We start from the raw sequence: 72,089 nt of genomic DNA, 5'->3' as shown, positions 1-72,089 counted from the left end.
TTATATATTTTTTTTTTTATTTTTTTTTTACACAGCATCCAGCAGGTGGCGCCAGAGCAGAGCCGCTCATTACATATTCATATATTCACTGCACGATCATTATGATCCTGTGTAGTGAATATACGCTCGCCTGCTGGCACCCCCGGGGGGGCAGCCTGTGCTGCCTGGCACCCGGGGAGCACACCTAACCCCCCACAAAGGTCTGGGCTAGGCAGAGAGACTACCATCTCTCTGCCTGGCACCGTCCTGAGGCTCCCTGCGGCAATCGCCGCAGGAGCTCATATTCGCCAGTCAGGGGCTCGCTGCCCCTGACTCGTTGAATACCGGAGCCCGCCGGATCCGGAACGTGGCGAATGTGCAGCGAATCCAAAAAAGGATTCGCTGCACCTCGCAGGTATTCACATTGAATACCGCCCATAGATAAACTAGCACCATAAATGTATAATAAAGTGATATACTGGTTTCCACAAAGGACCTCTGCCATGGAGATTGTGCAAATAATGATATCATGCTTAGTATTAATTTACCTATATTGCTCTGCAGAACACAACATATGCATGGGAATCACAACATATACACGGGAATACTCCCGGTAGACTTTTTAAGCATGGAACAAGTCACAGCGGAGTTCTGTGACCATATTGAATAATGTGATCAAGTAAATGAATACCTACCTAACAAGATACTATCCTGTATAAAGAGTGGCATGGAAGCTGGGGACACCAATATAAGTATGCCACTGTACAGGGCACTGGTTAGACCTCACCTAGAATTTGGAGTACAATTCTGGCCTCCTGTTTACACTGGAAAATAGACTTTTTAAGGGGAGTCATGCTTAACATGTACAAATATAACAGGTTCAATATGATTCGCCGACTGTCGGGATCCCAACATTGGAAACCCATCCACCGGTATGCTGCCACGATGTGGGCACGGTGGACCTCTTTGCTCGCCACAGGTCCTATTCTCCCTTTATGGGGGTCATGGAGCCCCACGAGGGAGAATATCCTCCGTTGGTCGGGATCGGGACTGTCAGGCAGTTGAACAGTCGGGATTTCGGTTTCAGCATTGTGACTGCCGAGATCCCGACTGTCTGTGAGTCATCTGGCACCCCAATATAACAAACCGTCAAACACCCTATAATTTTTTATGTCGGAGACTAGGACACGTGGGCATGCACTCAGGCTGGAGGAAAGAATAGTTTTTACCCTTAGAAGGAAAGGATATTTTAACGGTCAGGGCAGTAAAATTTGGAACTCTCTTCTCGATAAAGTTGAGTCAGCAGACACAATAAATGCATTTAAATTAATGTAGGACAAGCGTCTAATGGAAAAAATCCAGGGGTACAACTGATAATCATAATTTAGCACAAAGCGGAATTTAAATAGACAATTTCAAACAGGAATTTGACATCTAGACAACGCCCTCTAACGGGTCACCCGCAAAAAAGGTTGAAATTGATTTCTTTCAGACTAAAATACTGTTACTATGTTAGATTAAAAAAAGAAAAATAATTTGTAATTAGAGGTCACAGATTTCCAAGGCATGTACTGTAGCTCCAATACCCACATTTCCTAATTCCGCGGAGGATATGACTTAAGAACACACTGATTACTACAGATGTTATCCACAAGCATTTATATAATTCAGTACATATACAGTATTACTATCTCATGTATATTATTAGCAAATTTAGTCATAACTAAAATACTTTTATAACTTAACTACAGTATCAAGGTCAAAGGTATTTAGTGTTGCACAAATAGTCTCATTGGCCCTTATTCTGATCTGTGCGGCCGGAGCCGCATACGTTGCTCCGGCCGCACAAACCAATCCCCGCCTACAATACGGATCGCCACGGCCGTCCGTACGCGGACGGCTGGCGATCCGCATGAAAATGGTGGGGCGTACGCCTCCACCATGGTGGGAGCTGCCCCCTGCATTCGATGGTCGGCGACCATCGAAGGCAGGGCCGCACGCTCCACCAGCTCCCGCAAGCTTAGACCACACGGACAATCGTCCGTGTGAAAGCTTGTATGGGGGCGGAGAGCTGACATCCGGCGATGTCAGCTTTCCGCCCCCATCACTGGCGTCATAGCCTCATTACCATGCATACGCCCCGCGTTTGCATGGGAACGCCCATGAAACGCTGGGCGTATGCATAGGGTAATGAGGCTATTAAGCCCCTCACGCCCCTATACGCCCCCTTTGCGGCGTATACATTTTTTGTGCGGCGATTTCGCCTGCACATGCGCAGAGTGACCTCTGCGCATGTGCAGAGTGAAAACATCGGCGGTACGGCCGCACGCGGGCCGTACCGCCGAGATCAGAATAAGGGCCATTATCATATCATTGTAACGTAAAAAGGTAGGAACACTGTATTGCTATTATTATTATTATTATTATCATTTATTTAAGGGTTCCGCAGCGCCTAAAAGAAAATATAAATGAGCAAAAACAAGAAAACCATAACTTAAAGTACAAGGCAATTTAAAACAAGTACACAATAAATAACGATTGTTGCATCATGGGACAGGACACTGAAGTAATTGTGGTGGCAGAGACCTGGGTTTAGGTGCCGTAGAAAGAGGAAAAAATAGTCTAAGCGAGGAAAGCAAAAAGCACAGCAGGAGAGAGGGCCCTGCTCGTGAGAGCTTACATTCTAAAGGGGAGGGGCACAGATAGGGTAGAAGTAAGCATAATTAGAAGGGAAGGATGAAAGACGGCTGGATTTAATGAATGGTTTAAGAAGTGGGTCTTGAGAATATCACATGAATACAAATACAACGAGTACATGCGAGGGGAACAGTAATAGGGTTCGAGGAAACTTGGAAGCTTGTGCGAGAAGATGAAGGTAGATGAGATTGTATGACAATGCCTATATATTTAAAGTGCAAATCATTTACAAGGCAAAACCAACCTGGTTGATTGCCGCTTTAAAAAGACAGGCATTTTCAGAGGTTCTCCCACACCTACGGCTTCTTACACCCTATTACATTTACCCCACTGGTTTATCATGTTTCCCATCTATAGATTATCATCTTGCTCATTATATTTAACATGCCTTATGCTGCACAGTGTAATATGCAACAATATTAATATACTGCTATTATTTTTTTGCCACATAATCAGCAAACCTTTGCGGACATACACACACACACATACACACTTGCAATTATATAATATCTGTTATATAATATAATAAAGCTGCTCTATATAAGAAACTGTAAAGAAATAAAGATTTTCTAGATGTGTTGCCTGACTTTGCAGTTCCATAACTCTTTACCGAATGCAATGTCCCGGCTATGCCAGTATAGAACTCGATTGATACTTCTGATGATACGAACAACACTCACTGACCCGCAACAGGAAACGGCATCATTAAAAAAATATATGACTTATCCCTTTGAGTGCCAAGTGAATTTGTCAAAAATAGGTATGAAATTTGCAAAGCAAACATTTTTATTCATCAAATTGACCTGCAATGATTACCTTATATAGGAAATATAATATTTTTTTTATCACAATTTTGTATTTGAATTTATATAACACATGCGAGAGACGCTGGCATTTTTATTTAACAGATATTTTGCACACCTCTCACGGAAATGTTGGCACTTTAAGGGTTAAATGAACTGTAGCCAAGTCTTGGCTGCACTCTCAAGCGTAAAAGTCGTTTATCTAGATAACGCAGACCGCAAGCTTGCTTGGTCATGCCAATGCATACCCCATACACAGTATGTAATATTTGGTATTTGCATTTGATGTATAAACTAGGGGCCAAAGTAATACCTGTCATATGCAGGAGCAGCAGTGGCACCGGCGAGATTGGCGCTAGATTTAAATCGATAATGAAAGGCAAAACCAACGTAGGTTCGCCTTTCAATTGGCGCTGATAATCGAATGACTGTATCGCTGGGCTCGTGGCGGCCAGCGTAACTCAAAATGATTACATTTGGTGCTATATTGGCATTAGACAAGATAAATGAAAACTTTTGGTACTGTACCTTACACGAAGGGTTCAATAACCAACGGCAACGACGGCAGATAGTGGAAAATTCCAAGAATGAGGGAAGAGAAGAAGGAAGAAGCAGCTGTAGGAGAGACCGAGAGCCTAGAAAATGATTATGATAGGGGGGGAACACATCTGTCCGAGGCCCTGATGCTCCTGCATCTCTGTCTTCAGTGGATTGAAGGGCAGATAACTGAAAGATAAATCTTTCTGAAAGGAATCCCGTTAGGGGATTAAAATGCTTCAAGTTGTAATACTGTACTATAGGACAGTAACCAATTCTCTGACCCAGTATTACTTCTCCTTTATTTATCTCATATAGGGGGACGAGAGTTCCATTGAGATATGTTACAAAGGAAGATAAAACGGTGAAAGAGTCAGATGTCGTTATAATATAGTATCAATCGTAAAGTTACTTTCCAATTGTATTAAACCTGTAATGCCTGATACATCATATAGCATAAATTGCAGATATGATATCATTGACATTATAGGGTTCATTTGCGCTACAAAAAAAAGGGGAGAGGTTATAAAAAAAACGCTTCAATCCCAATTTTTTCTGCAAATAGCAAGTTAAGTGTCTTTTAAAATGCTTATGGTTATTCATCGCGGTATATGATTTTTCTTTGATGAGTTTTGATTGTTATCTCCGTTTCACAATCTCTCTGCAGGGTAAATAAACATGGCTGCTATTTATACTCATAGACTGTCAGAAAATCATGTGATGGCAGATGGGAAGGAGGGGGAGGATGGTACAGTGTAAACAGAGCTCAGATTGGTGTTCCAGAGCCTCTCTGAACTGTATCAGTCATGGAAGTTACATAACGGTGTACCAACTGTGCAGAGCAGTCATTAAAAGCAGCCTGAAGAAACAAAACAAGGAAACATGGTATTTACAAAGCTTCATATACTGTAGCTTGAAGACGTTTTTTATGTTGTAGCCACCTTATTGCAAAGAAAAACACATGGGGTGAAATGTAATAGGATGAGAGATTCAGAAAGTGAGAGATTTGGTAAGAAATCTCCAGTTTTTTTAAAGTGGCAATCATTGACACAGCAAAATCACACTGGTTTTGCTGTGTCAATGATTGCCACTTTAAAAAAACTGGAGATTTCTTACCAAATCTCTCACTTTCTGAATCTCTCATCCTATTACATTTCACCCCAGGTGCAGATGCACACTCCATATTATTAATCAATCAACAATAGAGGTTCTTGGTATATTCATTGGCCAAGAAATATTTGCCCACCAACCAGCTTCACGGTGACCTAATTTCTGGTGGGTTTCTAATACTAAGTTTGAATCTGGGGCGCGGAACCCCAAAAAGGCCAGCATAGGCCAGTCACCCCAGGGCAGCACACAAGTGAAAAATTAAGCTATACGTGTGTTAATAAGAAAGAAGCAGAAGCTAGATGTTAAAAAGTGTAGTGCTAGAAAGTATAATATTAGTGAAAAATAAATAGTGCTAAATAAATTTTAGGGTTGGCCACCCCGAAAGCAACTCGGTTACACCAACCCAAGGGGAGCCGCGCCCCAAATCCATCCCCAAGACTAGAAATTAGTCGATTTTTAGGTCTAACCTTCATTGTGCCTTCAGCTTGCAGTCTGTGGCTACCAGGAACCAAACTGGTAAGAACGGACCCACCTGATCTGAACATTAGTTTACCAGTTTGGTTCCTGGTAGCCACAGACTGCAAGCTGAAGGCACAATGAAGGTAAGACCTAAAAATTTACACTAATTGCTAGTCTGGTTGGTTGCTAGGAGCATTATCCCATCTTCAATAGAACTCCTATCTTAGTCACTTCACCCCACAGTGTATAGAGAGACCTGTTAGCAAGGCTACAATTTTGCACATGGACAAAACCATGCTGCACTGCAGGTGGGGAAGATGTAACATGTGCAGAGAGAGTTGGATTAGGGTGAGGTATGTTCTAAATTGCAGTGTAAGAATAAAGCATCCAGTATTTACTGATCAGAAGCAACATAACTCCTCCAATCCTAACTCTCTCTGCACCTGTTACATTTGCCCCACCTCAGGGCCGAAACCAGGGTTTCCGGCGCCCGGGCCAAAGCAGTCATTTGGTGCCCCCCCCCCCCCCCTCTCCCCGCTGACAACATACATACCTCCTGTGTGCAGCCAGCGGGGGTCCGGTGACAGGCAGTGGGGTTCCGGGTAGCAGCTGTAGCGGCAGCTTGACTCCGTCCGTCTCTACCCATCCCTCTCCTAGTACTACCGCGGCGGCGGGAAACGCTGGTGATTACTTTAAAAAGACTTGCCGGATGCTGATTGGCTGAATTCAGCCAATCAGTGTCCGGCTAGTCTTTTCAAAGTCATCACCAGCGCTTCCCGCCGCCGTGCTAGTAGGAGAGGGTAGAGACGGACGGAGTCAAGCTGGACCAGACCTCCGCTGGCTGTCCCCGGACCTGACAGCGCCCCCCCCCCCCCCCCCTCCAGCGCCCGGTGCGCATGACCCCCCACCAGCGCCCCCCCTAGTTACAGCCATGCCCACCTCGGCAGCATGGTTTTGTACATCTTAAAATTTTGCAGCCTGTAACTTTCCTGGTCATTTTGTCACCACATTGGGTATAGCAGTTTAAAACATGGGTGTATCAGTTCCTCGCCTGTGCTTGCCTTGGCACTCCAGCTGTTGTTGAACTACACATCCCAGCATGCCCTGTTTCAGATTTGCTATTTGGCCATGCTAAATCTGATGTAGAGCATGCTGGGATGCTAGGAGAAGGTTGACACAGAAAAAGTATTTTTTAGAGTCAATATTGACATCTGATTATGTGGACCCCCATATAATGTACCATGCTTCGGGCCACATTAACACTTCTAGTTGGATGGTTAAGCATAAAAATTAAAAAAAATTGTGAAAAACTCATGTTAACATTTTCATTTTGACCGTATGTATGTTGACCATATGGTGTAGCTGGACATTGTCTGTCTGCCATCCTGATGTCAGGTGTAATGTCCCCCATGCACTACTCCAATTTGGGACTATTGACCCCATTCCAATGAATCGGGCAGAGAAATCGGCTCAAATCAGATTTGTTTGATATCAGAACCGAAGCCCGTTCCCGAGCAAGCAGGTCCAACCTCCATTTATGACCCCCTCCCAGCGGCAGGAAATGGGGTCACATGTGATACATCGCATGTGAAAGGACTGCATGTGATGTATTGCATGTGATCTTGCCCCCCCCCCCCCCCCCCCCCCGCCAGATACCAGCGGCTGGCGCACTGGCAATAGCAATGAGGCCGGCTCCATCTGTATACTTTTATTCTAAACCACATCGCTGTGTTGCAGAGCTTATCAGGATTGCCATCAGGCGAGAATGCCAGGACTCCAGTGCCGGGCCTGGACAGATATGGGGCCCAGGACTGGAGTCTAAAGGCACCCATACACTAGGGCAACTTGTCAGCCCCGATTTCCCCTGAGCTTCCCCGGCAGCTCCCTGGGGGAGCTTGATAAGATTTGGCACTTAATGTGCCATTTATCACATGTGAACCCGGGGAGCAGCAGGAGAGCAGGGTCCGGCGGGGGGGCTGCTGGAGAGGGTCCGTGGCAGCTGGCGCCGTGGGGACCGGAGAGTCAGCAGTGGCGAGCGGCGGGAGCATAGTAAAAAAAAAGCCCATACAATGAATGGGCAGCCTGTGATTGGCTGAGCGCTCTCTCAGCCAATCACAGGCTGCCCATTCATTGTATGGGCCTTTTTTTTCCAGCACTGACAGCTCCAACCTCCCGGCTCCCTCTGCCCGGCTCTCTGTTACTGCCGCCTCTGTCCCCCACAGCGTCCGCTGCCTCTGCCCTACTAGCAGCGTCCCCCGCCATCCGCCCCGCAGCGTCCCAGCCACCCTGCTCTCTCCATCTTCCCGGAGCACAGCTCCCTGCTCCGGCGTCCCCTGCCCGGCTGCACATAAGATTTAGCAAATCTTATGTGCAGCCGGTCCGACCTCCCTGGTGTCTGGACATGCGATTTGACCCGATTTCACTGCCCGATCCATCTGAATCGGGTGAAATCGGGACCAAATCGCATAGTGTATGGGGGCCTTAACAAGTATACGGTCATTTGTCATAATCAAAGTTCACACTGAGAAAGTCCCTTACATTCCCTACACTTGAGGTCCATGCCATATGCCTGTTCCAACCTGCTCACCATTGTGTATCTTTCATTTACTATCCCCCAGGCATTCCCAACCAAATTCCTCGATCACTTTGCTTCCTGGCCCACTCACTTCCTCCCTTCAGCCATTCCCTCCATTATCTAAGGTGATTTCAACATCCCAACTGCTATCCCCACAGAATCCTCTGCCACTAAACTCCTTAACCTCACACCATCACTTGGGGCGGGATGTATTCAAATACATTGCGACCCTCACACGGATGTTGATCACATATGTACTAACTTATGCGATCAACATCGCAGTGCGGTGATGGAGGCCCCGCGATACCTGTAATGTGGTGTGCGGGGGTCTCCGTGACATCCCCGGGCTCTCTCTGGCCAGGAAGTAGAATCCCTTTGCCCCTCTTCCTCCCCCCTGAAGCCGGAAGGACCCCCGGCTGTGTTTTCTAGGGGGAGGAGGAGGTAGGGCCGGGAGTGCGGTCAGCGTCGGCAGCAGGGGTCAGCGGGCGGCGTTAATTAGCCCATAGGCTGCTATAGGGTATCGCCATCCAAGGATGGCGATACCCTATGTGGCGGAAACGCGGCGACCGGGTCTCATTACATTTTAAAATGCAGTAAAAGCCCCTAAAAGTGGTTTTATTGCATTTTTCCTTTAGTACATCCTGCCCATAGGACCTCCCAATGGACCTCATCACCCTCCCATGGAAGTGGGAACTCACTTGATCTAGTACAGCTGTCCTATTTCTGACTTCCCTTCCCCCTCTCTGACCATTGTGCATCATAAACGACCCCTTCCCTCCTCCAGCATGTTTGTGTAAGGGTCGGGAGGCCCTCGTTAACGACAGCCATGCTGTAGCAGCAGCATGGCCGCCTCTCCTCTTTCCCCCGCGGCTGTCAATCAGGTTTTTGTTTTCTGCAATTAACTCGAATTTCTAACCAGCAAAACCAAATGTAGGAGATAACACTGAGATGCTTTTCAATTTGGTAGAATCACAATGTTCATTGGGAATTGGAATGACTTTTATTGGAACATCCTGCTTCAAACGGACAAGTGGACAAGTGTAGGGAATCTGTGTTAACTACTTAGTCCCATTCACACTATAGGAGAATTTCAAATATATTTCACTCAGAATACAGGTCATTCAGGTCAATTTTGGCTATATAGCTAACACCTTGCATGTTCAACAGGTCTGGGTGACATCACTGAACAATATCGTTTATCAATATCGTTCAGTACGTACACTCAATATATCATTTACCCAAGAGTTCAGAGGGAAACACTGCCGATAATGGCCCTTATTCTAGATGACTCTTTCGGATGTGCGTTCGTTCGGAAATGACCAAACTCAACGCATATCGGAACGGCAGAGAACACACGCCTACATGTCGTCCGCATTCGTTCGGACAGACTATCACAGAAGATGGAGAGTTTTCGGACTGCATCCACACGTCCGTGTGTGGTCGGACCTTTTTCATTAATCACTAATGAGCAGAGGACTGGATTGTATTGTGCTCAGCTGCGAGTGTTTAAGGTGCGGGCGTACTAATTGGGCGATCCGAATGCGTAGCGCATGAACCATTGCCCTCCGAGAAGTGAAAGCTGCTTGTTTTCACCAAAGATTTCTGCCGTGTTGGTTCGCTTGCGCTCGGTGTCTGGTCCGAATGCACGCCTATCACTGTTCGTGCACTCCCACATCTACGCCCAGATTTACGCCCTGTTTCGCCAACTTTGAAACCGTGCCCTTATACACGCCCACATGACGCCTATATTACGCCCGTATTTCCAGAGAGTGTTCGGTGGACATTTTTAGACTGTATTGCGGAGACACAGCGTTGCTCATGCGCATTGCGTTGCTTACGCATGCGCAGTTAGCTAAAACTCACCGTCCGAAAGAATGCGGAACGAACCGACTCAACCAGAATAAGGCCCAATGTTCCTAGAGCATATCAGATAGTGTTTATGGGGTTGTATATGGATAAAAGACCCATAGATATTTATCCAACATTGAAAGCAAAGTAGAGAAACGAGACAGGTTTACGGTAATTGGAGAGTAAGCTCTTGTGTCTAATGTCAATTGTTATTGGAAACAGACCTGGACATTAAATGAGGCAAATTTAATAAAATATAAATTTTATTTGTTTACATTATTCAAAATGAACAAACTGTAAAAGCCAATGTATATGTTAGGAGAATACATTTTCCAAAAATATAAAACATAAAAACAACAAATGACAAAAGTAAATAAAACAAATAAATTCTATAGAAAACAATATTACTTATACCCCTTTTTATACCGCCGGAAAAAGCCGGGTTTTTCCTTGTGGACCCGGGTCAGCGGCGGCTCCCATTTACATCAATGGGGGAAGCCCAACCTCTGCACTGCAGCGTCCGCAGGTTGGACGGGGGGACACACAGACTCTGCTGCTGTCTGCTGTACTCTGCAGACAGCAGCGGAGGCAGGGAGGAGGTGAATGGATGCCTGTGTGCGGCATCCATTCACCTCGCGGATGGGAGCTGGGGGGGGGCTCGCCAATATGCGGTCCCTGCGCGGCGATCGGTGGTCCCGGCGCTTGGAGATGATGTCATCTCCAAGCGCCGCCTTCATTTACACTGCGGGTAGGCACCGAAATGTAAACGGTGCAAATCCCGGATCCATATTCCAAACGCCGTCGGATCCGGGATTTGGGTATAAGGGGTATTAACTATACGGGTCATATGAGTTAATACCCCTTAGACAAAAATATATGCATGTTAAAGGCTAAGATGATACCATTAATTAATAGAAGGATACATTTAATTTTGGATGCTTTGTAGTCCCATACAGGGAAAGCCAGTGAAGGTTAAAATGACGCTTCCAAGTCCAGCATATTCCCACCTTAGGACCACTCTGTTCTGCCATAAATAAGGCCATATGCAATCACATTTCAAATGCAGTCAAAGGCACAATTATGACGATCTTGTGTCTTTAATGAGGCAATACTTTGCAAGGAACAACAGCGTTGGCTTTTTATATTACAGCTGCTTTAAAATTACAGGCTAACTCATCGGATCTGAGCTTGTGCCTGTACCTCAAGGCTATGACATAAAGGGCAAAATTTACGAAAAATACGACATCTCAGTCGTACTGTATTCGTATTTTGCATAGGACTAAATACGGCTGGCATTAGTAGTGTTTTTGTATGTGGTAGTCGTTTTTTTTCCCCCAGATTTACTAACCTGTCGTATTTTTTTAATTCGTATATTTCCATGGTATATTTGGTCGTATGGAGTGGTATTTTTGTTTGCATACTGTATGTATTCATCATTTGGTTTCCGTATGTATTTATACGTACCTATTTTGGTTTCCGTATGTATTTTTGCTGTTCTTATGCCTTATATGTAATGCATGTGTTTTATATGTATGTATTTTGAAGAAAGTAACTTTGTGGTTCTCCCAGTGTTGGTAGTGTTCTCCCAGCCATATAAAAAAAAAACACACATGCTCCTTAGATCCTTGTGGGTTAGATAGGCGTGGTGTGGAGGGTGCAGAAGGGGTTGGAGTTTGCTGAGTTGTCTAGTGATTGTTGGGTGGTTTATTTGTTTGAAAGTTGTCTTGTGGTTTGTGTTGTAATTTAATTTTGTATTAAGTATTTGTTAGTGAAGTTTATGTGTGTGTGTGAGGGGATACGGTCATTAGGTCTACAGCATGATGGTTGATAAGCATTGTGTCGACACCATTAGGTCAACATGGGGAAAGGTCGACATGGGTCTATGTCGACATGGGTATATGTCGACATGGGTTTTGGTCGACAGGTCATTAGGTGGACACAAGCATTAGGTCGACATGGGCAAGGTCGACAGTCAAAAAATGTCGACATGGGGTTTTCCACAGTTTTTTTAGCCAACAGGTGGTATTTAATGCCCTACCATCCACTTGGGTGTGGTGGGCGAATAAAATAGTGTGCCGAGCATAGCAAGTCACCGTACATGAAGCAAGGTGAGCACAGGGAGCCGTGCAATGGGATGTGGTGCACTTTAACCTGTGTCTATATCGACTGTGTTGACATTCAGACAAAAAAAGTGAAAAACCCCATGTCGACCTTTTGACTGTCGACCTTGCCCATGTCAACCTAATGCTTGTGTCAACTTAATGACCTATCAATCTAAACCCATGTTGACCGACCTAGACCCATGTCGACCTTGACCCATGTCGACATTGACCCATGTCGACCTAATGGTGTCGACCCAATGCTTGTCAACCTTCTTGCTGTAGACCTAATGATCCATACCTGTTTGTGAGAGAGAGGTAAGGAGAGGGGGTGTTATTTTATTACTATTATTATATTTTTATTTATAAGGCGCCACAAGTGGAACGCAGCGCTGTACATATAGTACACACTAGAACAGAACAGGGTATACAGAACTAGACATAACACAATTAAAGCACAATTCTTAAGACCCCCATACATTAGTCCGACTTGTCCTAGGGACAAGTCAGACTTGATTTCCCCGGCAGCTCCCCGGGAGGGGACACACGATTAGGCACTTGATGTGCCAAATTTTGCATATGATAAAATCGCATGGATTTATCATATGCAGTTCCCGGGGAGCTGCAGGGCGAGAGCCGGTGGGAGACGCTGGGGAGCTGCAGGGAACAGCCGGGCAGGGTGAGCTGACAAATAGTCAGCAGGCGGGGGGCCCTGGTGAGCCGGGTATGGGGAGAGGCTGGCAGGGGCAGCGGGGCAGCGGACACATAGGCAGCGGGCAGGGGGATGCCGGTGAACCAGCGAGGGGAACAGCTCACGTGCTGGGCAGGAGAACCAGGCAGCCGCAGCTGCACGGAAGAAAAACCCAATACAAAGAATTGGGAGCCAGTGATTGGCTCAGAGCTCTCTCAGCCAATTGCTGATTGGCTGAGAGAGCTCTCAGCCAATCACTGCCTCCCCCTTAGTTTGTATTGGGGTTTTCTTCCTTGCAGCTGCGGCTGCCTGGTCCTCCTGCCCAGCACGCAGTAGCGCACGCAGGGGGGGGGGGTTCTGAGTACCCAGAAACCCCCCCAGGAGTCTAATGGCCTTAGGCTGAAAGCTGAGGGTCCCCTCTTTCCATAGGCACAAGAATTTTAAAAATCGGCCCTTGGGAACCGGAGATATCTGACTTCAAAGCAGTGGTCCCCATCCAAGCCTGTTAATTGCTCTTCCCAGTCAGATATTTCAAGTTCTGTCTGACTTAGAGTTTTTTTGAGGGTATATTCCAAAAGCTGGGACTCTCCCTCTTTGATGGACACTAGAAGCTTGTCTCTACTGTTCCCAGAACCAGAGAAATCAGCCTTCCAGCAGCTGGTTACTGCTCCAGCTCCACACACCGGGTATGTAGTTTTATATTCTCGTTGGCAGATTGCTCTGCATCCTGAACTCTGATCCCCTAGTCCCCAATACCATTTAGTAGGTGGGATTCTCTAGTTTTTAATTCCATTAAAATCTAAGTAATTTATTTCCGGGAACTGGAGATATCTGCAGTCAAGCAAGCTGTCCTCCCACCAGAAAATTATGAATAATAAGCACACTCCATTATACACCCCTCCTCTGCATATCAAACATCCTCTACCACCCTGGAAGTTATGTATCAGGGCCCCTTCATTCAGCCCAATGCCCCCTTCTCCCACCCCATCTCCCACCATTTGTGCAGTAAAGGAGTAATTAGTGTAAATCACTGATCCAGGCCCTACATGCTGAGCGGTTGATATAATACCCCCTACCACCCACGGGACATCAAAGCTTCCCCCACCCCTACCACTGGAGGATCGGTAGTGGCCCCATTACATTTCTATGCCCAGGGGTCTACACTGCTGTTTTTTTATTATTATTATTATTATTATTATTATATTATTATTTATATACATTTGGTCTATCTATAATACTTTAACTGACCCGGCATATAGTGGGTCACCTAAGTGTCCATCTCCGTGCTTTGCTCCGCCGCCATCTGTATGCCTCGTGCGCGCGCGTCCCCTTCCGACGGTGCTGCCCTCGGTCGACTGCACCCCCCGTAGCCTCCTCTGGTCCCCCCCCCGCCCCTCGAGCGGGAAGCGGACAGTAATGCTTCCGCCTCGCCGCCCCGTCGCCCGGATACTGTGACGCGCGTGCGTGGGGGACGCACGCGCGTCACAGTAAGATAGCGGCGCCGTGTTGCTGGCGATCCGCCAGCAGCATGCTGCTGGCGGATCGCCAGCAAGGATGAGGATAGATTCATCTGTACTGCTGCCGACTGGCTGAGCACTGGAGGCGAGTCAGCCACATCGCGGGTGCGGCCATGACAGAGATGACAAATCCCCCCACTGATTCAATTGACTGTACACAGAGCCAGCTATTGTATAAATGAGCTCCCCATCTCCGTTTGTAACAAGCAGAGAAGTGTGTATGTGGGCTAATATCTGAGTCATTTCGCCTTACAAATGGATTTAAACCGTTTTTGTGAACGAGAGTACGCAATAGGCCAAGATGGCAGGCGATAATAATAAAATGTGCAAACTTTGCTCTGAAGTTCCCCAGTCATTATAGAAGAAGAAAAAAAAATAACACTGGAATTAAATATTTAAAAACCGATACAATTCATTTCACAGTTGGGTGTGGAATCATTTTGCTGCACGGAGCTATAGAGGCGCGGCGGTATTTTCCATGGACACGAGTGGAGCTGAAAATTACGTCTTCTAGCCAAAAACCATCGGACTAATAGCACAAATGGATATTTTGTATCCCCAATGACCAAGTTGTCTGGACAATCTCAAGGACTGTAAGTCTGCAACAGCAACCTAGTACAGAGTCTGCAAAAGGCACCTCGGTTACTTAATTTGCGCTTCCTAAATTATGATTTTAGATGGGTGCTATTAAAAAAGTGAATTCCTCATAGTTCCATAAGAGGTGCCCATCCTGGTTGCTCCTAGAAGTCATTGGTTAAGTCCACCATTTCCAGCCACATGTCAGGATCTTCTGTGTACGCCTGATGTTTTTCCCAAGTAATAATAATATAATAATAATTGTATTTATATACAGTAGCTTTGTTTCTCCAATAGGACTCAAGACGCTTACAATACGTCACAGTATGTCAGTCTTCGGTTGTCTGCCTTGAAGCATCTCCCGGCAGAAGTGGTAGCTTGCCACTAGCCTTTTCGAGCGTGGTTTGTTTTGGTGAATTCTCGTCCAATCGTACGTGAAAGACGGAGGACGCATGACGTGTGATAATAAGAACCACTGTGGCTCAAGGACGAAGTGTTTGGCAGGAAACTCATGATGCTCAGGTTGTAGAGCAAGGCATCTTCAAGAAAAATACCTGTAAAGTAAAAGACCAACGTTACAGGATAATATAATAACACACACACAATAGATGCCAGAGTTATGGACTAGAGATGTGTCCTCCTACTATACATCTGGTAATTATATGCCATATGGCGCAATCACTGGCATATTTATAGTAGCTACAGAGGGCACAGTGCATAGGGGCCCCTGAGTCCCAGGGGGGCCCACACCGCACATGCTGCACCCATTTTCTTTATTACTTACCCTCCAGAGTCCACGAGTGCACAGACCCTACAGCTGAAAGCATTTACATGACCTTAGTCAGTCAGGGCTGAGCGGGTGCCCAGCACGGAGGTCAGCGGAATTCTCCACTCTTAGTGCGGGGTGAGGGACCCGGCTCACTCCGCTGTCAGTGCGGGGTGAGGGACCCAGCTTACTCCCTGTCAGTGCGGGGTGAGGGACCCAGGTTACTCCGCTGTCAGTGCGGGGTGAGGGACCCGGCTTACTCCGCTCTCACCGGGGATGACCAGCCACGGTCATCATGTTTCGGCCAGGGGACCTTGTGTAGAAAGTGTCCCCTGGCTGTGGCATGACACCGCTAGCTGAAGCATAGTGCTGGTTCCAAAATATGGGGGACAAAAAACTGAGGGTCCCCCGTATTTTTGGAACCAGGTCCGGTCCAAGTGTCCAATGCTGGTTTCTTAAATATGGGAGAACCCCAAAATCCCCCCCCCCCCCCCGTATTTGGGGAACAAGGACAGGCTCAATGAGCGCTCGGATGGTTTTGCTCAGGAGGGGGGACCCCACGCCATTTTTAAAAAAGGTTTACACAAATCCGCACATTCCCATGTCTAAAAAATTGCCTATTACATGTGCGCAATACGGAAAAAAGTCGTACATTTGACATGTGCAATATGGTCCGATGTCTAAATAATAGCACCGTATTAGATCTCGCCCAGCATGTGCGTCATAAAATTATTCAAAATCCCATGTGATACAATGTTGGTTTTACCTGGCGTTTTACTTATGGCATTGCTGCACATTCACCCGTACACCGAGTCCTGCGCATTCAGCACCTATTGGAAGGTTTGGTTTCGGCACCCTTCACCACTGTCACTGAACCAGTGGCTTATATCTAACTCTGCACGTTCTGCAAATCATAGACGCTCCCATCCTGTATAGCCCAGTTACGCCTCCTCATGGGTGTGTTGGAAGAGCTGCTCATTTTTTTTTTTTCAATTGTTGACAGTTTTATTTAACCCATTGATAACTTAATAACTTGATGATTTAGGACCAGATGTATCAAGCTTCAAAAAGTGATATAGTGGTGATAAAGAACCAGCCAATCAGCTCCTACCTGACATTTTTCTAACCCAGCCTGTAACATGACAGGTAAGAGCTGATTGGCTGGCTGTTTATAACTCTCCACTTTATCACTTTTTGAAGCTTGATTGATACAAGCTGCAAGCGAGTACATGAATATCAATTGCGCTGTGCTATAGAAATAAGAATACATACTTTTTCATAACATTGTTTCTGAGAAGTTCTTCTATTTCTTCTGTATTCATACCGCAGTGTCCTCATTTGTCTGTGTAAAAAGAATATCAACATAAATGTGGTGTAAGATGTGTGGTTCAGCAGCTGGAGAAGTCAGTCTCATACATATTATACCACAATAGAGGATGCTTAGCGGTGGCACTCAGGACACGCTACGACTTTTTGTCGCACCAAGTTCCATTGTGTACACAAAGAAGATAAAGAGGAGCTATATAGACATGAACAGGACTCCAGACAGCAATCAATGAAAACCTGTCTATCATTTCTATTTTGCATTATAGAAAATAATAGACAGAATAGTATTAGTTGCTATGGGCAACATAAACTATTTTCAATTTTTTTAATATTTAGTACATTTACCCCTATGCTTCTATCGTGGATAAAAAGACGATTTTCATTAACCCTTTAATCACTAGCTCCCATTCATTATTACAGGACTTTTATCGGGCTGCTCCCATCCTATGGAATGCCCTTCCACGCACATTAAGACTCTCCACCAGTCTCCAAACCTTCAAGCGTTCCCTGAAAACTCACCTCTTCAGGCAAGCCTATCATATTTAAGTTCTACATGCATAACCCTCCGAGGCACTTATGTATTACTAGGTGATTCATCGCGCCCTACGGGCGCTCTTCACACCGGCGTAAGGGGCTACGCCCCTTAATTTGTGAACATTTGTATTGTGAGAAATATGGTTAGAATTGTATGAAAGATGCCCTGTATTGCAGCTTCTGGCAGTGGGTGAGGGTCCAGCGTGGCAGCACAGGAGTACCGGACGGTGGCCCTGAGTCAGTGTCTCCTCCTACTGGGTGGGAGTTAGGGTGCATGAAAGCAGGAGGCTGGGATATGAGGCATAATAGGGGTATGTGGGCAACACAGCGTCAGCGATTACCCAGTGGTGGAAGTTACGGTTCAGGAGAGCAGGAAGCTGGGTAGTGATGGGGGTGTGTGGGCATACGGGGGACTAAAGAGGGTGGTGGACACTGTGCAGCTTCTGCCAGTGGGTGAGGGTCCAGCGTGGCAGCACAGAAATACAGGAGTCAGTGTCTCCTCCGACTGGGTGGGAGTTAGGGTGCATGAGAGCAGGAGGCTGGGCGGTAAAGCATGATAGGGGAATGTGGGCAACACAGGGTGAGCGGGTCTCCACTGGCGGAAGTTACAGGGCAGGAGAACAGGAGGCAGGGCAGTGTCCTCCCACATTGATGGCAAAAGTATTCAACATCGGCCATAAACCATCGATTATTTGAAAATCATTGATGGTCGATGGGCATCCCTAGAACTGGAGGAGGGTGGGGGACAGTATGCAGCTCCCGGCAGTGGGTGAGCGTCTCCTCCCACTGGGAGGGAGTGAGCGTGCATGAGAGCAGGAGGCTGTATAATAGTGGTATGTGGGCAAGACATTGATAAAAGTTGTGGCGCTGGTGCAGAGGGCAGTGGGGAAACCTGCAGTGCGGCAGCCAGGGCCTGATTTCCCACCTAGGGGCGGTACCTGCTTGTGGTGGTACAGGATCCCCCATTGTCACGGGGGTACGTGAAATGCGGGAGCGGGGGCCACGGTGGTCCGCTGGGGGGTGGAATTGCCGGAAGGGGGTCTGGGGGGTCTGCAAATTGCGGGAGGGGGGGGTGGTGTGTGGGGATCCGCGGTTAGCGGGAGGGGGGGGTCCGCAAATCGTGGGCGGGGGCGCGGCTGGGCTTGAATCGTGGGAAGGGGGGTCCGCAAATTGCGGGAGGGGGGTTGTCGGGGTTAGTGAATTGCGGGAGGGGGGGTTGCGGAGGTCCGTGAATTGCGGGAGGGGCGCGTGGGGTGCCGTGAGTCAAGGGGGGGTGGTGCGGTCGCAAATCGCGAGAAGTGCCGAGGGGGCCCGCAAATCGCGGGAGGGGGGCGCTACGGGGGGTCCCGTGAATCGCGGGAGGGGGGTCGCAAATCACAGTTGAGGGGGGTGCCGTGAATCGCGGGAGGGGGGGTCGTGGGGGGCCCTTTTAATGCCGGGAGGGGGGGTCGCAGGGGTCCCGCGAATCGCGGGAGGGGAGGATGCAGGGGTCCTGCGAATCGCGGGAGGGGGCTCGCGGGAGGGAGGGGTCGCTGGGGTCCCGCGATTTTCGGGAGGGTCGCGGGGTCCCGCGTTTCGCGGGAGGGGGTGGTCGCGGAGGTCCAGCAAATCGCGGGAGGGGGTGGTCGGGTCTGGGACGGATATTAGACAGCACTTACATCGACAGCCATTACATCGACACCATTAGTTCGACAGCTCAATAGGTCGACATGGTTTTAGGTCGACATACCATTAGGTCGACATGTCATTATGTCGACAGCTCATTAGGTCGACAGCCCATTAGGTCGACAGCTCATTAGGTCGACACTGCCATTAGGTCGACAGAGTCTATGTCGACAGTCAAAAGGTCGACATGGTTTTTTTCACTGTTTTTTGGCCGAAATGTCGACACAGTCGACATGGACACAGTTTGAAGTGTACCGCAGCCGCTCGCTATGCTTCGGGCACGGTGCCTCGCTGCGCTCGGCACACTATTTTATTCTCCCACCACACCCTAGTGGATAGTAGGGCATGAAATACCGCCTGTCGGCACATGTCGGCTCAATAAACAGTGAAAAAACCCATGTCGACCTTTTGACTGTCGACATAGACACTGTCGACCTAATGGCAGTGTCGACCTAAAAACATGTCGACCTAAGGAGCTGTCGACCTAATGAGCTGTCGACATAATGACATGTCGACCTAATGGTATGTCGACCTAAAACCATGTCGACCTATTGAGCTGTCGAACTAATGGTGTCGATGTAATGGCTGTCGATGTAAGTGCTGTCTAACAATAGTCCGGATACCGGGGTGGTCGCGGGGAGCCCGCGAATCGCGGGAGGGGGGTCGCGGGGGTCCCACGAATCGCGGGAGGGGGGGTTCACGGGGGTCCCGCGAATCACGGGAGGGGGGGTCGCGGGGGTCCCGAGACTCGCGGGAGGGTGGAAAGCGGGGGTCCCGAAAATCGCGGGAGGGGGGGTGCGGGGTCCCGCGAATGGTGGGAGGGGGGGTCACGGGGGTTCCGCAAATCGCAGGAGGGGGGGTCGCGGGGGTCCCGCGAATCGCGGGAGGGGGGTCGCGGGGGTCCCGCGATTCGCGGGGGGGGCGCGGGAGGGGGGGTCGCGGGGGGTCCCGCGAATCGCGGGGGGTCCCGCGAATCGCGGGAGGGGGGGTCGCGAGGGGGTCCCGCAAATCGCGGGAGGGGGGTCACGGGGGTCCTGGCAGAGGGTAGGGATCTGCAGGAGTAATGGTGGATGGTGGCTGTGGAGTAATGGTGGATGGTGGGCGTGTACTGTAGCCCTGGCTGGGCGGGGGGAGGCGATGTCAAGGGGGTGGAACGTCAGACACATGAAAGTGAAACTGTTCTACACAGGAACGTTCTCCACAGGGGTTGAGTGACAGATCTGGCTAAATATATAAGAGATATAGCTTCCCTTCTGGACTTGTAACTGCTATTACTGGTGCCTGTCCTTATGTTTCCCCCCTATATCCCTATAGATTGTAAGCTTGCAGCAGGGCCCTCCTACCTTCAAGTCTGTCTGTTGTTACCCAGTTTGTCTTATCACTGTCTACTATTGTAAAGCGCAACGGAATCTGCTGCGCTATATAAGAAACTGTAAATAAATAAACCCTTTGAGTGCCAAGTGAATTTGTCAAAATTGGTATGAAAATCATCAAGCAAACATTATTTATCATAATGACCTGTAATGTTACCTTTATACGGGAGATATAAACTTTTTTTTTTTTTTTACACATTTTTTTATTTGAATTTTATATAACAAATGTAAGCGAAGATGGCATTTTTAGCGGATATTTTGCACAACTCTCGCAGAGATGTTGGCACTCAAAGGGTCAATATACATTGTAATATTAGCATTGGAAATCTCATAAAATGACAAAATATGTAAAATAAAAGTGGCACAAATGTATAGAAAATATGTGGAATAATAAAAAAAAAATGGTCACTGTATTACTTTTCAGTATGGTGTCTAATACCCAAATCCACCCAGGTTTGTTGCCGTGTTAACCTGGGTTGATCTGTGGTGTGAAAGCACCACTAAGCAAATTCCCAGGTCGACCAACACGGCATTTCAACCCTGTTCACGTCTAGGGTTAAACACGGCTGTGACCCAGGTTGCTATGCAAACGGGTAACCCGGGCAACTGGGGCGAACTTACTCCACTGCAGCATAGCATACAGTATCTCCCAACATTTGCAGATACCAAATCAGGACAACATAGGCCTTAGCCAAACTCTACCAGAATCCGGCCAATAAATATTGTCTCTCTCAAATAGTAGAAAATCATGATTTTACATCACTGTAACCTTCCTCAACCTTTCCTATCCAGTTATATACCCCCTGTACAGTCCTCACTTATTCTGTCTCTCACTTTCCCATCCTCCCGACCCCAGGGCAACATTGCAGGGACACCCTTTGCAGCCCACTATGAACCGTTGCAATCTGGCGGACCATTATGCAATAGGTAACACGTATCCGTGTATATCAATGCCTGTTTCCCTATAGATTGTAAGCGTGCGAGCAGGGCCCTCCTACCGTTTGACTATCTGTAAGTACCCAGTTTTTTTATCAATATTTTCTATTGTTCAGAATTTGCTGCATTATATAACAACCTGTTAATGCTTAAATAAAATAATAATGACGCACAATACTTACGGACTCCTGGCTTTCTGCTGGGTCATTGGCGGGCCTTTCTGGCCTATGGCTGGACTGTAGGGGAAACAAAAAGAAAGTCATTTGAATTTTCTGCACCGACTCTATGGAATGCTCTCCCACGCACAATAAGAATCCCCTCTAGTCTCCAAACCTTCAAGCGTTCTCTGAAAACTCACCTGTTCAGGCCGCTTATCAAATTCCAGGACCACCCACATGACCTCTCCTATCCAATGACATCCCCACTGTACAGTCAACACACTGTATATACTCACAGTGCTCTCTCTCACATTCCTGTCCTCCCGATCCCTGGTCAAAATTGCTAGGTCACTGTAGAATAAAGTTCACCCAGGACTCCATGTAAACTGATGGAGCATTATGCAATAGATAACGCCTACCCTTGTGCATCAATGCCTATTGCCCTATAGATTGTAAGCTTGTGAGCAGGAACCGCCAACCATTTTGATCGTCTGTCACTTCCTAGTTTGTTCATTGTTTTTAATTGTAAAGCACAGCGGCATTTACCAATACTGCATACGGCCCCCTACGCTCGCAGCTCACTGAGACCCAGAGGGCACACATATAATTGCTCACACGCATGCGCAGAGCCGTACCATCGGTCCGAGGACCGAATTCGGAAAAAAACAAGCCATGCTGAATCACCCCCAAGTTTCCTGAAGATCTGATTTGTCATAAGCCCCGTACACACGGGGGAGATATATTGCTCAGCCATATATTGCTAGCAATATATGGCTGAGCAATATATTGCTCAGTGTCTCCTTTTTATCAACGACCAGAGATGGTCGCTGATGAAGGGGAACCTCTGCCGGCGGTGCCGCAGAGGTAATCAGCTGGTCGCAGGAGCAAGCTCCTGCGACCAGCGATTAGAATTGGGCTGGCACACTCCCATCACTGGCAATATGGTCGCCAGCGACCATATTCCCAGCGATTTCAGCCCCTATCGCCCCCGTGTTTACACAGCTATAGTACAGGGTTGTCGACTTTCAAATGCTCCTCTCCGGGAGAAGCCCGGAGAGGAGAATTTTATTACCCCTTCGGGGGGCGGGGCTCGACTGTGACGTCATTAAGCCCCGCCCCATTACGGGAAATAGACAAAAATCACTGATCTCCATGGAGGGGCTATAATGACACGGGTGTGTCGTTTTAGCTCCGCCCACTCCTCTGAGACCCGCAGATTGCAGCATTTAAATGCCGCGATCGATTTTCGGGAGACTCCCGGTAATTCCGGGAGGGCCGGCAACCCTGCTATAGTGTCTGTTCTGCAATTATCTGTGTACTCTGCAGCCTGCAAGGGCTTTGCTATTGCATTCACATGTTTTTGTTTTAACCCTTTCAGTGCCAACATCTCTGTTCAAAATATCTGCTATAAATGCCAGCGTCGCTCACATTTGTTATATAATTTCAAATAAAAATGTTTGCGTAAAATAAGATCATGATGGCTAACCTTGACACTCCAGCTGTTGTTGTACTACACATCCCAGCATGCCCTGAATCAGTTTTATAGGTCATTATGATTAATACAAATGTTTGCTTGCCAATTTTCACACCAATTTTAACAATTTCACTTGGCACTCGAAGGGGTAAAATACACTTTTTTTTGCACTTGCATCTGCTCCTACATCCAATTTTGTTTTTGTTTTATGCACAATGTGATACCACATACAAGCACAGAGAAATTGGGGAAAATTTACTAAGATGTGTATTCTACTTGGGCAACCAATCAGATCCTGTCTACTATCTTCTAGGGTGCTAAATAACTAAGTAGATTCTGATTGGTTGCCCATAGCAACATCAAATGTGAAGTAGAATAATACAGTAAATTTCCCCCATTGTGCCTGGACAGTTATTTAATAATGCCAAAGCCGTATTTTCAATCTAAAAAGTACTGTCAATATAAAATTAATTAAATTGCATAGAAACACATATAAATAAATACAAAATAAGGCAAAGTAATTGCCGACATCTGTCGTTCTCCCTGTTAAACCCAAATGTGAAATCCTTCTCTGCAGCAGTCCAAGCAAAATGTCAATTAAGTAGTTCCAATAGACAGGTAGAGGAATTGTAAGTTACACCATAATCATGATACAGTTATTTGCACACATACTTTGTTAAGCAAACATAGACTTGTCTCCAATTTAATTAAAGCGCCATGCATGTACAGATAAGCCTGGGTTAAATACAAAGGGAGCCCTTCAAATACAACGGGAGTTGCAAAGTACTGATTCTCTGTACTGTGCACATGCACAGGATCTGTTCTGCACAAACGTGACACAGGTTGGCAGCAGACTCTCTGTGATTGGCTGCCTGATGCCTATTCGGGGGCAGGGAGGAAGGGACGGCTACTTTTGTGTGTTGCCGCCGTTTAGGAGGTCGGAAGAGGCCAGGGATCTCTGCTGTAAGACAGAGTTTCTCTGGCCTTTGCTGCAGGTGGCTTAGGAGCCACAAGCCACCCGCTGGTGAGTTAGGGATCCATTGCTGTGTCCCAGTATACAGCTTGGATCACTACAGCAGCAGATGGCATCTGCTTGTAACAGGGGTATATGCTCATTCGGTCGACACAAAGGTCGACATGCATTATGTCAAAATGGCACATGTCGACACTTGAAATGGGTCAACATGCCCAAGGTCGACATGGATGGAAGGTCGACACAATCATTAGGTCGACACTGGCTAGGTTGACAGTCAAAAGGTTGACATGGGGTTTTCACTTTTTTTTTTTGAGCCGACATGTGCCGACAGGCTGTATTTCCAGCCCTACCGTCCACTATGGCGTGGAGGGAGAATGGAATAGCAAGGCCAGTGAGCCATGCGAGGGGATGCCTTACACTTAGATGGCGTCCATGTCGACTGTGTCAACATTCGGGACAAAAAGAAAGTGAAAATCCCATGTTGAATTTTTGACTGTCGACCTGTGGCATGTCGACCTAGTTCAGATGTCGACCTAAATGCATGTCGACCTAAAGTTTGTCGACTCAATGAATCATACCCATAACAGACACCGCCTGCTGCATCACCACTGCTGCTTCCAAGGAACCAGCGGTGATAGCCACTCCCACCACATCTGAATGACCCCCAATGTCCTTTCAGCCGGCAGTTTCTGAAATCTAAATAACATGCAGCTTACTGATTTTCGACAATAGACGATGAAGCTCAAAATTAGGATGATGCAGGAGACAAATGCAATCCCAATCCCATAACGTTCTCTGTGCCTGGGCTCGTTAATTACTTTGTCAGCTTCAATTAGCGCTGTCATTGGGGAGTCATCTGAAACAAGAGACACACTGTGATTATATCTCCCCAGCTCTGCCCATTTCCACAAATGTCAATGACTATGGGTTAGCCAGATTATTCCTTCTCTGCCAGTGACAGTGTCCCGTTCTAGAAATGAAAGTAAATTGGGAACTGGCGGCCTTTCTTAATAGATATGGTGGAAACGTAAGGCGCATACATAAAAGAACGATATCATACGCTTCACAAAAGATCGGCGGGAACGTGGATCGTTAACGATGCACGGAACAATTTGAATAATTGGTCGTTCCCATCGATCAGGAATCCTCACATTGTCCTTCAAATCGTTCCGTGTGTATGCACCATTGCTCAGAGTCAGAGGCTTGCGGACACGCAACCTACGATGGCAAACAGATTTGCAATTTTGCAGCCGACACACAGTCTGTTGTATACACAAATGTGAAGCTGAGTATGAAGCATTCATTATTTTTGAAGAACAAGTGTACACGGCAAGGTGAAAAATGAGGCTTCCCAGTAACTGGTTGGTAGTGTGGCTCTGGGCTATGTTGTCACACTCCCAAGATGAGAACATGCCATTATGCCTTCCCCAGCTCCTTACAAGATTAGGGGCGGGGTGTATCAGGCCTTGGAGAGAGATAAAGCAGAGTAGTTGCCCAATCAGCTTCTAATGGTCATTTCAAAGACTGTGTGGCAGATATATGGCTGTTAGAAGCAGACTGGTTGGCAACTTGTCCACTTTATCTCTCTCCATATCATGATAGGTTGAATGTCAGCAACTATGGTGGACGGAGGATCATATTATAGCAGATCTGGGCGCAGGGCGTGCGGTTGCAATATCCAACAGGGTCTGAAAGTCCAGCAGATCCCTCCTCCACATAGTTTCGATACAGGGCTGTCTCTTTCTCAAGGACCTTGTTGGATATTGTTACACTGCCGTTACAGTCTACAACTTGTCTGTGGACCATATGAAAGGAAAGTGGAGGAGTGTGACCCAGAAAAAGGGAGGCCTTTACTCAATTCTGATATTATGCAATATTGTCTACTGTGTGAAACGTAGACCCTTCTATGGGGTACGAGCATTCAGAATTTCTTATTGGTTGTTTACAGTATTTGATGTTATCACACTATGTGGAGCTCTTTTTCCCTTTCTATATACCATTGATTGGCGGAGAAAGTGGAGGAGTGTAGCCCTATTCACTTCCAATAGACGCGATTAATGTCTACTGCAGTGATTTTCCACCTTTTCCATTCCGTCACACGACAAACAAGATTTTAAAATTGCCAAGGCACACCTTCAGACCCCCACAGGGAAAAACCTATTGGTCCCCACAGGAAAAAAAAAATCCATATGTCCCACTAAAACACAAGAAGAAGAAACATTGACCCTCAGGGGAACACAGTACAGTCTGTGCCCGGGGAATCGGTACATCTATCAGACCAGACTTAGGTCTACAGTCATTAGGTCGACCCCAGAAGGTCGACTGGCCACAAGGTCGACAGGGTTAAAGGTCAACATGGGTCAAGGTCGACATGACTTAAGGTCGACATGGGCCAAGGTCGACATGGGATTAGGTCGACGTGAGTTTTTCACTGTTTTTTTACCTGAATATCGACACAGTCGACATGGACACAGTTGGAGTTGAACCGCAGCCCCTCGCTTCGCTCGCAATGCTTCGGGCACACTATTTTATTCTCCCACCACGCCCTAGTGGATGGTAGGGCATGAAATACCGCCTGTCGGCACATGTTGGCTCAAAAAACAGCGAAAAATTCATGTCGACCTAATGACTGTCGACCTTGGCCCATGTCGACATTAAGCCATGTCGACCTTGACCCATGTCGACCTTTATCCATGTCGACCTTGGGGCCAGTCGACCTTCCGGGGTCGACCTAATGACTGTCGACCTAAGTGTGGTCTGACAGATGACCGTTTCCCGTGCCCGGATCATCTGCTCGAGAACACAGGAGAGACTTTATGTTAATGCCAATTGATTTTAGTGTAGTGCCCCAGGGGGGGGGGGGGGCAATACAATCCCGAGTATTTTCTGTGCCAGTCTGGGCAAACTATATAGAGAAAATAAGAGAATTATTACTTACCAGACTTGTACTGGATTAAAGTGCAGTTGGAATAGTCGTTTAGAATTTTATTGTTCAGCTTCAACTCATCCAACAAATCGATGGTTCTGTTTATGAAGAAGGTGATTGGTTTACGCTGGAGAGTGGCGATAACTGATTTCTGAAAATAAATATAGAAATTGTTTTGCAGGAACCTATTTTTATTGTTACTGAAAAACATTTATATAGCTAATTGTAATAGTGAGTTCTCTAAGATGTCCTAACTATCCATCCAAGACCCTGATGATATACCCCAGTGTCTATCGATGGTTAATAGGTCGGCACCATCAGGTGTGCCTACAGGACGTCTGGGCCCCGGATAAAGGGAGGGGGAGTGGCCACTAGATGGGGCGTGACCACCACAGGGGCGTGGCCACTTCCTCATGAAAAAAAAACCCCAATGTGTATGGGGTGCAGGCCAGGATCCTCATTGCAACACACACAGAGTGTGCTGAGCTGGGGAGAGAGTCTGTGCTGCGGCAGAAGCCTGTCCTCTGACCCCATTGCCCACTCCCTGCAACAAGGGAGGGGGGAGTGGGACCTGGGCAATTTTTGGAGCCGGAAATTTTTGGAGCCCTGCGACTCCGCACCGTCAGAGTGAAATCCCGCCCAGTGCAAGCCTGCGAATTGCTGTGCAAGTCTTGCAAAAATCAGCTGGATCGGCGATTAGCTGCAAATCCGTTCACAAGCCCCTTACCATTGAATGATTTCTCAACTGTGTGCAGTCTGAGTGCAGACAATGACTTACTCAGCGGTTGTGAGGGAAACAGGATGATCGGGGCCAGAGCTGATGTCACATGACTTCCCTGAAAACGTCTAGTCATGCCTGCATTTTCTCTGACTCTCCCATAAAAGGGACAGTTACCAGCCCCAAATGCTGGCTTCCCGTCAGTCACCTTGCGTACGGCCAGCGATCAAAAAAGTAGGAGGATTTTATCGCAAGACGGCCTCGCGCATCTGTAGAATGGCCCGATAATTGCTTGGCCTGCTACTGTAATTCGCAGCCATGCACTCAGGTCTGAATTTGACGACTATTACATCTACCCAACAGCCTGTAAAGTGGCGGTTAGCAGCTGATTAGTTGGTACATTGGGCACGATTCAGACTCCTTTGCTGGGGAATGATTTCCCCCCTGTGTGCACATCTGTGTACGCGTTTGAAGCCGTGCACAGGGTTGGGGGACTGCGGGAGGCCGTGCGGGAAGCAGGGCGTCGGCTACCTGCTCGATGAGATCTGAACACTTGCAGCCCAGCGAGCAGATAGCCGCAAATATTGCCTGCAAAATGTCAGGTGCTGTACAGGACCATGAATAAAGGTGAAAAGATTAGTGTACAGATCCAACACAGAACACATTTATTTCTAGCTGGGGACCGCAGCTGGCCTATCAGATGTACTGTCAGGTCATCAGTATGTTTTGTAGGTTGTAAACATGGCAGATAATGTAATATAATACAAGGCTACAGCACAAACACTTACGTTAAATAAACACTCTGTCACAAACTGAATCTCATTGGTCACGTCGTGCAGCTTCTTGGCGAGCACACTTCCAGATTTATTTTTTATGGCACTCAGTTCGGCGAAGATGTAAGACAATTCCCAGAGCGGGGAGCACCTGCTGTCCTGGATATAGAACAGGGAGATGTGATACCTTCTAAAAATGTCCACATACATTTAAAAAAAAAAAATTCTTTCTTCCATTCTTTGGATTTTTTTCATACTTCAACATCGACAAGAACTGTGATTGGGAACATTGACACAACATCCCCCCCAGGGATGCATAGTGCATACTGAAAAGTGGTACATTATGTACAGGCAGGGCCGCCAATAAGGGGGTGCTCTGGGTACAGCTGTGAAGGGCCCCCGGCCTCTGGAAGGGCCCGGGCAGCTCATTTTGCCCACCGCAACCCCCGACTGCCTCCGCTGCGCTGCGCTCAGTGCGCTGAACAAAGCAGGTCCCAGAGCGTAGGCTTATTCAACCCAGGACGCCGGCGGCCAATTAAAATGCTGCACCGGCTTTTGAGCCAATCAGAGCTCGCGTACTGGCAGCCAATCAGAGTGGCTGCCGGTACAGGAGCTCTGATTGGCTCAACAGCCGGTGCTGCATTTTAATTGGCCGCCAGCATCCTGAGTTAAAGAAGCCTGCGCTCTGGGACCTCCGGGTTGCAGCTCAGCAGAAGAGGAAATGGGGGAGCAGGAGCTGGGTTACGGTAAGTCAAGTGAGGAGGGGGGGGGGGGGGGCGGACTGAAAATGAGTCCCGGGCCCCAAAATTCCTGATGGCAGCCCTGTGTACAGGGATTTTTCATCCCCCATCCTTGTTGCCAAACATATTTGGCACCTGTATTATTCCAACTTCTCTGGCCATCGTATTAACGACCTGTTTTATATTATAATGGTGGTATATGGGGATATGTGATTATAAATGTAACTCACTAACTTACCATAAGTAAACTGGAAAAGTCTTGGACTGGGTAATCCGAAATCAGGTATTTACTCTGTAAAAGTGCAAAATCATTCATGAAATGTAAGTAACATACCGTGTACTCGTTTCCTTCACTTCATACAGGCTGTAGGTTCTGTATAACTACAAGTGGAATCTCATAGCACATGCAATTATATATATGTTTAACACAAAAATATCTTGCTATAATGAGTTTTTACTTGCACCTTATTGCTACAGGGTATAGAACCGCCCATTGCCAATCCTGGCCCTTCAGAGTACACTAATACCCCTTTCAGACCGCAAATGCCGGGTCACACCCAGGATTAGGATAGCTGTCTGTCCCAGAAACGATCCGACATTTGCAGTCTGAAAGCTCCGACCTGGGGGCGGGGCTAAGTGGTGGCGCGTCATCAGGGGCAGGCAGATGAGGCAGCGCTTGAAGATGACGATGTTGCCTCCTCCATACTGTGAACGAGTCCCGGGTCACGCAATATGGGTTACCCGTTCACACTGCACCTTGACCCGGGTCAGAGCCGCTTCAACCCTGGCAGTCAGTACTGTGCGAAAGTTTCGCTGGGCGATAGATGGTGTGGGGCAGCCTTGCCCGCCTGCTGCCATGGGTTGTAGTTTAGCAAGTCCTCTCTAAACTACAACCTACTCTGAATCTGATCCTATATCGAATACCAAAAAAGGATTTACTTATTGGGGGTTAATCTGGTTGTGAATTCACAGCCTTGTGAGTCCACCAAACCCCGCCTTGCGAATGGTTGGCAGGCACCACCCATTCGCAAGCGTGATTTGCACGCAGGGGATGCGAATGGATGTTATGCAGTAACATCCATACGCAGGCCAGGGGGAACCTCCCACATCTTTCGTCGCCAACCATTGCTCTGAGCAACCTTACATATGTGTGCACGTTCAGGCGGAAGTGGGCGGGCATCCCATGAAACGCTAGCATATGCTAATTGGGCTGGCCGGAGCTCCACGCCCCTCTCCAACACCCCCCCCCCCCCCGCCGTGTTGTGCAGAAATGAGCATGCGCACTAACACAAAATCGGTCCCCGTGTGAACGCAGCCCTGCTGCGAAGCAACCAGAATAAGGTCCATAATGTAGTAAATCATGTGTGTGTGTGTGCCCAATAAAGTGCTGTGTAAATAGCATTTATACAGCAGATGAACCAGCTTGGGACTATACTAGGCTGACACTCTGCAAACACATAACTACATGACCCAATCAGCTGTTAGGAATATACCAGATATCACAAACACCCGGATAACGCAGCCAATGGCGCACTCACACAGAACTCACCAAATCATTTATCTTTTCCTTATAGTTATTAGGGGATGATATGGGGTCGTATTCAAAATTACAGCTGGCGCCAAATCCCACAAGAATCAGGAGCAAGGAAAACACAACCTAGATCAAGACAAAGGAACTTATATGAAAAAAGTCAATTATTCTTCTGAACCAGGGATGGGGAACCTTTGGCCGTCCAGCTGTTGTTGAACTACGCATCCCAGCATGCTCTGCTGCAGTTTGCTGCAATTTGACCATGCTAAAACTGTTGCAGGGCAAGCTGGGATGTGTAGTTCAACAACAGCTGGAGGGCCAACGGTTCCCTATTCCTGTTTAGTGCGCCAAATTACAGAACAGAAAAAGTCATTTGCCGAATTTCATGTGTGTAAAAGTATTTATTGTCTCAGGGTGGAGGTAACCAAATGGTGACAGAGCTGTTCCCTGTGATATCCGGACGGCTGATAGACAGGTGTGTATTTACTAAGATGGGATTTCTATTGCAGATGGGATGTTGCTAAGGGCAACCAATCAGATTCTATTATCTTCTACAGGGTGCTAAATAAATAAGAAGTAGATCAGGGTTGCGGACTTTTAAAAGCTCCTCTCCGGGAGAAGCCCGGAGCGGAGACTTTCAACAGGAGTTCGGGGCGGGGCTTAAACGTGACATTAAGCCCCACCCCCATGAAGGAAAGTTACTCAATTTGCCTATCTTCGTGGAGGGGGCAGGGCTAAATGACGCGATTATGACACTTTAGCCCTGCCCCCTCCCCAGAGATCTGCAGATAAGGTCATTTAAATGCCGTGGTCAGGGGGGGAAGCCGCAATCAGGGGGGGAGCGGGGGTCAAAAAAATGAAACACTCATGTCGACCCTTTCATGTGTTGACAATACAAAATATTACTGTTAGCATTCGGGATAAAAATAGGTGTAGATATTGTGAACATGTTGGCTTTATGTCAAAGTCGACAAGTTGCAAGTCAACATGTTGACATGCACTCCGTCGACATGTGGTACTTGTGTACATAATGTAGTTGACGGTGGGGTTGTCATCATTTTCAACAAATCATACTGAACCTGTTTTAAATTTACTAAGATGCGAGTTCTACTGAAGATGGGATGTTGCCCATAGCAACCAAACCCCGGGAGCAAATGGCTTCAGCGAGTTTGACACTCGCATGGCTGTTTGCTCCTCTGAATGAATGAGGCCCATTGTTAGACGGGAAGCGGTCATTTGGTCTACAGCGTTATGGTCGACAGTCATTAGGTCGACATGGGTTTAGGTCGACATGGGTTTAGGTCGACGTGGGGAAAAGTCGACGTGGGGAAAAGTCGACGTGGGGAAAGGTCGAAAGGTCATTAGTTCGACAGGTCGTTAGTTTGACATTGTCTTGGTCGACAGTCAAAAGGTCAACATTGGGTTTTTCACTGTTTTTTGAACCGACATGTGCCGACAGGTGGTATTTCATGCCCTATTATCCACTAGGGCGTGGTGGGAGAATAAAATAGTGTGCGGAGAGTAGCGAGGCACCGTGCCCGACGCATAACGAACGCAGCGAGCGATGCGAGGGGATGCGGTGCACCTTAAACTTTGTCCATTTCGACTCTGTTAACATTCAGGTAAAAAAAAAAGTGAAAAACCCCATGTCGACTTAAGACAATGTCGAACTAATGACCTGTCGAACTAATGACCTTTTGACCTAAAACCATGTCGACCTTTTCCCATGCCGAACTAATGGTGTCGACCTAATGACTGTCAACCATAATGCTGTAAACCAAATGATCCCAACCCTGTTAGACGCATTCCTTACATTTCATACACTGTAGAATACCAAACTCACATATATGTTTCTTGGTTTGCAGCAAATAATCATCTCCTCATGTTGGAGTGAGGAGCAGGGCGTGAGAACGGAGGTGCAGAGATCAAACTCTGTATAGGGAAAAGAACAAAAACAAGTCAGTAACTACTGGAGTGATTATAGTATGTACTATACCATATTTATACCAGGGTTGCCTACCCTCCCGGAAATCGGAAATCCCCCTCCCCCCCCCCTCCCCCGGAAAGGAGGGCAACCTTCCCGCATTGCCCTGCAACCACCAGCAGACCGCCCCTTGGCGGGGGGGTCCCTGGGTCTAATGAAGCAATCGCGTAATTTTAGCCCTGCCGCCCGCAGTGCAATACATAAAATACCGGCATTGCACGGCGGGGGGCGGGGCTAAATGACAAGGATCACAGGGGGGAAGCACTGGGTACTTTATAATTGTCAATAACTGCAAATAGCACTTACACTATGCAAAGATGGGGTCCTACCTGACCTTTTCTGGGTCCCAACGGAATAAAGCCTCCTCTCTGTAGCCACATATTAGTACCAATTCACATTACACCACACACCATAATGCCCAGTACACATTATGGCACACACTGTTATTCCCAGTACACATTATGGCACACACAGTCATGCCCAGTACACATTACGGCACACACCATTATGCCCAGTACACATTATGCCCAATGCACATTATAGCACACAGCATAATGCTCAGTACCCATTATACAACACGCACGGTTATGCCCAGTACACATTATGGCACACACCGTTATGCCCAGTACACATTATAGCACACACACCATAATGCCAAGTACATATTAAACCACATAAGTGCTGCTTACCTACATGCTCATTGCAGGAGTGACATGCTGGTTGCCACGAGGGAGCTTGTGTTTGCATTTCATGCTGGTTGCCCAGGGGGCATTTCATGCTCCCTGTCCAGGGGGGGGGGGAGTGAAATGCTCCCCCCCCCCCCGGAAAGGAGGGCAACCCTCCCGCATTGCCCTGCAACCACCAGCAGACCGCCCCTTGGCGGGGGGGTCTGTGGGTCTAATGACGCGATCGCGTAATTTTAGCCCTGCTGCCCGCAGTGCAATACATAAAATACCGGCATTGCACGGCGGGGGCGGGGCTAAATGACGCGATCACTCTACCCACGCCCCCAGTGCAGCAAGAAAGTCGGCAACCATGATTTATACAGCAGTTCCTGACCAGCCTCACAGCCACAGTCATGTTCCCTTCACCCAAAGTACGGTGACTGATATGCAATACATACTATATAATAAAAGATTAACACTGCTCCTTAGCTCTACAGGGGGAACTCAAGTGTTTTGCGCACCAGTGGCCACTTGATGGCGCCTGACAGAGCAATTCAAGTGTTGCACAGCTGCCGCTGCTGACACGCACCCTGGATTTATATCCACAGACCCAATCATTTGTTATTTGTAAGAAAAAAACATAGTCACCCCCAGCACACTGAATGATATCAGCAACCAATAATAAAAACCACATGGTTGTACGATTCAGAGATCTCGGTTATATATATTTGCAAATACATGGGTAAGCCATAGTAGGTAATAAAGAACGAAGGATGGTAAAGTGCTCATTCAGGACCGGAATAAGCCTTTGGGGGGGGGCCCGGGTCACTTTAGACAGGGTGGCCCTCTCCCACTTGTCATTACTGACAGGGGCCACGGTCTCAAAGTCTTATAAAACTGTGCAAACAAGGGGAAAGGACCAGAAGAAGGGGGGTTTAGTCCTCTTCTTCCTCAGGGCTATCCCGAATGGAAGAGTCTCTGAGCAGGCTGTGAACCAGCCTGCGGCAGTCCTGAACGGACATTCTCTCCCTCCGCAGTATGAGACGATTTCTGGCAAACCACAAAGCGTCCTTAACACAGTTAATAAGGCACCAGGCCCCCTGGGTCGCCCCATACGTACGGGTGCCAGGGAATAGTTCATACAGTACCAAAAGGTACGAAAGACAGTTCCTTGGCACTGAGTCTTTAATTTCAGTCTCTAGGGCATCCAACAACAACTGTGCGTAGGTGCAGTCCCAGAAGAGGTGCATAGATGTTTCCTCTTGTATGAAGCACCAGGGACAATATCTATACCTACACAAGTTTAGGGAGTGCATGAATGACCAGTGGGGCAAGCCCCCTTGGATGGCCATACATGACATGTCCTTGTGTCTATTTGTGAGCATTTTGGAGGCCACATACTCCCAGACAAACTTGACAGAGACTGAAGGAGACGACGAGGTTTGAATTCCGCACAGAGTACTTCCCTCTCACGAGGAATTTCGCTCCAGAGTGAGCGGATACTCCCTGTGAGGGGTGTGGCCTAAATAGCCTGAACCAACAATAAATTGATTTATTCCCCTCAATGCGTCAATATGCAAGTTGGTGGTGCTCCCCAGAGTCCAGATATGTATAGATAGGATTGGAGAAAAGAAGACTCTTTTAATGGGGCACTCTTGAGATTAGTAGTGAAAATGATTGTAATAAAATATAACTTTTAATCAGATATATTTAAAATATGTGGCAAAAATAGACATACATACATATATGATTGATGATCACAATGGTGATCCGGATAGCACACAATGCTAGTTTGATACTTCGATGTGCTATCAAAATCCACTTCCTTTAGTGGGAGGGATTTGTGTTACCAAATGGTTAACAATTATATATTTTTGGAGGTGGAATTCCCAGAGGACACAGAGATTAAAGACCGTATAAATAGAGAAACTGGTTATCAATTAAAGAATAACAATACTCATTTTGCTAGTTTCTATTAAATGCATATAACCATAGGCGTGCGCACAGGGGGTGCCGGGGTTGCACAGGCACCTCCTAATGACCGGCACCACCCGCACAATATCAGCACTTCCTAATGACCGGCAGCGGCAGTGCCCCCTCCCCCGGCCGCCTAGCAGTACCTGCGCTGGGCTGGGCTCCTTTAGCAGTCAGCAGGACTCAAGGTTTCAAAAGGGGGCGTAGCCACGGGGGTCTGTGATTAGGCCACGCCCCAGCCTTTTCCTGTGCCCGGGTGAACTAGTGCAGCACTGCAGCTGCAGTAGCCATGTAGCCTGCTCTACTGTCCTGTGTCAGGCTCACAGGATGGCTCCTGGCTGAAACCTGAAGGTAATGTATGCAGAGACTGGGGAGTGTGCCATTTATTGTGAGGGAGTGGGCTGTGTGTGAGAATGTAGTGAGGGGAACAGGGGGCCTGATTCAGGATCACTCACTAAGCAGCAATCATTTGCTGCCTAGCAAGCGGAACACCGCCCATGAATAACTGGGAAAACTGTACTGTCCCTGCTGTATTGTTACCTGCCTGGCTGATGCGGTGACCAGTGGTGCCGCTGATGGCTGCCTAGGCGCTGTACAGCTCGGCGGGTATTTGTTCCCTGTGTGATAACTGTACTGTCTCTGCCTATATGGTTACCCACCTGGGAGTCCAGTGGTGCGGCTGATGGCTGCCAAGGCACTGCGCAGCTCAGCGAATATATGTTCCCTGTGTCTATATCCCCCAGGGTACATCTAGCGTATACATATAATACATACATTAGTCACTATGCACTGTGTAATGTGACTATGGGTCACTATGTGTGAATTTTAGTCACTATGCACTGTGTAATGTGACTATAGGTCACTACGTGCGAATATTCGTCACTGTGCTGTGTAATGTGACTATAGGTCACTACGTGCGAATATTCGTCACTGTGCTGTGTAATGTGACTATAGGTCACTATGTGCGAATATTCGTCACTGTGCTGTGTAATGTGACTATAGCTCACTACGTGCGAATATTCGTCACTGTGCTGTGTAATGTGACTATAGGTCACTACGTGCGAATATTCATCACTGTGCTGTGTAATGTGACTATAGGTCACTACGTGCAAATATTCGTCACTGTGCTGTGTAATGTGACTATAGGTCACTATGTGCGAATATTCGTCACTGTGCTGTGTAATGTGACTATAGCTCACTACGTGCGAATATTCGTCACTGTGCTGTGTAATGTGACTATAGGTCACTACGTGCAAATATTCGCCACTGTGCTGTGTAATGTGAATATGGGTCACTACGTGCGAATATTGGTCACTGCACGCTGTATAATGTGAATATTGGTCACTGCGCACCGTATAATGTGAATATCGGTCACTACGCGCTGTGTAATGTGACTGTGGGTCACTGCGTGCTGTGTAATGAGAATATGGGTCACTGCGCACTGTGTAATGTGAATATGGGTCACTATGTGCTGTGTAATGTGAATATGGGTCACTGTGTGCTGTGTAATGTGAATATGGGTCACTGCGTACTGTGTAATGTGACTATAGGTCACTACGTGTGAATATTTGTCACTGTGCTGTGTAATGTAACTATGGGTCACTACGCACTGTGTAATGTGACTATGGGTCACTATGTGCGAATATTGGTCACTATGTGCTGTAAATGTGAATATGGGTCACTACGTGTGAATATTGGTCACTACGCGCTGTGTAATGTGAATATCGGTCACTAAGTGTGAATATTGGTCACTACATGCTGTGTAATGTGATTATGGGTCACTGCATGCTGTGTAATGTGATTATGGGTCACTACATGCTGTGTAATGTGATTATGGGTCACCATGCAGCCATTTTCCCAGTGGTCTTTACCGCTGCTCTGCCGGACCGATGATAAGGTGAGTAGAATTAAATGGGTGAAGGGTGAACAGCTTGTGGGTCCCCCAGTGACACTTATGTGACATCATATGTAATAGCCATTACAATGTGTGGTATAATATGTAATGGGCATTATGGCATGTGTCATAATGTGTACTGGGCATTCTGGCATAATGTACAATGGGCATCACGGTGTGAGGCGTAATGTGTAATGGGCATCACGTTGTGAGGAGTAATGGGCATAGTGGTCTGAGTCAATGTGTAATGGGCATCACAGTGTGAGGTGCAACATGTAATGGGCATCACAGTGTGAGGCGTAATATGTAATGGGCCTTACAGTTTGTGGCATGATGTGTAATGGGAATTACAGTGTTTGGTATAATGTGTATTGGGCATTACGGTGTGTGGCATAACGTGTGTTGGGCATAATGGCATGTGGTATACTATGTAATCCCTATTATCCCTATTTTACAAAAAATTGTCAAGCCCTGGCATAATGTGGAATGTCAATTACTGTGTGTGGCATTATGTGTGATGGGCATTATGGTGTGTGGTATTATGTGAAATGGGCATTATGCTGGGTGGCATTATGTGGAATGGGCATTACTGTGTATTGCATTATGTGTGATAGGCATTATGTTGTGTGGCATTATGTGTAATGGGCATTACGGTGAGTGGCATTATGTGTAATGGGCATTAGGGTGTGTGGCATTATGTGTAATGGCCATTACAGTGTAAATTTTCGTCGCGCACTGTCCCTGTTTCTGGTGTGTGTGATGGGAATAATTAATCCTGAAGCCCATATACATAAAAAAGTCACCTATTTAGTTTGCATTGATGCCCAGTAGGCGTGATGAACACGCCCCTCCAATGGTGCACCCCCTAAGAAAATGGGCTGCGCACGCCTATGCATATAACTGTGTCTCTGCCTGTTCGGTAAATGCAAAGTAGCAATTATTGTAACTCCACATGTGTCAATTGTATAAACACCTAGGTTTGTATTCAGGAGGTCACTCCCTTCTGGTGATAATTTGTTATTGGGTACTGGTTTCAGAAATTATTCTCACATACATGTTTTACCAAGTATTTGTGGAGAAAGGGACAGGTTACCCAGGGACTTTTTGGCTGGACCGCACATCCAAGTTTAGGGTATGTCCCTAATAATCCCCAGGCACTCTGCTGTCTCTGGGTCATGCAGTATGCTGCAGCGGACTCTGGATGAGAGGTGACAGGTGTGATTTAAGGTCATAAATCAAGTCACACTTCTGCTGTCAGTTTTCCATGATGTCGGTGACCTGTTGCTTTGATTGCATTGCAGGACAACTCAGATATCTGTACTAGCTGATGAGAGAGTGTGAGACAAAGTGTGAGAAATACTGTATAGATAGAATAGGCAAAGTGGCTTTTAATGCACTACATGTGATTTGCAAATCTTTGCATAGTGTAAGTGCTATTTGCAGTTATTGCCAATTATAAAGTACCCAGTGCTTCCCTACTCAGCCGATGTGAACAAGCCTCTCCTGAGGCGAAATGCGCGTCATCTGAGACCACCCGTGGTGCCGGCGCACACGGGCAATAGACACAGAGACTGCCTGAATCCCGCTCCCGCTGAAACCAGGCTAAAGTTGCCCACACACGCACCGTTCCCGGCGTGCGTTGTGGGCTTAACTAGCACACATAGCATCGCATCGTATGCCTTGTGCATACAATGTGCATGCGATGCTATGCTAGAAAAAGCTAGCGCGCACCCCATCGTACAGCATCGCACCACCGGGATCGGTGCGTGTGTGGGCACCTTAACACACACTCCTTTCAAGGTAACCAGCGGCTCTCTCATCAGTAGGCAACACCCGGTGTTCCTGCAATACTCTGCAGTAACAGGACATCGGGCACCGCTAGTAACTGACAGCAAAAGCCGCTGTCTCTCTTCCTTCACCATTGTCTTCCTATACCAGTCTTCCTCTAATCTTGGGTCCGCTACCGTGATTAAGACACAAGGATAAAAGGGGGCTGAGTAGGGAAGCACTGGGTACTTTATAATTGGCAATAACTGCAAATAGCACTTACACTATGCAAAGATGGGGTCCTACCTGACCTTTTCTGGGTCCCAACGGAATAAAGCCTCCCCTCTGTAGCCACATAATAGTACCAATTCACATACACCACACACCATAATGCCCAGTACACATTATGGCACACACTGTTATTCCCAGTACACATTATGGCACACACAGTTATGCCCAGTACACATTACGGCACACACCATTATGCCCAGTACACATTATGCCCAATGCACATTATAGCACACATCATAATGCCCAGTACCCATTATACAACACGCACCGTTATGCCCAGTACACATTATGGCACACACCGTTATGCCCAGTACACATTATAGCACACACACCATAATGCCAAGTACATATTAAACCACATAAGTGCTGCTTACCTACATGCTCATTGCAGGAGTGACATGCTGGTTGCCACGAGGGAGCTTGTGTTTGCATGCTGGTTGCCCAGGGGGCATTTCATGCTGGTTGCCCAGGGGGCATTTCATGCTCCCTGTCCGGGGGGGGGGGGGGGGGGAGTGAAATGCTCCTGGCACAGAGGGGAGTGAAAGGCTCCAGGCACAGGGGGGAGGGAAATGCTCCTGGCACAGGGGGAAGGGAAATGCTCCTGGCAAAGTGGGTTTTAAAAACTCATGGCCATGGGAGAGTTAAATGCCCCTGGCCAAGGGGGAGGGGGGAGAGTGATATGCTGACACTCGCATTGAAAGCAGTGATAGCCGGGCAGAGAGCAGTACCCTGCCCGGCTGTATTCATACTCAGCTGCCGCTAGGAGGGGGAGAAAGGGGTAGGGCACCACTGATCACGATGCCGCTGGTGGCAGATGGGTGAAAAGGGGTTCGGATACTGCTGCCTGCGCAGCCGCTGGTGTCAGGAGGCGGAGACAGCAGTGACAGCCGGGCAGTCAGCGGTGCCCTGCCTTGCTGTATTCATATACTCAGTGCAGTGTGCAGTCCGCGCACCCCCTCCCCCCTGTCGCCGGGCCTGCCTGCTCCCGGCTCCCCGCTGTACCTGGGAGACATGCACTGTGCTGCTATTTAAAATTCACATCTCCCGCTGGACCGTGCTAGCCAATAGGCGCTCGCGGTCCAGCAGCCATCAGTTGATTGGCTGCTGGATCGCAAGCGCCTATTGGCTAGCGGTCCAGCGGGAGACGTGAATTTTAAATAGCACCACGTCTCACGGGCAGTGGGCACAGCGGGGAGCCGGGATGAGATAGCGGGGGAGACGGAGCAGGCAGACGATATTGCAAGGGAATGGGCGAGCTGGCAATGCCGGCACGGCTCCTGTGCCATGATAGCTTCCGGTGCCTGGAGCTTGTGCTCCACCGGCACCACCCTTGCTACACCTCTGCCTCCATGGGCCTGAGAAGCCTGTGATGAGTTCCACCATTCAGAGCTCAGCACAAGCTTCTCAGCCTCTGACCTCTTGTGCAAAGTCTTATGGGACTTAGTCAGTGTGCCTTTTCTCCCGATACTCAGCACCATTAATCAGTGTCACATTTGCGGACATGTGAAGCTGCAGCACTACCCCACTTACATGCACAAAACCTTTAGCTAAAAAAATATATATTTCAAATATATATATATATATATATCTGCTGACCACAGGGAGCCCTAGCTAGAGGGAGGGGCAGGGTACCCACCCCTCTGAGCCCCCTTAATCCGGCCCTGTACTCATTACCATCTGTCGGGATACTAACCGGTACATACATTTCAGCAAAAAAAAAAAATAGAAAACTTTGGTTGCGGTCACACAACGCGGCGCAGTTGCACCAGCTGCACCGCAAGAAGGCTGTGTGTGGCCACACCAGTAAGGTGTGGCCAGCCACATAGGAGCCTGTGTGCATAGGAGCAGCCTTACAGTTTTAACATGTAGAATATCTGTATAGAACAGAGGATATGCAGAGAATCTGGGAGAACAGAGGATATGCAGAGAAAATATAGGTTTAAACTTCAATGCGACATCAATTCTGGGCCTAGAAACTTGGGTCGTCACCCCCCTATTATCAGTAGAGCATCACTCCTGAGGTTACGTCATATAAGACCCTGCTGATTGGCTGGGTAGATAATGGAGGCTGAGGACCCTCCCTGAATTGTTCAGTTAACATTCACATAAGTGGTTATAACTTTCCCTGCGATATAATGATCTAGAACATTGGGTGTCAGAAAATGACACTAAATACGATACACTTTGAGGTGGAAATGTCCTTGATGCTCTAGGTCGAGAGTCAATTGGTGAGACTTAATGGGATGAGAGATCCAGAAAGTGAGAGATTTGGTGAGAAATCTCCAGGTTTTTTAAAGCAGTAATCCTTTACACTGCAAAATCAAACTGTTTTTGCAGTGTAAATGATTGCCGCTTTAAAAAAAACAGATTTCTCACCAAATCTCTCACTTTCTGAATCTCTCATCCCATTAAATCTCACCCATTATGTCAACACCAAACGGTCGACCTGCACTAGCTCGACATTGACAAAATGCCGATATGCCACAGGTTGACACTGACAAAAGGTCAACACATGCAAAAGATCGACATGGAAAAGGTTGACACATAAAAATGTCAACATACATTCGATGGTCGGCGACCAGCGAATGTTTTTTCACCCATACTCCCGCCATACTTGCCCGAAGAGGCAACACGTCAGGTGGGGGGGGGGGGGGGGGAGCGGTATTTTATCACTCGACAAACAGCGATTTTCACCCAGAATCAGGCCCTAAATGGAAGCTGAAAGTGCCCTCTACACCAGGCATGTCCAAACTATGGCCCTATGGCTGTTGTGAAACTACAAGTCCCATCATGCCTTGCCACAGTTTTGCTATGAGGGAGTAGTTTCACAACAGCTGGAGGGCCACAGTTTGGACATGCCTGTTCTATACCTCAGGAAACCTCCCCTATTCTCTCATCTGTCCGGAGTGCTGGGCACTTTGCCTTCTTTATCTATTGTTGTTCATTCTGTGCTCCCAGCATAAACCTGTGGTAGAATAGAATAGAATCAACTTTATTGGCCATGTATGCTTGCGCATACTTTTTGTGGATTACAGTGCAGCCTCAAGCGGGGAAGAAGGGGGGGGGGGAGACATTACATGCAGGGAACACATGCCCGCCGAGCACCTAGGCAGCCATCAGCGGCGCCACTGGTCGCCACAACAGACAGGTAGGTAACAATACAAATAGAGACAGTCCAGTTGTCACACAGGGAACACATACCTGCCGAGCTGCACAGCGCCTAGGCTGGGGTAGCACTTATTACTCACAGCCAGTAGATTGTAACAAAGGATATAGGTTACAGGGCTTAGGTAAACATATGATATAGGTAAACACAGTCGACAGGAACAGAAGGTCGACACAAGCATTAGGTCGACAATGGGAAGGTCAACAGTGAAAAGGTCGACATGAGTTTTTCACCAAAACAGGCTGCGTTTCATACCCTACCATCCATTATCGCGTGGAGGGAAAATATAATAAGTGCCCGAAGCATGGCGAGCGCAGCAGTACACTGATACGGTGTCCATGTTGACTTACGTCAAAATTCACGAAAAAAAAACATGAAAAACTCATGTCAACCTTTTGACTGTCGATCTATTGTCTACCTAATGCTTATGTCTACCTCCCGCCATCTGTCGACCTTAACCATGTGCCTGGAATCACAAGCTCCCACTCTCAGACCGCAGCAGGAACAGACGCCGGAGGAGGTGGCCGGACAGGACAAGCGCGAGCATCACAAAGCCATGGCTAACGCGTTTCGCTATACAACTTCATCAGAGGGCTTGCCTAGTGATTGCTCTCTTCCAGAATTTAACATGGCCGCTCTCCGATCAGTGGTAGTTTTTATCAGGAATACATCAAAATACACAAGCCACAAAGATGGGAATACAGTTCATATATTTAAATAATTAATTATAATTGCATAATCATGCCACGAACTTTGCTCCTTAATATTACACTAAACAAATACATAAAAAAATGCATCAGGTTAGAAAGCACCTTATTAACCAAATAGGCATAATTCATCAGGCCCAATTCATTATATAAAATATACATATTGCCGAGACGAAGATAGGACGGGCAATAGTAGTGAACCTTGAATAGTAGTGCCTTTGTTAATGAATAGACACACCTTCCATTTGGCACAAAGAAAACACCCATTAGAAAGAACATAATGTGTTCCTTTTCTTGTACACTTTCCAACTGGCTTTTAGACCCAATAGATTTGATTGTTTTCGCCATATTATAAACAATATTAGGGCCAGCAGTGAGATGTGATCAAGAATGGGATCAAGCTTTAATATGTGACAGTTTTCTTTAGGCTCTTAGAGATATCCCTTTCCCGATTACTATACTTGTTAACAAACAAGCAATTAACGTTATCATCATTACTCTTTTCTGATTTTTCTCCTGTTTACTTTTGTATTGCAGAATGTCATCACGCTCTGATGTCCCAGACCTAGATAGAGCACATTCTATAACACTTGAGGGCAGGGGCGTTTTCAGAGAAGAGGAGGTCCGTATGCAGCCTCCTCTGGCCGGGCCTTCTCCTCTCTGCTGGAAACAGTGATAGGAGCAGTAGGGTCTGAGCACTAGAGCATTCAGACCCTACTGCGCATGCACAAATCTCCGGCAAAATGGCTCTGCGGCCATTTTTCTGGTGACTTTCATATCGCTGCTGCTGCTGGCAGCGGCACAGTGTTGTAGAGTCTGAGCACTAAAATGCACAGACTCCACTGCACATGCATAGTATCGTCAGAAAAATGGCCGTCGCGCCATTTTTTTTGGGGGGGGGGGGGGCAATTTCAGCAACGGTCCCTCCGGAGGGTGTATGAATAATGGGTCCAGCATGTACAATGCACACTGCACCCATTATAGATAAGCCACTGCTCGAGGGATAGCTACTTTCTTTAAATCTTTGCACATATCTGGATATGTCCCGATTACCGGACATATCCAGATTAATGCAAAGTCTTCTCAGTCTTAAAAATTGTGAGTAGAGTATTTTATTCTTCCATAGCCCATAATGACAGCTACTATATTCAAAATAACTACTGCTGTCAACAGTTTTAAAAAATATGAATGTCTCAATATGTGATATCAGTGGGAAGTTTTTGACACTGAACATAAGATCTAGAAATTCAATCTTCTTATTTTGCAAGTTAGATGTAAATTTCAAATTAAATTAATTCACATTAAGATTCTCAATGAAGTTTTTAAATTCCAATTCATCACCCCTCCAAATAATTAATATGTCGGAAATGTATATCTTTTAAAAAAATACGATAGTCTCTAGTTTTTCACCAAAATACTTGTTTCCCATCCCCCATATATATATATAGTCCAGAAATCCACTAAAGGAAATGAGCACTCACCTCCAAGTTTTTAACTAAAAAACTTTGCATTTATTTAAAAAAAAGAATAGGTTTTTACACATACCAAGTTAAGCTGTCAGTTTTTCCAAAAACTGTCCCAACGTTTCGATCCCAGTCCGGGATCTTTATCAAGAGGGGTCACCAAGGTACAACAGCTTGAAGAGAGAAAAAAAGCCAGCAGTCCAGAGGTCCTTCTGTTACAGCGCACCAGGTCTCTGTGCGCTGTAACAGAAGGACCTCTGGACTGCTGGCTTTTTTTCTCTCTTCAAGCTGTTGTACCTTGGTGACCCCCCTTGATAAAGATCCCGGACTGGGATCGAAACGTTGGGACAGTTTTTGGAAAAACTGACAGCTTAACTTGGTATGTGTAAAAACCTATTCTTTTTTTTCAATAAATGCAAAGTTTTTTAGTTAAAAACTTGGAGGTGAGTGCTCATTTCCTTTAGTGGATTTCTGGACTATAATTGGCACACCGCGGTGTGACCTTTTGGGCACCCCTCACGCTGACCACCAGTAAGTGCGAGTGCGGGTACTACTTTGTATATATATATATATATATATATATATATATATATAGGCTAAACTTGGGGCACAGATTCTCCCCATAGCGGTTCCCCAAATTTGGAGAAACCATTCACCCAAGAATTGTGTGTGAGTAAAAAGGCCAAATACTTAAACAAAAAATCAAGCAGGTATCATGGACGGGTCTCATTCTAACACTGCTTTTGTAGATTGTATTCCTTTATCATGATGTATTGCGGTATATAACAACTGAATGTCAATTGTCACCCATTTAAAACCATGTTCCCACTGGATATCCTTAATTATTTGAACATATGTGCCGAGTCTCTTACATAAAAGTACAGAATCGACACATGGGTTTATTTTTTTAATAAAGGAGTCCACATTCCCAGGAACTCTGGAATTTAGAGACCCTATCCCAGCTATAATGTGATGACCTGGTGGCTGCTCAAGATTTTTATGAATCTTAGACAAGTGATAAAAAGTAGTGAGGTTAGGTGTAGTATTATATTGTTATTTATATCCCTCTAATGACACGGTTTAAGAAAATCCTTTTGTAACATCAACTGTAATTCACCAATAAATCTATTAGTTGGATCATTGTCAACTTTTTATATGACACTTTGTGAAGGAGCAGGCTATATGCCTCCCTCACATAGAACTTGCGATCCATGACTTGTAGATATTCAATTTGGTCCTGAGTCTACTTCATTGGACTCTACATTGTTTTTTAACAGATATATATATATATATATATATATATATATATATATATAAATATATATATATATATAATATACAAACACATGCATATATATTACAAATATATACTGTACATATATATTAAATACACACACAATAAAATAAAAATGGACACTCACCATACAACTATCTGCAGATATATTTGGAATTACAGGTTGAGTATCCCTTATCCAAAATGCTCGGGACCAGGAGAATTTTGGATAACGGATTATTCCGTATTTCGGAATATTTTAATATTTCAATGATGTATTTTGAAGTATCTTGCATTTATGCTGTATAAACACATAATATACACACAAATATATTTTATTACCACATAAAATACACACACATATATTTTAAATGTTCAAAAAACATGGTTTCAAAACGTGAAACAAAATGTGTGTACTATCTCAGCACTAAATTTGAATGCCAAGCAATCATTTTCTTGTACATATATAGTGCCAGTTACATATCATGTCCCCAGTGATGCTGTTACAAATGTCCCCAGTGAGTTTTTAGCAAAAAAAAAAAATTTTTTCACTTTCTGGAATGTCCGTATTTCGGAATAATTCGGATAACGGATATTCGGATACGGGATACTCGACCTGTATATATATTGGGACAAGGATCACATACACAGGGTAAAAGTTCCACACTTCAGGTTTATTTTTCCACAGCAGAAAAAGGACCTCTGATGTCACAGGGGGAGGAGCAAGGGGAGGAGCAAGGTCCGAACATGTTCCCTTGTGGGTTTGCCTTGCTTGGAACTGGGTTACTTAAGACAATAGAAGGGGGCGTGGATAGTGACAGTGCACGGCCGCCATACTTGCTCATCGTCCTGGCCATGAAAGGTTGTTTCTCTAACTTGGATTTAGCAACTATCATTTGCAAACAGGGTTTAACTTCTGAGGAGACCACAAAGTTCCAGGAGCCTCAACAATGACCACCCCATGGTCTATCAACTGAGCCACTAGTTCAGTGTCAGGAGAATTGAGGCTAATTCAGGTTGGATCAACAACAACAACAACAACAACAACAATAATAACATATAACCAAATGGCGGCAAGTCCTTATGATCCCAACCATACAACAAGTAACAGTGAATCTGTATTACCAAGGTCTGCCATCAAGATATGTCTATTAACAGGATCCAAATTTGAGGTGGGCCTAATGTACTAAGCTTCAAAAGTGATAAAACGGAGAGTGATAAACCACTAGCCAATCAGCTCCTATCTGCCATGTCACAGACTGTGTTTGAAAAATGTCAGGCAGGAGCTGATTGGCTGGTTGTTTATCACTCTCCATTTTATTACTCTGGCCCAATGTTAGTAAAGTTAGTATTGCCAGTTCTTAATAAAGTCTAACATGTTTCGTTGCACTATAATCACAACTTCACAAAAGCGTTTCCTCAGGCTTCTGTCATATGGCTTCCAATCAGCTCCCTACTCTGCATCCTGAGCACCAGTTTGGGCATTGACTACTCCATGATCTGGGCATGGTGGCTGCTCTCTGTATTAGCAGGCATGAACTGAGCACCCACCATTCCCAATATCTGAACAGTAGTTCTATTACAGTATGACTGTGTGTTAAAGGCATAAAATTTCTGCAACGAGAGACAAAGCCAAACATCTCATCATTCCACGTCCAGCATTGCCAAAAACCACTGAAATATTGGATTTCGCTACTTCCTGTCACAGTCCCGTGATGTCTCGCATACTTGGCCCGAAGATGCTGCCGTCTGATAGGTCGTTAGGCCCAATGGTTCCTGAGAGAATATTGCAACTGGCTTAACTTTGTACAATAGGGATCTCACTGATGCTGCACTTAGGAGGGGGAATTGAACTGATGGGTACTTGTGTATTATCTGGGCGCCCTATTTTTTTTAATTGCACGTCATTGTAGAACCAAAAATCGGTCAGATTGCATGCGATGCGACGCGATTGGACCCGTTTTTTAATTGTACAGGCAACCAGATGCCAGATTCCTATGTTAAATGCCCCCCAGACCCGTTTTTGAATTGTACACCCACCCTGATGGGTAATGACTATGTCAAATGCCCCCCCATTGTTAATGCCACCCCACGATCAACGCCAACCCGAAGCGTGGCGAGGGGCAACGGTACTCGTCCTCCGACCTTTTCATACCCCCACTATCCACATCGGCGTGGAGTTGACTTTATATAGTGTGGCAAGCGCAGCGAGCCACCGAGCCCGTAGCGTGGCGAGCGCAGCGAGCCCAGCGAGGGGACGCACATTACTTGACATGTATTACGCGTCCCCTCGCGGGGCTCGCTGCACTCGCCACGCTTCGGGCTCGGTGGTTAGCTCTGTTCGCCACACTATATGGAATCAACTCCATGCCGACGTGGGTAGTGGGGGTATGAAAAGGTCGAAGGACACGTACCGCATTTTACCTAATAATTAACCATCATGGTGGGTATACAATTAAAAATCGGGTCTGGGGGGCCATTTAACATTGGGTACAATGTAAAAATCGGGTCGGTCGCGTCGCATCGCATGCCATTGTAATGGCATGCGATGCGACCGATTTTTACATTGTACAAGGAACGTCTTAAAAGCCCGAAAATCGGGTCCCATCGCATCTCATCGCATGCCTTAAGTAGTGGCATGCGATGACAAAATCGGGCACCCAGATATTACACAAGTACCAACTGATATTATTTGAATGCTCTATAAAACTGGCTCGGAAGGCAACATATTTATTAAATGTTTATATACTGTAGCATGAATTAATGACAGCGGTATTGGAGGGAAGGGTGTCCCTGACATATACATATGATCTGGCGAAGAGGCAGAACCCCCCCAGCCGTGGGTTCCACAGCACCTTCCCTCCCTACAATGGTAAATCCGCCAATCGCTATAATATACAATTTGCTAGGATTTCCTGCATTGTCGCTGAGGGAGGGGCATTGATATGATGATCCATAGAGAATTTTCAGCACTATGCTGCCAGCTTGCCTGCCCCGAACCTCCTGAAGCTCTGTCACAAAAAGTCAGTGCCTCGTGCTTATTCATTCTTCTATATAGTGGGACCCTGGACAAGCTAATGGCACATAACAGAGCAGAGTGAATTTAGCTATTGCACCTGCGACATACATTGTAGAGCACCTCAATCCATGGGATTATTGCCATTAACTGTAAGCTTGTAGAAATCATGCAAATCGGGGTTCAGCTGCAAATTCATTCCCCTCACTCACCATCAAATGATAATTCCTCTGGCCATTATACTGGTTCACTCGCAAAGGCAAATTCCTTCTCAAACGGACAAACCCATGTGCACTGCAGGTGGGGCAGATGTAACTTGTGCAGAGAGAATTAGATTTGGGTGGGTTTTACTTCAAACTGAGATCTATATTGCAGTGTAAAAAAAAAAGCAGTCAGTATTTACCCTGCACAGAAACAGAAAAACTAACCCGCATCTAACTCTCTGTTCACATGTTACACCTCCCCCCCCCCCCCCCCCTGCAGTGCACATGGTTTTGTCCATTTGAAAAGGAATTTGCCTTTGCGTAGCCCAGAACCTACTGTGCCTGTGAGATAGAATCAGGCTGATCGGGGAAGGAGCTGACATCTCACACCATCCCTAAAAATGCCTGGGCACGCCTACATATTTCCTGACACTCCCAGATAACATCCGGTTTCCTCCCCCAGACGCCGGCTTCATGTCAATCTACTTGAGAGCACCTTGTGATAAGAAAAGTCGCTGGATTTTGGCGCTGTTTGGCCTCGCACATGCGCATAACGATCCATACACATTGCGCAGTTGATCTATAATAGTCCACCTTGCTAAATCGCAGGGCTGCAATCACGACTGATTGTACTTCTTTACGTTGTGCAGACCCTATTACATTTTTAGGGGGGACGTTGGGGGGCACATAACTGACTCATGTGAAGTCGGACAATAATCGCTCAACTGAATCAGGTCAATAGATTAATGTTATATAAACAAAGTTTGTTGCGATCTGATTTTATACATACACTCTCCCTGATGAGTAATTAGACATTAGGGAGTTTTTAATAAACTTAATTAAGCCAAAAGAGACATATAATTTTTTTGGTGACAAAAAAAAAATTGACCCAAATTACCCCATAATCAACTATTTCGTTAGTTTATGCGCCCCCCCCCCCCCCCCCCCCCCCCCAAAAAATGGCCTCAAATTACTTTTTTTTGCATTTTTGATTTATTTCCTTCGTCATTAAACAGAATATGTAAGCTTTTTAAAAGAAAAAATAAATAAATGAATTCAACACCATTTAAAAGCAAAATCATCCTTATGGTGCACGCATGATGACGGAGTGTGCAAGCTGAACTGTAATTTAAGTTTAACCCCCTTAGGTCTTGATTCAGAGATGGAGGCTAAAAACATGGCTGTGCATGCACTGGATTTCGTAAGACGACTCGGGCAATAAATACTTTTGTTCATGGCATTCATTTATATTTCTAACATTTTCATTGCGTGCCAGAGATTGCGATGACTGCCAACGGAACACACGTGATTGCCTTGTACTGACATCATTGCCCGAAAGTCGCACTAAGCAAATACAACAAGACAATAGTTCGATGATTTGCTGCATGCACCAGCAGTACTGTGCATAACATTTTGGGGCATTCCAGAGATATAAAAGTCCCATTTGCTTCTGAACAATGGCTAATTCAGAATAAACACTTCGGGAGACAAATAACTGATCTAGAACCCTGCTACAGATAGGACATAACACACGCGATTACACGCACGGGTCATTTCTCTTGCCTTTGTTAATGTACCATAGACACAGAACTTGTACACTAGGTGGACCCTATTAAGGTCGACATACATTGGGTTGACCACTGAAGGTCGACACATCCACTACGATTGATAGAACATAATAGTGTGTCCGAAGCATGGTGAGTGCAGCGAGCCATGCAAGGGGACGCGGTGCACTTATACGTCAACATTCGGGACAAAAACTTGACAAATGCATGACCCTGACGACCTTAGCCATGTCAATCTATCCCCTATCGACCTTCAGCGGTCGACTCAATGTATGTTGATTCCTCATTCTGCTGTAATAAAGATCCAATCAGAGCCCTCCCTGCACCCACCCTGGCATGTGCAAAGGGTGCCGAACCTGGAAGTCCCGACATCGTAAGGGCTCTTATTGGTAAGTGGCGAGATGTACCACAACGCAAATGTGCTGCTTAGTACATCCCTCCCAAACTTAACATAAATAGGAAAATAAGTAAAACTGGGTGAAATGTAATAGGATGAGCGATTCAGAAAGTGAGAGATTTGGTAAGAAATCTCCAGGTTTTTTTTAAAGCGGCAATCATTTACACTGCAAAATCAGACTAGTTTTGCGGTGTAAATGATTGCCGCTTTAAAAAAAAACCTGGAGTTTTCTTACTAAATTTCTCTCACTTTCTGAATCGCTCATCCTATTACATTTCACCCACTATTTTTAAATTTCAAATCTTAAATTTCACCCACTGTTTTTAAATTTCAAATCTTAAATTTTATCCACTGTTTTTAAATTTCAAATCAAGAAGCAAATTGTGAGGAATTTCATTGATTTTGGAGGGATTTACAAACAAACTTATATAAATATTCCCTAAATATTGAACCTTCACTGATTCATTAGCCACAATTTATGTGGGATTGTGTCTGTGATTATTTTTTCCCCGTTCCACACTGCACCTCGGGTTACCGGGTTATTACCAGGTTGATGACGCAGGTCCAGGTGCTGTGTGAAAGCCCCAAAGCTTATAGCCAGGTTTGACCAACCGGCAATTCTCACCCAGCAAATATTCATACTATTGATTTTTAAACTTATTATATTTTTTGGCACTTGGTTTCAACAAGTGTTTTCTTTTCAACAAGTGTTGGAAAATCCCTTTCTTTCCCAAATAGGCACTTTGATTGTAATCCTCTCATCCCAAACTAAGAACAGAACGGGTAGTGAGTGCCAGGTCAGATCTCTATAGACACAAGCACTGCTGGCCACTGGCCACATGCGCCACCTGTCAGGATGATTTATCTAAGTCCCGCCCACTTTTTCAGCATGTCGCTACTCTTTCATACAGTCCATCTATGTTGATAAATACTGGCTCCCACTGTGCTAGAATTCTACCAACAGTCAGTGATGACTGGGGAATGCACACTGCATTCCATCACAGCTCCTGATGGCGAGGTTACACAAGGCTAGATCTAAATTGTTCTGCTAAGTGAGAGCACGCTTTAACCTCTCCACCAGCAATCAGTAACTACAACATTATTGGGACCCTTTGCTGCCATGCTGATTTCCCAGCACACACGCAAATAGATGTTTAGCATAAACATCCTTTTGCAACATTGCACGCATCGGTGAAATCATCCGATGGTGCCAACCATCGGATTATTTCTACACTGCTCGCAAATCCAAGACACCTCTCTGGTTTCTTAGATCTGCGGCTTCCCTGTACGTGAAGCGAATGGGCAGCTGACGTGGGCAGCTGCCCACACTGCTAGGTGCGAACCATACTGGCTCACAACAAGTGGTTGCACATGCGCATAAAAGATTAGGTGCAGTCGCTAAGCATCGCTACGTGCGAACCCATAGGGGAGTATGTCAATCAGAATCAGGCCATTATATTTAGCCCCTCATTTCAGCGGCGACACTGACTATCGGCAGCCCTGGCCCCCAATGATCACCAATGACATAGGAAGCTGACGCCCCCTAGGCATAGGCTCTGTACTGACAGCAGGATATGTACAGTCACACGTGAGCCAGGACGCTCCCCCCTAATCCTTTGCTCAGAGATTAAAAGTGTTGTTATTAGCTAGACCACAAATGTTCTTGAAATATACTCAGCGGAGGCTACTATCTGATTGTAGGAGGTGGGCTGCCGCCGCGGCTGCTTCTCCGCCTGAGCATACCCCCACCTTTTTATGGGCTATTCGCAGCTCTTCAGGGAGGGGGCGGGGCCGCGAATGGCAGCATTTACTGTGCTGGGGGTGGGGCTTGATGGTATGAAGCTTTAGCTCCACCCCTGGAAATGTTACAGAGAATCTCCTCTCCGGGCTTCTCCCAGAGAGGAGACATGTAAATTAGGCAACCCTGCCTTCCTGTAGTGCACATCGTTTTGTCCATTTTGAGAATAAATTTGACCTCTTAGTAATAAACTATTAACTCATTGACCGTTTTAAAGGCTGCCAGGGCATGCTGGTTTGTGGACAACCACAAGTACCAGGATGCCAGGATTCACGCACTGAATGTTTTTACATGTTATTTAAATGAGACAACCTCACACAGCCCTCTTTTACCCATTGAAAACTTACACCGATCCAATGGGAAGTTCCCCCCTGTCCCCTTAGCATATCGTCATGGCTTGGCAAAGAAATAGCCATTATTGTGATGCTCAGCTTGTCACTATGAGACCCCATTGCCAATGACAAGTATAAAGCCTGTCAACACCACTGAAATGGATGTGCCTATAACAAAAGTCAATGAAGGCACGCTTACTCATTTCATTTATAACTGAAGCAGAGCTAGGGACTAATGATTAACTCACAGATCAAAGATTACTAAGATTACTAGAGTTATACGGCCAGACAAGCAACTACGTAGCATATTAATATGATTATATACAGAAAACTACAGTATATCACAACTAAACTATACAAGTATTTTTATGAGAAAGAGCCACTATGGAGCCCCAGTCCGTCCCTGCTAGCTGTTGCAACTTCTCGTGTTTAGAACCTTTTGCTTTCATTTTCCAGTTGTCATTTGAAAGGATTGCATTATAGGTGCTGCTCAGTTACACAGAAAGTGCTCCTTGTACTTGCACTTTCAAATATCTGATACCGCCTTTTACACTGCACTACCCTTAAAATTTCACCATGTTGGAAACTATTTTGGTAGGGACTTTTTTTGTGTTCCTGTGCACAGCCATTGGAGTATATTCAATTAAAGTGGGATCCATTCCGACATGCATTTGTTGGAATGGATCCAACAATACCTATTCAATTGTACGGTCAAATCCAACTGTCAGATTTAAGCCAAATCCAGCTGTCGGATTTGGCTTCCACTGCTGCTGCTCACCTGGCCCTACGCCGGGACCGGGTCAGCAGCAGCAGCAGCAATAGCACCACTGCTTACCTGGCATAGTCCTCCCCGCCTCATCTCCTCAATCCGACAGAGTTACTGTATCCCAAGCCCCCTTTTTTCAAGAGGTCCCACAGCTGGAGCATCACTAGCACTCCCTATTGTGCAGCAGCAGAAACAGGCGCACAGATTGCAAGCAGAGCAGTATGCAGTGTATCAGAGTAGAGATAGGAGGGGGGAAAAGCTGTATGTGACACACGGATCCCAGTCTCTACTGTTCCCTGCCTGTGTGTCCTGTGTAAGTTATTATCTATAGAGAGAACCACACAGAGAGTCCTCCTAGAGTGGAAGGAGTTGGCTCTATTCCTGCATGTGACCAGAGGCAGATTAAGGGAGGGGTCAGTAACCCTGAAACCCCCTCTAGGGCCCCCTGTGGTCAGAATGTTTTTTTTTTTTTTTTTTTTTTGGGGGGGGGGGGGGGGGGGTTGTGCATGGGAGTGGGGTAGTGCTGCAGCTTGCCCTAGCTGCTGATGTGACATTAATTAATGGAGCTGAGCATCGGAAGCCAAGGCACACTGACTGCACAAATGTGCAGTGCATTACTGGGAGTTGACCCGTGAGACTTTGCACAAGAGGTCAGTGGCTGAGATGCTTTTGCTGAGCTCTGATTGATGGAGCTCATTACATGCTTCTCAGGCCCATGTAAGACAGCAGCAGCAGCGGCCTCAGGGGCTGGCTGGCAACTTTTAGCCTGGGAGGCAAGTCCAGAGCACTGGCCCATAAGTAACAGTCACAGACCATGACGTCAGCTCCGACCCTGTTCCTGTTTCTATCGCAGCACCAGAGTAAGTCCTGGGCTACGCACAGACTCCACACACTAGGTAAATCATTTGATGGTAAATTATTGCAAATGGATTTGCAGATAATCGCAGGCCTGTGCAATTTTCACAGGCTTATTGCACACCATAATGCCCATTACACATTATGCCACACACCGTGATGCCCAGTACACGCTACGACACACACACACCATGATGCCCATTACATGAATTGGCACACACCGTGATGCCCATTACACGCTACGCCACACACTGTGATACCCATTACATGTTAAGCCAGACACTGTGACACTCATTACACGTTATGCCAGGGCTGAACAAATTTTATGTTAATGTAGGAGCCAGGATAAAAGAGCTAGGCAAAAAAAAATTGGGAGAGTGCAAGCCAAAAATTTACACCATAATGCCTATTACACGTTGCAGACCCATTACATTACACCACATGCCATAATGCCCATTACACATTATACGAAACCACGTAATGCCCATTACATGTTATACCAAACACTGTAATGCCCATTACACATTATGCCACACTGTAATGCCCATTACATATAATACCACACGCTGTGATGCCTATTACATTTTATGCCACATAAGTGCCACTTACCTACATGCTCGTTGCTTTGGGCTTCTTATTTGATGCCAGGGTTTGCATGCTAGGACACCTGGGGTTGCATGCTCTATGTGTCAAGGGTGGCATCGTGCTTGCTGAGCTGCCTGCTCCTGGGGCCGCCTGAGTGCAATTGAGGGCACATAATGACTTGACTGGAGTCTGGGGACCTGGGCACCGCTGGACAGGGCACATAGTGGGGGGTGCAGGACAGCCATTGGCTGCTCTGCATCCTGAAGTCCTGGGGAGGCAGGCCACAGCCTGGGCCAGTCACTGGGGCCTGGGTGCTGCCAGGGTAGAGACTAGATCCCCTTCAGTTACAGTTACTTGCTTACCACTACCGTGGTCTCACAGGCGGCAAGCAGCAGGCGCAGTAAAGTCCCTTACCGGCTCACCCCCCTCCATGTGCCATGGCTGGCAGCACCCAGGCCCAGCCCGCAGCCCGGCATTCATTGACTAACTACACTGGCACTTTTTGCTGTGGGCGGCGCACACTGAGAGCTCTCCCCACGGCACCTCCTGCTTCAGCGTGTGACTCTCTACACGGCACTTCCTGCTTCAACGTGTGACGTGACAGCCGCGGCCGCGCTGCGGGTGGCATGATATTGACTAGTACTAGTGGTCTTACGGTAGCCAGTAACTGTAACTGAAGGGGATCTAGTCTCTACCGTGAGACCACTAGTACTAGTCAATATCATGCCAGGGTAACTGTAACTGAAGGGGATCGCAGCGCGGCCGCGGCTGTCACGTCACACGCTGAAGCAGGAGGTGCCGTGGGGAGAGCACATCCCTCCTCCTCCTCCCAGCATGCGCCACCCGCAGCAAAGAGTGCCAGTGTAGTGAATGCCGGGCTGCGGGCGGGGGCGGGCGCGGCTCTAAATATACTGGACCACCAGGGCCCTTTTCAATATTTAAACCGGCCCGCCGCACCAATTGATAAAGCGGCCCGGGGGGGGCACATGGCATCCTGCCTCCCGGCCCAACCCGCCCCTGAGCGGCCTCATCATTAGAAGGTGAGGTTTCCTACAGAGTAATGTACAGAGGGACAAACACAGGCTTTTCATGTGGTATACTCTGTGTTTTGACAGTGTAATATTCTCCCGAGCAGTTTGGGCCAGAAATGACAAGTGGGAGGGGGCCCCCCTGTCTAAAGTGACCCTGGGCCCCCCGAAGGCTTAATCTGCCCCTGTATGTGACAAGATAAATTATAGATTTGATTTTTCTATTTGTATATTAAGTTGACATTGTCTTTGTTCCACTACAAGAAAACTTTACTGTCTCTCAATTGGGTGGAGTTATAAACAGTACCCAGGCATTATTACACTATTAGTTTAAATCTAATATACACCATTGGTTTAAATGTAATATACACAGTACATACCTCCCAACATGACCCAAACCAGGATGCTCTCTACCTGGACTCCCTGCTTAATGTATGATCGTCTAAGATAAAATACCTTTATTATAGGTCAACTCAGGTGACTCCAATCATTTATCAAGAAGAAAGTCCGGGCAGAGAGCAAACACCTCTCCTCAACATCTATCAATTCAGACTTGTTATCTCTGATGCGATTTACAGCCTGGAGGGCAGCCAGCCAGTAGGCAAGTATGCTATACAGAGACTGCAGCAACCCCCTGAGATATTGCCAGAATTGAATACTGACTGCTCACCAGCACCCTGCCATCCAGCTGCGTATTAGTAAACAATCCAAAGTCCCCTTTACACTTTTGTGTGAGCAATCAGTGTGCAAGGTTCCTTAAGTAAATATTTTGTCGTGTTCAGCCATACAATACTTTGGAATATGTTTTGTTTACAGCATTGATTAAAAATATTTTAAAATATTGATTAAAGAAACCAATTTTATTTATTTATTTATTAACAGTTTCTTATATAATTTTAACATAAATATACTGTTAAAAAAATTGCTAAAATTATGGTATTCAATTAAAATAACATTTATGTTTAAGGGGATTATTTAGACCTGATCGCTGAGCTGCTACTTCGCAGCCCGTATGAGTATAGGTCGACTGTGCATGCGTGCCGGTCACTATGTGTAGGTCACTGGATTTTATCGCATGATAGCTTTGCGCATGTGTGCTACGCACATGCGCTAAGCTATCGTGCAATATAATCCAGCGTTTTTTTTAGTTAGCTGGCCAATTGCAAGATGATTGACAGGAAGCCTGTGTTTGTGGGTGGTAATCTGAAATTTTCTGGGTGTGTCAGAGGCGTGTCAAGGCAGGCGTGTCCAGGTGTTATAGGGGAAGTGATGTGATGTAAGCTCCAGCCCCAATCAGCCTGTTTCTATTGCAGCCGCAGAGTAAAGGCCCCCATACACTATGCGATTTGGGCACGATTTCACCCGATTCGGATGAATCGGGCCGTGAAATCGGCCCAAATCGCACTTGCAGACACCCCGTCCGATCCGATGCGCGGTCCCGTATGCATCGGATCGGGGTCGGGAGGTCGGACGGGCTGCACATAAGATTTGCTAAATCTTATGTGCAGCCCAGCCCCGGAGCCGTGCGGGGGATGACAGCGGGCGGGGGATGCCGGCTATAGAGAGCCGAGCAGGGGGAGGGTGACAGCGGGAGCAGGGCCCCGGGCAGGGAGGATGACGCTGGCTGCCGGGCAGCGGCGGGAGCCGGGAGGAACACAGATAACTTAAAAAAAAAAAAGCCCATACAGATGACTAGCAAGCCATTGATTGGCTGAGACCTCTCTCAGCCGATCAGCGATTGGCTGAGAGAGGTCTCAGCCAATCAATGGCTTGCTAGTCGTTCTGTATGGGCTTTTTTTTTTTTCAAGTTATCTGTGTTCCTCCCGGCTCCTGCCGCTGCCCGGCAGCCAGCGTCATCCTCCCTGCCCAGCGCGCTGCTCCAGCTGTCACCCTCCTCCTGCCCGGCTCCCTATGCAGCCTCCCCCTGCTCGGCTCTCTATTAGCCGGCATCCCCCGCCCGCTGATGACCCCCCCGCACGGCTCCCTCCTCCTGCAGCTCCCCGGGGACCGCATATGATAAATCCATGCGATTTATCATATGCAAACCTTGGCACATCAAGTGCCTAATCCTGTGTCCCCCTCCCGGGGAGCTGCAGGGTGAAATCAGGTCCGTCTTGTCCTTAGGACAAGTCGGACTAATGTAAGTCCTGGTTTACGCACAGACTGCACACACTGGGGAATCATTCAATGGTGAGTGAGTTCCAATTGAATTTGTAGCTTTTCACAGACCTGCACAGGGAATGATTTCACATTGCAGAGGCAGCAGCTATCTAACTGCAGGGCTCTGCAGATTAGCGCTCCTTTGATCAGGTCTGAATTACCCTCTAAAACATCATTTACACATATTTCCCTGAAGAAGTTCAAAGCTTTAGCCCCATATCCAATTACCGGCAATCACTGATCGTGGCTTATTGGCTCACTGGGGCTATGCATTTAGGCCCTTATTCAGATCTGAGCTCAGTACAAATTTGTTCAGAAAATGGACAAAACCATGTGCGCTGGTGGTGGGGCAGATGTAACCTGTGCAAAGAGAGTTAGATTTGTGTGAGTCATTTTGTTTCTGTGCAGGGTAAATACTGGCTGCATTAGGGTACTTGTTTCCTATCTGGGCGCCCACTAAGTTAATTGCGCACCATGGTATTCTCCGTAGAGAAATCGGATCGCATCGCATCGTACACATACACGATATTGAACGATGCGATGCGATGCGATCCGATTCGATTTCCCATAGGAAACAATGTTAAATGGCTCAATTTAGCCAAATTATCATAGGAACAATAGTAAATGGGCCAAAAACACCCCTGAACATTGAAATGTCCCCCCAAAAGTAGTTGACGCCACCCCGCCATCAACGTGAACCCGAAGCGTGGCGAGCGCAGCGAGCCCGCGAGGGGCGGCGGTACGCGTCCTCCGACCTTTTCATGCCCTACTATACACTAGGGCGTGGAGTGAGAATAGAATAGTGTGGCGAGCGCAGCGAGCCACCGAGCCCGAAGCGTGGCGAGCGCAGCGAGCCCCGCGAGGGGAGGCGGATACCTTCACAGGTAAACGCTTCCCTTTGCGGGCTTCCCAGGTGTCCGCGTCGCCATGGACACCTGGGAAGCCCGCGAGGGGACGCGTATAACTGTGAAGGTATCCGCGTCCCCTCGCCACGCTTCGGGCTCGGTGGCTCGCTGCGCTCGCCACACTATTCTATTCTCACTCCACGCCCTAGTGGATAGTAGGGCATGAAAAGGTCGGAGGACGCGTACCGCCGCCCCTCGCGGGCTCGCTGCGCTCGCCACGCTTCGGGTTCACGTTGATGGCGGGGTGGCGTCAACTACTTTTGGGGGGACATTTCAATGTTCAGGGGTGTTTTTGGCCCATTTACTATTGTTCCTATGATAATTTGGCTAAATTGAGCCATTTCACATTGTTTCCTATGGGAAATCGAATCGGATCGCATCGCATCGCATCGTTCAATATCGTGTATGTGTACGATGCGATGCGATCCGATTTCATTACGGTGCCGTACGTAGAAAACCTGGGCGCCCAGATAGGAAACAAGTACCTGCATTAGTTTTACACTGCAATTTAGATTTCAGTTTCAGCACACCCCACCCAAATTTAACTCTCTCTGCACAGGTTTCATCTGCCCCACCTGCAGTGCACATGGTTTTGCCCATTTTCCGAACAAATTTGTACTCAGCTCAGATCTGAATAAGGCCCTTAGCCCAGTTACGCCGGCACTGGCTTATCAGGGATTTTGGGCCTGATTCTGGTTCACTCGGAAAAGCAAATTCTCTCTCTAATATGTAAAACCATGGTGCACTGCAGGTGGAATCCTGTGCAGAGAGAGTTAGATTTGGGTGAGTTATTTTGTTTCGGTGCGGGTAAATACTGGCTGCTTTATTTTAACATTGCAATATAGATCAGTAAAACCCCACCCAAATCTAACTCTCTGCACAAGCTACATCTGCCCCACCTGCAGTGCAGCATGGTTTTGTCTATTAGAGAGAGAATTTGCATTGGTGAGTGAACCAGAATCAGGCCCTTTGTTTCCCCTGCCTCGGCAGGCAAAGCAAAATCCCTGAAATCAGAACCTGTGTCTTTGTGAGAAAATGTGCTTTTTATCTTGCGATCAAATTGGATAGCCTGATTTAAAAAAAAAAACACACACACACAGATGAAACATCAGGAAAAATATTGAAAAACAGTTTTTTGCACCAATTTTTTTTCCACGGGTAATTGGACACCCTCCCTAAGAATGTCTGAGGCACCCTAGCAGAGCCAGGGCCAATGGCTGGTGTGTGCAATGTGTGTCCCTGACCTAACAAGCAGCCTTGTCTAGACAAGTCCCTTACCACAATGGTATGCCAATATTCTGTTTTCTCTATGATGCTTTGTTCAGCAATAGAAAGATGGTTCATTAACCTATAATATGGTTGTCGACTTTCTGGTTGCTCTCTCCGGGAGAGAGCAGCCAGCTCAGTATGGCAGGGGGACGGGGCCAAAGCCGGGATCAAAAATGGGCGGAGCCACAGCTGTGATGAGACGTTTAGGGGCGTGGCTAGAGCGATCGCATCATTATAGCCACGCCCCCCACTGTGCAATGCCGGTATTTTATGCATTGCACTGCGGGGAGTGGGGTTTAACCCCTTCCCGACATTTAACGTACATGTACGTCATGGCCGGGATGTACTTCCCGACACATGACGTACATGTACGTCATGACTTCAAAGTGCCACCGCGTCTACAGACGCGGTGACAGAGGGAGGATGTCTGCTGTCCCTGACAGCAGACATCCTCCCTCATTGCCCAGGGGGGGCAGAGATGCCCCCCGTCATGGGCGATCGCTGCGATTGGCTATTCAAACGTGAACAGCCAAAAACAGCGTTTTAATGTGTGATGTGTAAAATTTTGACTCTGCTGCCCCCTAGTGTCCAAAAAAATTAAAAGCAGGTTGAAATAATGATGTAATAATAAAGTATAGATATGGTCTTTGTTAGTTATTAACTATTTTGAGTGGTATGATTATTTCTCACAAGCAGAAAATGTTACATTTTGCAAATTGCAAAATGTTCCATTTTTTTACGACATTTTGGTATTTTTCACAAAAAAAAAAAAACTGTATCGACCAAAATTTACCACTAATTTAAAGTACAATGTGTCACGGGAAAACAATCTCAAAATCACTGGGATAAGTAAAAGCAAAAAAAAGTTATCCCCACTTACTGTAAGTGATATATGTCAGATTTGAAAAAAAGGCCTCTGTCAGGAAGGCAAAAACATGCTGCGTCGGGAAGGGGTTAAGTGACAAGATTGCGTCATTTGACCCACGGAACCCCCCACATCCGACCCCCTCCTCCGCTGGAGATGCAGGACAATGTGGGAGGGTTGCCGTCATTTCCGGGGGGCCGGGAGGGGGACCCGATTTCCGGGACCCTCCCGGTCATTCCGGGAGGGTAGGCAACCCTGACCTATAAACATCAGTAATATTTTGGGGTGATTTTTTCAGCTGCTGCACCAAGGAGATTGGCTACCCCTCAAATGGTAACATCCACATCCGTCTGTGCAGGAGGCTGGTATCAGAATTTTCAAAAACCACCAGGTCGACATTGACAAAAGGTTGCCATGAAAAAGATTCACACATGAAAAGGCTGACATGAGTTTTTCCCACCAAGAGAGGTATTCAATGCCCCTGACGACAAGACACCCACTTCACTCGCATTTGCGCTGAACCTCGCCGTTTAAGGAGATCCTCGCCATCCTCTCACGGCGAGGATTTCTCCAGTAGCGCACGCAGGGGGGGTTTCTGGGTACCCAGAAACCCCCCCAGGAGTCTAAGGGGCCTAGACTGAAAGCTGAGGGTCCCCTCTTTCCATGGGTACAAGAATTTTAAAAATCGACCCTTGGGAACCGGAGATATCTGACTTCAAAGCAGTGGTCCCCATCCAAGCCTGTTAATTGCTCTTCCAAGTCAGATATTTCAGGTTCTGTCTGACGCAGAGTTTCTCTGAGGGTATATTCCGAAAGCTGGGACTCTCCCCCATTGGTGGACACTAGTCTCTACATTTCCCAGAACCAGAGATATCAGCCTTCCAGCAGCTGGTTACTGCTCCAGCTCCACACACCTGGTATGTAGTATTATATACTCGTGGGCAGATTGCTCTGCCTCCTGAACTCTCATCCCCTAGTCCCCAATACCATTTGGTAGGTGGGATTCTCTAGTTTTTAAATCCATTAAAATCTAATAAATTTATTTCTGGGAACTGGAGATATCTGCAGTCAAGCAAGCTGTCTCCCACCAGAAAATTATGAATAATAAGCCCACTCCACTATACACCCCTCCTCTGTATATTAAACATCCTCTACCACCCTGGAAGTTATGTGTCAGGGCCCCTTCATTCAGCCCAGTGCCCCCTTCTCCCACCCTATCTCCCACCATCTGTGCAGTAAAGGGGTAATTAATGGAAATTACTGATCCAGGCCCTACATGCTGAGCGGTTGGTATAATACCCCCAACCACCCGCGGGGCATCAAAGCTTCCCCCACCCCTACCGCTGGAGGATCAGTAGTGGCCCCAATACATTGCTATGCCCAGGGGTCTACACTGCTGTTGACGCCCCTGTATGTGTATATATATATATATATATATATATATATATATATATATATATATTGGTCTATCTATAATACTTTAACTGACCCGGCATATACTGGGTCACCTACGTGTCCATCTCTGTGCTTTGCTCCGCCCCTCTGGAAACCCCCTTCTGAAAATCCTGCGTTTGCCACTGCTCTCCCTTACATTTTCTGATGGTGAAAACAAGCCAACCTCACCATACAAACTCCCTCGCCGGCCTCATTGAATACCGCCCATCGTCTCCTCTCCGGGAGAAGCCGGGAGAGGAAACTCTTTAGAGCTTTCTATAGAGAGAGTGGCTAGCCGACAGTAAGCTCTTCCAGGAGGGTGGTTCTAAATTACACGATTTTCGTAATTTTAGGGGCTGATGCGAGGGCCCTGCTAAATGCAGGAGGCTTGCCCACCCTGAGGGGTACATTTATATCCCTTTCACATCGCCAAAAATAACCCTGGTTATTGCCGATTTGAGGCTGCATTACCCAGGTTGAGGTGGACTCTAAAGGACCCCTTACACTTGTGAGATTTTGTCAGATTTTACCCAATTCTGATGGATTGGGTCAATTTATCTGACAAAATCTGATGTGCCTGAAGTGCTCGTGCTCATTGAGTCTAACCAAGAGATTGATCCTACCGCACATAGGATAAATCTCAAGTCAATCCGGTACAACTTGTCCCTCAGACAAGTTGGACAAGTGAAAGAGGAGGGGTAGGGAAAGTCTGTCACATATGTGGTGCACCAAAAAGAGACCATTTGGAGACTTAAAATTTATCTTTTCATGGGGTTATATATTAAAAAAGGGCTGTGAAATATAACAAAGTACAGAAAACACAGAACATAGACATGGTGAGTATAGTGCAAGTTAAAAAGTTGCACGTGCGGTGTCCTTTAGCACTTATTCCTTAGTTTGATAGTAATAGTGTGACTGTCCCTTATAATATTTGGCCCTTATGGCTCATTAGTATTATGGGAAATCAATTCTGGTCTGTTGACCTATTGTACGCGAATACCGAAAGTCAGCCTTTAAATAATGTGCAATTTGATTCCCAGCAAAGTCAGTTCGAGGTACTGCTGCATATATGTTTAAATGTCCCAATCATCACTAGGCTTTTTGAACACAAACTACACACTGGTCAGGGGGCTTCTTTTATATTGTCGCTGAACGGTAACATATAGAACAGGCAGTGGTGTGGATCTAGAGACAATATCCATATAGTTTGAATAAGCTATATATCACAAATAGACATTGGGGTCCTATTGAGGACTGCTGAGTATAAAACAGGGTTTATACGCCAATATTGTCCAATGCGTGCAGGTTTAAACAGGTGATTATATGTGTATCAAGCATATGACAATAGCATGAATATAGTGTTGGATAACAGTGTTATCTGCAGAGTTAATGAGGTGCGCTGCTGTTATTGCAGTCACCTTTAGCCAGCACGCTGGGACACATAGTTCGTATTTGAATAGCTTTCAAAGTCTGGATTCAGCAGAGATAGATCTGCAGTACGCTGACAGGGGAACAGGGATAGCATATTTACAGAACACACATTGACATTGTAAATACATTAGAGTCCTTAGAACATACCTCCCAACAGTACCGAAAACCGCGGGAATGTCTCGGTTTTCAGGGACATTCCTGCATCCCTCCCACGGCCGGCAGTGTCCCGCGGCAAGGGGGGCTGTTGGGAGACCCCCCTGTCGGCTGCTGAGCAGCAGTAAATAAACGCTGTGCGCACGCACAGCATGTATTCCCGAAGCCTCTGGGTCATGCCCCCATAGCATCAAAATGGAATTAGGCCACGCCCCCCGAAATTTCAGTCCCCTGTCCCTCCTCCGGCTCCCGAGAAGTTGGGAGGTATGCTTAGAAGGACTAATAAACAACATATGATTTGGAAGGCTAAGGGAGCGACCGCACGGCTATGGTGGCCAAGTGTAAGGGGGCCTTAATTGCACCACTTTTAAATATCCTGGGTTGAGCAACTTGTCATTTCAACCAGGGATATAAGAAGCGTTATACACGGGTTGGATCCAGGTTAAATGCCCCTTAAAAGGTCCTACCTGGGTTATTCAAACCATGGTTCATTGTAAACTGCTTATTGGCTGCTTATTGTGTGTCTGATGACATCAGCAGCCTGTGCCTGGACAGCAGAGAGCAGAGGAGAGCAGGGATGGCCATCGTTGCCATTGGCATCGATGGCTATAGTGCAACTGGCCATCAATAGTGCTAAACTATTAAATGGATGAGCATTGATATTTTTACATATCGATGGTTATCCATTGTGTTTGATTGATTGGCCTGTGGGCCAATCAATACACAGGGGCGGGGCTTTGCGGGTGTCGGGGGCAGAGCTATGCTCAGTGTCCCAGCACTTTGGAAAAAAAACAAACATTGTTTTGCTGTGCCATCAATGGAGGGAAACATCTGGTTCTCCCCCATCGATGGAAAAAGTATTCGACATTGGCCATAAACCATTGACAATTTTGAATCATCGATGGTCATCCCTAGTACAGAGTGAATTTGGCTTACTTCCTGCACACACAGCCATGGCAAATTAGAGTCCTGAAGAGGTGACGGAGTTGCTGGGAATAAGGGGTGAGGCAGAGATTACCAGGCAGCTGACAGGAACTGTCACAGATTCTGTTGTTTACATCTGCCTCCTGCGCAGATACTGATGTCAGATAAAAGCCCTATCTGCCCAATAGTGCAACCTCCTCCTCATATAGCTCTCACTGGCTGAAGTAGAAGCAAGCATGAAGTCAGGGCTCCAGCCTTGTTCTCTGCCAGCCATGTTTGCGGCAATGCTGTGAGCCGGCCCTACCCTCGCCTTTTGCCCCCTTCTGACTTGTCATCTTTCTGGGCCAAAAAAAAGTATATTTAAAATGACATACATGGTGTTTTAATGGCTGACCTGCTCTGACTAAAAGGTACTAACCTGGGTCAAAAGTGCAATTAAAAGGGTCCGACCCGGGTTTGCGATGTGAAAGTGGTAACATGGGAGTTCTATTGAAATTTGGATGTTGCCCATAACAACCAATCCAATTCTACTTATTTATTTAGCACGTTCCAGAGGATAATAGATAGAATCTTACTGGTTGCTAAGGGCAACATCTCATCTTCAGTAGAACTCCCATCTTAGTAAATTTACACCCGGGTGTCTACAGCTGAATTTAAAAACTGCAGCCATCAGAAGAAGCATTGCAATCCTGGCACTGAACTCTTTACATTGATCCCTGATCATCGATGGTTGCTAACCATCATATTTCGATGTTTAATCCTGATAATATACATTGGGTTCTACTTATTTTTAAAAAATGTAATGTTTTTGTTTTTCATGTCAGCAGTGGTTATATTATATCCATTTTACTTACAGAAATTGACATATCAAAATTTGGTGCAATCAGACGTTGCGCTCAAAAGGGTCTGATTCGGATGCAAAGGGGCTGAGATTATATGATATTGGTTAAATGATTTGTTATCTTATGCTAATGAGCGTTTCCATGGGGCTAATTCCATCATCCGCACAGCTGCAAGCAGGAAGCCGCTCCATCCAGCTACAGACGCTCGTCGGGTCAAGAGATTTGCTTCTTATGTTATTTACTTATTTATTTACAGTTTCTTATATAGCGCAGCAGATTTCGTTGCGTTTTACAATAGTAGACAGTGAGAAAATAAACTGGGTAACAACTGACAGACTTGGAGGTAGGAGGGCCCTGCTGCAAGCTTACAATGTTATGCCAAACGTGTGCAATATATTTACATATTTTTATTTACAATGCTTCTGTACTTTGCTTTGGTTTCACTTTTATGTATTTTATTTAGGTACTGCTTTCCTAGCACGGCGCCCACGATCTAGATTGTATGTGTGGGGCTGATATCTCAAGCATCTCATGCATCTTATGTGTTTGTGCGGCATAATGCTGGGTACACACCAAAACGATTTGGATTGGATGCAAATCGTATGCAAATCGTATGCAAATCGGATCATACGATTTGTATACGATTTGCATACGATCCGATCCCCTCTGTATTCAGATGAATGGATCTTTTACAGATCCTACCTGCAGCAGGTAGGATCGGATTCGGATCCAATTCAGATCCAACCAAACGATTTTGACCAAATCTGCATCCAATCTGCATCCAATCAGTCTGAATTGGATCCAGATTGATGGGATTGTGCCAAAATCATTTTGGTGTGTACCCAGCATAAGATGCATGAGATGATGCAATCGACGCAATCGACGAGATTTTTACATTGGAATCAATGTAAAAAGGCCCCAAAACCCCAATTTTAATTGCTAACCCCCCCCTCATGGGTGAAATGGCCCCCCCATTGTTAACACCACCCCACTATTGATGCCAACCTGAAGCGTGGTGAGCGCAGCGAGCCTGCCAGGGGCGGCGGTACGCGTCCTCCGACCTTTTCATACCCCCACTATCCAGGTTGGCGTGGAGGTGATTTTATATAGTGTGGCGAGCGCAGCGAGCCACCGAGCCCGAAGCGCGACGAACACAGCGAGCCCCGCGAGGGGACGCGGAATACATGTAAAGTAGTACGCGTCCGCTCGCCACGCTTCGGGCACGCTGCGCTCGCCACACTATATAAAATCAACTCTCGTGGATAGTGGGGGTATGAAAAGGTCGGAGGACGCGTACCGCCGCCCCTCGCGGGCTCGCTGCGCTCGCCACGCTTCGGGTTTGCGTTGATAGTGCTGGTGGCGTTAACAATGGTTATTAGGGGCTCACGATTTTTTTATCTCATGGATCTCATGCATCTTATGCATGCATAAGATCCATGAGATTAAAAAATCAGGTCCATCGCGTTGATTGTATGCCTTAAGTACCTTAAACTTAAGGCATACAATCAATGAGACGGGCGCCGTGCTAGGAAAGCAGTACCTTTATTTATTTTGCTTGTGTGTTTTTATTATGCTATCTATTCTATCTCTGCAATGCACTTTGCTGTAACAACGTGAATTTCTCCACTGTGAGACGGATAAAAGAATACTATTCTATTAAGTGACTTACATCTGCATACCTTTGACACTAACACAAGACGGAACAGTGCCACGTGATCGCATTCTCCCTGCCAAGTTCCTGTCCTGAAATGCCCATTTCACACAGAGATCCATCTGACTCCTAGCCCTTAGATAGATAGATAGATAGATAGATAGATAGATAGATAGATAGATAGATAGATAGATAGATCTGCAAATGTTATCTAAGTAAACTTGTGCAGTTATCCAATGGCATCTGATTTGCATTTAAAAATACAACTGAAAATCACGTCAAACATACTTGGAGCTCAATCAAATTATACGTAAAGGATGGGACATGCCCCTACCACTGCATTTCAACACCGGCAACGGCCCCTGAACTTGCGCCTTCGGGAGCTGAAATCAGTCTGAATTCGCAAAAGACTGTTCGGAGTTTTTTTGTGCGAGTTGAGGCAGCCGTAAAGTGCAGCCTCTGGCGCGACGGCCGGCACCTGCCAGATCATCATGTATAATAGGGATCATGCAGCTGTTAACTACTGAATGGATTACTCTGCATTTGGAGAACATCGATGCAACCCAACATAAATAGAAAAAAAACAACAACAATCAAATCACAAAACAATAGATTCCAATGCTGGTGAGCTGGAGGTATAAATAACAATGCAGTGCTGTGCAGTGCTGTGCAGCTTTCAGGCCAGGTAACTGCCTTGAATGTGCATTGTCATAGTTATTATACACTTTTCACTAAATTACACATTGGCACTGTTAATACAGTCTTCTAGCAACATCCTGCTCTATATAAGCATTTGATAGTATGTGGACCATGAGCCGAAGCCCTGCGAATTGTGCAAAACTCTGCCTTAAAGGGGTGGTATTGGAGATGGTGTACGGATGGTGTAATGGTTAGCATCACTGCCTCACAGCACTGAGGTCATGGGTTCCATTCCCACCATGGCCCTAAATGTGTGGAGTTTGTATATTCTCCCCGTACTTCCGTGGGTTTCCTCCGGGTGCTCCGGTTTCCTCCCACAATACAAAAATATACTGGTAGGCTAATTGGCTCCCAACAAATGAACCCTAGAATGTCTGTGTGCGTGTACATGTGGTAGGGAATATAGATTGGAAGCTCCACTGGGGCAGGGACTGATGTGAATGTTCAACTATTCTCTGTAAAGCGCTGCGGAATATGTATGCGCTATATAAGAAACTGTTAATAAATAAGTAATGACACAAAGTTTACACATGCAGATGGAGTAGACCTTATCACAGCTATGGCTGATGATTAACACTGCCAACTCTACTGACAAGCTGAGCTGGGAATAGCAGGAGTTAACATTAAGAGGAATGTGCCTATGCTGTACTGTAATAAAATCTCTGGATGGTAGCACGGTGATTATAGGAGGTGGGGGACAGAGTAACAGTCAGAAAACCTCTCTGACATAAACCAGTATCCATCTGCATTGTGCTGTGCGTAGTACATATGTTGTGTTATTTGTATACACAAACTGCACAGCTCATGCATCACTACTGCAAATATAGCATTCTCTGGCCAATAAACGGGATTAGCTAAAAACCACCTTAGCCCGGACCCTGGAACGCCGGACCGGCTCCCTGCAGCATGCTTGGCCATTCTGGAGCTTGTAGTGCATACAGAGGCTGTAATCTATCCCACCCTGCCTCCCCGATGACAGCTTTTTGCAGGTACTTCCAACCCTTATCCTCCCGGACAGGGCAGGATGAGAAAGCACTACATTCTCCAGAATGGCAAAGTTTGCTGCAAAGAGCCAGTCCGGTCCGGAGTTCTGGGGTTCGCAACCTACCAGTTTTTACCTAGTCCCCTAATAAACATGAAATCGCTGATACAATAGCAGCAAGTTAAAGGCTCCCATACACCAGAGCGATGTGCACACGATCCGCACAATTTCGATGGATCGTGTGCACTGAGCGAATGATGCACGGTTCCGCAGGTCGTGTGGTAGGCCTTCAGGCCCTGCACATCCGATCCATCGGCTTCCACTGGGGTTGTAACGGTGTGTACACACGGTGAGATTCCTTTGCTATTCGACTTGCTATACAATCTTTGCTAACTCATGTGTTATTTACATACAATTCATGCTATCTGCTTTAGATTTGCACTATATAGTCATTGCTGCCCTGTCTATCTGGGTTTCGATTTGTGCTGCCTCGGGAGCGCGCATCGGAATCGCAAGGTAAAAAACCTGTGCGATCTGCATGCGATTTTGATTATATAGTCAAAATCTCATGCTGGATTGTACTGTGTGTACACACCATAAGTGGATCACGTGTGTTTTTAAAGCACATACGATCGCTCGTTCAACCGCACTTACCTTTATGTGACCAGCCTTACTGTCAGATGGTAGTGTAGTATTACTGTCAACATTTCGCGGCAGCAGCTGAGCCTTACCAGGTATCCCTGAGGCAGTGCAATGTATCAATCCTGTTTCTCTAGCATTCGCTGCAGACTTCCAGGACTCCAGGGGAAGATGTCCTCTGCTACTACAGGGCTGATCAGTCTGGACTTCTTTATAAAGCTCCACAATATAAGGCAGTTCTCAAGTCAGTCATTGTGGAAATCCCCAGCCTGAGACACTGACATTTGCAGCATATCCTCTCACAAAACGGACCCCAAGTCAGAAGCCTTCAGAGGCAGCAAAAATCTATAGCGTTTAAAATGAAAGTGAAAGTAGCCGAGAAATAGCAGTGACTCCAGGGCTGATTCTGATTAGGACACAGCCATTGCTGCAGTTCTGGCTCATATCCTTTTTCCACTAGTAAAATTAACCCAGGTCAATATCTACCTGGGTTGGACCCGGGACACTTGCGGGCTATGGGGCAATGGAAACTGGTAACCCGGGTGTCCCGTTCACATACCTCCCAACTGTCACGATTACAGCGGGACAGTCCCGAATTTCGGGTCCTGTCCCGCTGTCCCACCCGCGGCAGGCATTGTCCCGCTGCGGGGGTGGCAGTTGGGAGACCCCCCAATCTAATAGAATAGATGCTGTGCGCATGCCGGCTTGCAAGTGTAAAAGGGGTATTAGTTGCAGCATATTGAAAAAACTGGGGTTTATTTACTATTTGCTAATAAGCGGCCCTCCAGCTGTTGATGAACAACACATCCCAGCATGCTTTGCCTTAGTTTTGCTATTTGACCATGCTGAAACTTATGCAAGGCATGCTGGGATGTGTAGAACCTCAACAGCTGTACATACCTCCCAACTGTCACGATTTTAGAGGGACAGTCCCGATTTTCGGGTCCTGTCCCGCTGTCCCACCCGCGGCAGGCATTGTCCCACTGCGGGGGGTGGCAGTTGGGAGACCCCCCAATCTAGTAGAATAGACGCTGTGCGCATGCGCACAGCGTCTATTCTCGTATGAAAATGAGGTCGCGGCTAATTAGCATAAGCCGCACCCTCATTTGCATACGTGCGAGTGTCCCTATTTCCTCCGGACAGAAGTTGGGAGGTATGGCTGTAGGGCTGCTTATTGCCCACCCCTAAGTTAAAAGCTACCTCCAATTTGTCTTCACAGCTCCCTCTGGGCCAGATGTATCAAGTTTTAAAAAGTGATAAAATGGAGAGTGATAAACAGCCAGCCAATCAGCTCCTACCTGTACTGTTACAGGAGGGGATTGAAAAATGACAGGTAGAAGCTGATTGGCTGGAAGTTTATCACTCTTTCACTTTCTGGTAAGGAGTAATTTGGTTCATCATGTGGCCTCTAGTGATGGTACTTCACCACTGATGGTACTTCACCTAAAAAAAAAAAGGTGAGGAAGATTTAGCCTTTTATATATAGTGAAGATGGGAGTTCTATTGAAGACGGGATGTTGCCCATAGCAACCAAACCAAATATATTTCTTATTTATTTAGCAGTTTCTATAAGGTAATAGAAAGAATCTGTCTGGTTGCTCATACCGTAGCAACATCCC

At 46.6% G+C, this 72,089-nt stretch overlaps 1 protein-coding gene across 5 annotated transcripts; it reads right to left on the bottom strand.

Moving 5' to 3' along the window:
• Positions 1-14,377: 14,377 nt before the first annotated feature.
• Positions 14,378-70,811, bottom strand: FLT3LG (fms related receptor tyrosine kinase 3 ligand). 5 transcript variants are annotated; one of them, XM_083162358.1, is made up of 10 exons: positions 70,486-70,811; positions 32,631-32,719; positions 30,806-30,913; positions 29,495-29,548; positions 28,532-28,675; positions 27,038-27,176; positions 24,816-24,955; positions 21,665-21,727; positions 16,930-16,999; positions 14,378-15,445 (listed from the first exon to the last, which is right to left on the bottom strand). In XM_083162358.1, the coding sequence occupies exons 2-9, from the start codon at positions 32,661-32,663 to the stop codon at positions 16,976-16,978; spliced, it is 705 nt and encodes a 234-aa protein (XP_083018484.1). In that variant the 5' UTR covers positions 32,664-32,719; positions 70,486-70,811; the 3' UTR covers positions 14,378-15,445; positions 16,930-16,975. The 5 variants fall into 5 exon arrangements, with proteins under 5 accessions (XP_083018484.1, XP_083018483.1, XP_083018485.1 ...); XM_083162357.1 differs by having other exon boundaries at positions 70,563-70,811; XM_083162359.1 differs by having other exon boundaries at positions 21,674-21,727; positions 70,563-70,811.
• Between the last annotated feature and the right edge of the window lie 1,278 nt (positions 70,812-72,089).

This window comes from Crinia signifera, chromosome 19 (genome assembly GCF_055691185.1).
Source record: "Crinia signifera chromosome 19, ASM5569118v1, whole genome shotgun sequence".
In the NCBI taxonomy this organism is placed as follows: Eukaryota; Metazoa; Chordata; class Amphibia; order Anura; family Myobatrachidae; genus Crinia; species Crinia signifera.
Note: the sequence above shows the minus strand (reverse complement) of the source record. Positions and strands in the feature narration are given on the sequence as shown.

What these genes read in the sequence shown, in the direction of transcription:
- FLT3LG (XM_083162358.1), bottom strand. Translation starts at nt 32,663, where the DNA reads ATGATTATTTGCTGCAAACCAAGAAACATATAT. An exon ending in AGGAAAAGATAAATGATTTG is followed by an intron (nt 29,549 to 30,805) that starts GTGAGTTCTGTG and finishes GCACTTTTACAG; the next exon opens with AGTAAATACCTGATTTCGGA. An exon ending in GCCAGGAGTCCGTAAGTATT is followed by an intron (nt 17,000 to 21,664) that starts GTGCGTCATTAT and finishes CTTTTTACACAG; the next exon opens with ACAAATGAGGACACTGCGGT.